The sequence below is a fragment of the Chiloscyllium plagiosum genome, unplaced genomic scaffold (genome assembly GCF_037043375.1).
Source record: "Chiloscyllium plagiosum isolate Xiang-an unplaced genomic scaffold, Cpla_swu_hap1 HiC_scaffold_8, whole genome shotgun sequence".
Classification (NCBI taxonomy): domain Eukaryota; kingdom Metazoa; phylum Chordata; class Chondrichthyes; order Orectolobiformes; family Hemiscylliidae; genus Chiloscyllium; species Chiloscyllium plagiosum.
The window spans coordinates 12309442-12373527 of record NW_028270146.1 but is presented as its reverse complement, the minus strand read 5'-3'; the positions used below and the strand labels follow the sequence as shown (position 1 = coordinate 12373527).

Here is a 64086-nt window from a genome sequence, read left to right as displayed (position 1 = left end):
CTTTCTTGATGTGACTAAAATCAATTGTAACTCAGAGAGATTTGGTGGCACCTTAGTGAAGCTAGCCATTTGATGAAACGTGAAATTGTGCAAGTAATTATCATAGAATCCCTGTAGTGTGGAAACAGGCCATTCAGCCCACCAAGTCCACACCACACCTCCGAAGAGCAACCTACCCCCATACCCTATCCCTGTAACCCTGAAATTCCCATGGCTAGTCCACCTCGCCTGCATATCCCTGGACACTATGTGCAATTTAGCATGGCTAATCCACCAATCTGCACATCTTTAGACCGTGGGAGGAAACTAGAGCACCCAGAGGAAACCCACACAGGCACAGGGAGAACATGCAAACTCCATAGAGATATTCACCTGAGGCTGAAATCAAACTCAGGTCTCTGGCCTGTGAGGCAGCCGTGCTAACCACTGAGCCACCATGTCACCCAGTTCGCCTATTTGGGAGTCCATGTTCTGCTTGTCCTGAGCGACTTGGTCTCAGAAGAGATTGAGCTATCAAAGTCAAGTCAGAGGGGCTTTGAGAGTATTCCAATGCGAGATATTTGAAAGTGAAAAGTTGGAATCACGATAAAGGAAACAAAGTTTTAATGAGGCCCTGTGACTCAGTGTTACTGACATCCAAGTGGGATCTGTCTGGACCATATCAATCATTTAACATGCAACCTGTGGGTTGGTTCAACTCTGCTTTGTCTGTTATCTCATTTTTTAATTTATTCTTGGGATTGCTCACCTCATGTTAATCATGACTGTTAGAATCTAAATTGTATCTGTAAAGCATATAGTTTAGAATCATAATCTTACCTCTTCGGTACAATGATCGGTCATTATTGCTTTGGTTTGTTTTGTTCAAGTTTGTAGAGGTGATGAAGGGGCAGCATTCTGAAAGCTTATGATTTCAAATAAACCTGTTGGACTACAACCTGGTATTGTGTGATTTCTGGCTTTGTTCAGGTTTGTTTCATAACAACTTCTTTGTTGTTTAAATTTAATCCTGGAATCCTCCACTTATTTTCTTACCTTTGGTTCTTTCGCATCTTTTATTCTTTAAAAGATTATGGTCTCTCAGGCCAGATCCTAATAAGCATTCAGCTTGTCTGGCATTCCCATAACTGGGATCTTTCAGCCTCATCTACAACAGTCACCTTTGGAATCTTCTTTATTTCCTCCATACAAACAATATTTTACTCGCAACCACACCTGCCATTAATCTGTCTTCTGAAATATTTTGCTTAGCTCAATCTGTAATATCTGAATTTACATCATTCAGTCTGTTTTGTATTGTTTTATATGGTATTTACAGCACAGAAGTAAGTCGTTCAACCCAATTGGTTGATGTTTAGGCTTCACTTGAGTCACCTCACATACTTTGTCTAATCCTTACACCATTTCTCTTGACTCCTTTCCTCTTCACACATTGATATAGTTTTCTTAAAGGCATTGATTGGATTTCTTTCTACTATTGCCCATGGTACTGCGTTCCACATTCTGCGTAAAGATTTTTGTCCTGAATTCTCTATTGGATTTATTGATGACTATTTATGGCTCCTAATTCTGGTCTTCCTTGTCTCTTGTATATGTCCATTCTATCATGTTTAGGGGAGAAGTGTGGGGAAACTGTTTCACGCAGAGGGTGGTGGGTGCCTGGAAGGTGTCAGTGCAGGTGGAGGTAGCAGGCACATTCGCCATGTTTAAGGCATACCATGATAGACACATGAAGGTAAAGTGAACTGCACATGGCAATAAGTAGCGGGTCTAAACGAGGATTAGAAATCAGTGCAGGCTTGGTGGGCCAAAAGGGCCTGTTTCTGTGCTCTATTGTATTAGATTGTATTAACATCAACTTTCCATTTTCTAGAGAAAAGAACTCCAGTATATTCAATCATTTCTGGTGAGTAGAAATCACTTCACAATTGATCAGATGAGGTCAGAGAAGGATGAACTGTCCCAGCGACAAGTCCTGGAATCAATACCTCCCATCTCCCTCGGCCCAGGTAACTCAAGTTTCCCAAACAGAACATGCATTCTGTGCGTTAAATGCAAGACTTACTGCTCAAAGTTGTGTGTTCTGTATGTTTTAGATGTCAAAACAAATCAAAATTTATTCAAAATGTATTTGACCAACTTCATTTAATGTTGAAACAACAAAGTAATTACAATTTAAGTAAAATATAAGTACAATTCATTCTGAATGAAGTGTGGTACAGAAATAAAACATATAAATAGAATACCCGCAAAAATAAACTGTTTATTAAAAATACCGACACAAAAGATTTCATCAAATTATTCCACAATATGATGCATTCATTTTAAATTCTTTAGATTTCAGTTGGTCCTAATCCTGAGCGCACCCAGGGAGTATTGCCATTGGAGTGCTGTGATCAGTGCTTCAGAACTGCTGTCTGATCAGGAGAGCACAGTGTGCCAACCGACCAACTCTCATCCCAAAGCCTGAGATGTTGTATTTCATTGCTGCAATGTGGGATCTTGCTGTGTTCAAAGTCACTTCCATATTCCTCGACAAAGCAGTGAGATCTAGACTTCAGAATGTACATCATTGGCTGCAAAGTGCTTTGGGCTACTCTGAGGTTGTGAAAGATACCATAGAAATCTCTGTAGCAGCTATCGTCTCAATGAGTAGCACACTCATCTCTGAATCAGAAGCTCCAGAGACTTAAGAACAAAACCTTGACTGACATTTCGATTGCAACACTGAGTGAGTGCTGTTCTGTCAGAGGTGCTGTTCTCTGAATGTTGTAAAGTCATATAGTCATAGAGATGTACAGCACAAAAAGAGGAATATAAATAAAATAAATATTGTTTTCAACATTGTCTTAAAAATTAGTCAAAATCTCTAGCGTGCAAACTGTGGGGAAGTTAGATACATTGGAAGCTTTTCAAAGTGTTTTGATACTTGAATTTTAAAGAAACATTCCTGATAGGTTTACTTCCTGTTATCACATTGGACATTCTCAAATCCATGTGTGAGATTCTGAAAAACAGAGGAGACTCTGAGAATAACTTTCAAAATTATCAAAACAAAATTGTAAGTGTGGCTGAGAAAGGAGGCCAGGCCAATAATTCTATGCAGGTTATTCTTCAACTGCCTGTCGGTAAACTTTAGTCTATTACATGGGCCACTGAAGATTGGCAACTTATGGGCAGGACTGCAGGGATTTCTCAAGGACAGATCGTGTTTAAGCAATACTGTGCAAGTTTGGAACTGAAGCAATGCCCTGAGAGGATGCTTAAAGTGGATGAGATTTCTGTGGAGTTGCAAAAAGTATTGATAAATTAACCCAATTCACCCATGAAGCCAATACCAGCATAATACAAGATTCAGTATCACTGGGGAATTGGTATTTGGACAGGGTTACTGACCTGTGATGTTAACTCTGTTTCTCTCTCTCTGCAGATGCTGCCTGACCTGCTGAGTGTTAGCCAGTAATTCTTTTTTATTTTTATTTCAAAGTTCCAGGATCTGCTGTGACTTGCCTTTGCTCCTGAGCTGTCTCTTTCAAAATCTCCAGTTTTGGGATGGGTTGCAGTTTAAATATTAATACACTGTTGCTCTATGTGACCTTGAGTAACCAGCGTTCTCTGTGTTAATTTTATAGAATTCTACAGCAATCAGATTGGTCATTCAGCCCAATACGTCTGTGCTGGGTTTTTTTTAGATTAGATTAGATTCCCTACAGTGTGAAAACAGGCTCTTCGCCCAACAAGTCCACACCGACCTTCCAATGAGTAACCCACCCAGACCCATTTCCCTCTGACAAATGAAATTAACACTATGGGCAATTTAGCATGGCCAATTCACCTGACTTGCATATCTTTGGACTGTGGGAGGAAACCAGAGCACCTGGAGGAGATCCACGCAGACGCGGGGAGAAAGTGCAAACTCTACGCAGACAGTGACCCGAAGTTGGAATCAAACCCGGGTCCCTGCCCCTGTGAGGCAGCAGTGCTAACCACTGAGACTCCACATAAAGCTCCTTCAGTCAGATAACTGAAGGCTTTCCTGTGATTCTATCTGCAAAACTCCGATGTGAAATGAGTTCATCTAATTGTAGTGAGCATTGGCACACAGTGCAGAATTCCTCTGAAAATAGGCAGTTTTATTCAGCATAAAGAACAGATAACTACATAACAAGTTGTGAAAAACGGTGCAGGGATTGGCTCTGCATAGTTGCAGCAGGACAGAACAAAGTTCGTTCTGTTTCTCAGTGTGTGACACCGGACCTCAAAGAACTTAACATGAACACTGGATGCCCCTCATGTAAAGTGTCCCATCACCCAAAACCCTTAATCCAACCCTGATTCTTCTATTGCAATCCCAAGTCTCAGCAGAATCTCTGGAATCATTTGAAGTTAACTGGCCCAACAAGAACGGAATAGACTGAGAAGACTGGGAATTAGATGAGGTGGGTTGGGGTGAGATAGGCTGGGTTGGGTTGAGATACGTTGGAATAGGTTGTGATAGGAGGACTGTGTAGGTGCAGGAAGGGCCTCAAAGGTGCTTCACTAATCACTCAGGTCATGGCTGTTCTGGTTGTGGTCTCAACACCACATTATTCCTGTCATAGAAAATGGAAGCAGTGGCTGGTGAAGCACCATATAAAAGGCGTCTAAATTTTTTTTCCCCTTTTTTTTTAATTTTATTAAACAAACTACAAAATAGTTTACAAAAAACATTTACAGCTGTACACAAGAGACAGCAATTTTACAAGGGAGAGGAGCAGTAAAGCTAGGCCCCAAACCCTACCGTTCAACCATTTTACAGGGAGATGAGGACAAACCTCAAATTAAAGGCGTCTAATATCTGGGAAGGGTTTTTGAATCATTGGTTAATTATATGATTGATTCAAAATAAACATTCAGAGAGAACTTAAGAAAAGCACTTTGAACAGTACGGTCTGTTCCCCAACTTTTTTAAAACAGCATTGACATTAGCTTTGTTTTCCATGGAAACATATACTTTGTAAGATTCCACTGCAGATGTTCTCCTGAGATTTACATTGTTGATATTAATAGACATGGAAACAGCAAAAGAGATAATCTTTCATGATTAGAGTAGGGAGAAACTTGTTTCCTTTCTTTAATTAGTGGCATGGAACCTTTTAGGGCCAACAAGGAGCAACGCCAGGATCTTAGTTTAAGATCTTACTCAAATGTGGCACCACTGAGAGTGTTGCAGTCCCTTCATACTGCATTGGAAGCCTGGATTATATGCTCAAGTCTGTAACCTTCTAACTCAGACAAGAAAGAACTATCAATACACCGTGGTGACACTGGTCAATACGTTAATGTCCAATCCTCTAGGTTTCTGGATCAACAACCGTGCTTGAACATTTCTTTTCCTCTTTCTGTTTGCAATGACGGAAGTTGACAAGACACTCCTCATCAGAATTCCATGTGAGCTGTCAGATACAAAGGAGAAGAGGGTGGGATCAGCCATGCAGTTCAAATGGATCAATGGCAACCCAAAGTGGTAAGAATGGAATGAGGACTTCACAAAGCTGCAAATGTCCTCAAACAGGGTTCTGACCAGCAGCATGATGTGATAAGGGTCAAAGTGAATACAAAATATGACAATGGCATCTAACACCAATTTCTTGATTCTTAACTTTTGATCTTGCTGAATGCCTTGACTCTTGCAGATAGATGCTAACAATTGGTGATTGGAAATAAGTCAACAAAACAATAGGGAAAAGGAAACCCACAGAGAGATGGTCCTAGTTTATTCTCCTTTGTCAAGGCCACAACGGATAATGTTTGAAACAAGGTAAGTGATTGTTCTGATCTTTCACAATCCCAATTGTGGGAGAAAATTAAAACAGTGGTTCCAATTTCTTTGATCTAGGCAATGGCACTGACCAGAAATGGGGGTTTCAAAGTTCAGGAGGTGTAGAGTCTTAAAGGGTGGACCATTGGCAGGTAGCAATCCACAGAGATGCAACAGAAGAATGCGATGCTCACAGCAACTCACTGCCCATCCAATGATCTTTCATCAGTAAGTATTGAATTCACAAGGGTAGACAGGCAAAGTGCAACAGCTCTGAGATGGTTAGGTGACAGAGGTAGACTCCCAGCTTATTCCTCTGCTTGATCTGTCGGTAGCTGTGATACAGGGACAGGAGATCAGCTGAAAGGCCGAAACTGAAGACCACAACGTGGATGGTGGGAAACAGGCTCTGGTAGATACTGTAATCGAGAGGACAGACGATGGAATTATCACACTCTGATTGATTGGCCATCTCCAGAGATAAAGAGAATACTCGCCCTGCTACAGTCTTCAAGTTCACCAGGAAATCAGACCAAAAGGTTTTGCTAAAGTGAGGTAGGGTTTGGAGGGAAGTATAAACAAAAGAGATTATAAAACAAATCAATCGATGTTCTATATTCTGTGTAGACTTAGATGAACAAATATTAACATACAAAAATGGTGATTAGGATCTTAGCAGTAGACCATCCAATTTCTTCAGCATGCTATCCTATTAAATTAGATCTTAAGATCATTTACTGATTCCATTTCATAATATCCTTGACAAACAGCAACCTGTTCACCTCGGTTTTCAGATTACTTACAGTGTGAAAACAGGCCCTGCGGCCCAACAAGTCTACACCGACCCACCAAAGCGCAACCCACCCAGACCCATTCCCCTACATTTACCCCTTCACCTAACACTACGGGCAATTTAGCATGGCCAATTCACCTAACCTGCACATTTTTTTGGACTGTGGGAGGAAACCGGAGCAAACTCACACAGACACAGGGAGAATGTGCAAACTCCACACAGTCAGGCGCCTGAGGCGGGAATTGAACCCAGGTCTCTGGTGCTGTGAGGCAGCAGTGCTAACCACTGTGCCACCGTGCCACCCACTCTTCAGTTGAGCCTAGCCTCTGAGCCCTTCTCTGGGAGAGAGTTTCAGATTTTCACTAACTTTCTGTGTGAGGCAATGTTTCCTGACGTTATCCTGAACTCTCAGTTGGACGTGAAACCCCTTTGTTCTGGGATCCCCTGAGCAGACAAAGGTCACTCAGAAGACTTTGGAGGTGAGTGTTGAGTCATGATATTTTTGTGAAGTTTCGTGGGACAGAGTCATAGAGTCATACAGCACAGAACCAGACCCTTTGGTCTAACCCTTCCATACTGACCAAGAACAGCTGTCAATTTACACATTATGACCTCCAGAAAGCAGCAATAGAAATAGAAAATAGAAGCAAGAGTAGACTATTTGGCCCTTCGAGTCTGCTCTACCATTCAATGTAATCATGACTGATCATCCAACTCCGTATAATGTTCTGCTTTCTCCCCATACCCTTTGATCCCTTTTGCCTTCAGATCTTCTTCTCAAAAAAACTCCGTGTTTTGACCTCAATCACTTTCTGTGACTGACCACTCCCTGAGTTAAGAAGCCTCTCCTCAACCCAGTCCTTAGACTGTGACTAATCGGTCAATACAGCTGAGAGTGGGGTTTGAGGAGTCACTTAAGCAGAATTTACTCCATACAACTGAGCAAGATGAGAACTCAGGCAAAATCCATGGACATACCTAGCTTGGTGAAGCTAGCTGCCAGCAAAGAAGATGTGCAGTTTTTGGCATTTGGACAAGTGTGGGCCCAGGACAGGAAGGTGATCGACTGGAGCTGGAGAAGTTGTTCAGGCAGTCCATGATAGAACAGCTCTCGACAGGGAGTTTCAAAGCCAGATCAGTAGAAGTGAATAATTGTAATCCCTTAATGCTTCAGGGAGTTCTGGGATGATTAATGTATCCCATGTGTGACTTGCAGGCTCTGCCACATGCATGTGGATTGGGTAGATGGGGCTCAAATGTCTCAATCACACACAGACACATATAGATACTCACACGCACAGTAACACACACAGATATTCACAGTAACACACACACATAGATACTCATACACTCAGTTACACACAGAGACTCATATAGAAACGCACACACAGTAACACATATACGTATAGATATTCACACCCATAGATACTCACACAAACACATACACATACTTGTTTCTCTTAGACACACACTCACATTCAGAAACATACACATACACACAGATTTTCACAGACTTGCACACAATAACACTAACACACACATGCTCAGTCACTCTAAAACACACACTCACAGAGATACATCACACATTCACTGACATACGCTCACACATGTTCACATAGACATTCAAACACTAACACAGGCTGATATACTCAGACACTGAGTTCTGATGAAGAGCTACATCAGACTCGAAACGTTAACTCTGTTTCTCTGTATAAAAATGCTGCCAGAGCTGCTGAGATTCTCCGGGATTCACTGTCTTTATTTTAGATTACTAGCAGCTACAGTACTTTGCTTTTATATTGCAACACTCTTGAATTAAGCCTCCTTTACACTTCATACTTTGTCCTCTGACCCCAGCACATCTATGTGTGTGGATTTTACTGAAAGACCAGGAGAGGTTTAATTAACAGTTCACACCTTTGAGTGTTGGTATTCATATTTTTCTTGTTTCTGGTGTCTTTGAGGTAACAGACTTGTTTTAGTTGTAAGCGGTGAGCTGCCCTTCATCTCAAGGGCCACAATTTCTTCTTTTTTCCCACAAGGAAGCAGATTGATAACAGGATCCAGGAACCTGGCTAACCAGCTCTGGGAACTCTGTGATATGAAACAGTACAAAACAGGGTCGGCCACACAGTTTAAGCTCATCAGCAGGAGCCCAAAATGGTAAACCTCAAAAATACTGTCAGCAAAGGGACAGTCATACTCAAATATGCTTCGAACCATCAGGAAAATGTGATAAGGGGCAAAGCAAGCCAGGAAAATGATGATTGTCCCAGATACCAATTTTTTTATTCTTAATTTCCGCTGTCTTTCAAGTCCATGGCTTTTGTGCACAACTCTCAATACCTTATAGTAAGAGTAGATCAATAATATCAAAGGGAGGCTGAAGCCAATGGAGAGTTTGTAAATATTTAAATATCTGTCCTTTAGGCGCAGAGGATAATGTTCAAAACACAGGGTGTCATTCCCCTCGTCTTTACTGAGAACCTTGGAGCCCATGTAAATGGTGCAGACGGCTATCTCCTTGAGCCAGATGAGAATACTGATGAGCAAAGCTGCCTTCCTGCTGTGTATGAATTTAAATTTCAGAGGGTAAGCCACAACAAGGAAGCGATTAATGGCAATGAAGCAGAGGAAGCCAATACTGATGTAAATATTCTGGTAGAGGAGCAGACCGCTGAAGATGCAAAGTTCCCGAGAATATTGCCAGTCATCGTGCTGCAGCATGTACTGAATCCACAAAGGTAAGGAAAGGAGGTACAACAGGTCTGAGATGGTCAGATTACAGAGATAGATTCCCAGCTCATTCTTCTGCCTGATCTGTAGGTAGCTGTGATACAGGGACAGCAGGTTAATCGGGAGGCCAATGATGAAGACCCCAATGTAGACAGCGGGAAACAGGATCTGGTGGATACTGTGGTCGACAGTACAGTTGCTCATCGTTCAACACAACTCAAAATTTTCTTTCAAAATAAACTTATTTGTGCATTGGATTCCCAGCTATGGCCTTGCTTGTTGGATCAAACTTGTCCTGATATTATTTCTTCAAATTCTTTTCCATTGCAGATTTTCTAGCTGGAGGGAAAGAGACACAGAGAAACTGAGAAAAAGCCTCATAATTTCCAGTCACAATCACCTATCATTCATTCATTGTACTCACCCTCTGCCTGTCATGTTGCTGCATTGTGTTAAGAGAACTCACACAAAAATACATTACTGGATTGTTCTGATTGTTCTGTTAACTCTGGTTTCTCTTTACAATGCTGCCAGACTTATTGCATTTCTCCAGCCATTTCTGTGTTTCTTTGTATATTTCAGTTCTTTGTTTTATTACTGGCTAGCCTCTCTTTTCGTCAATACTATTACGTTATTAATCCATTGAAATGCCTGTCATTCATCCTACATTTGATTTGACTACAAAATACATTGTGCAGCAGATCTCTTATTTATATTTTAGAAAATACTTGTGGATGAATTGAAAGACTTCCTCACCCATGGGCAGAATATAATGTATCCAAACTTGCTGATGCAGCAAAAATAGGTGGGAAGGGATGTAGTGATGTGCAAAGTGATGATAGGTTGAATGAGTGGACAAAAAACTTGACAGATGGAGTTGAATGTAGGGAAGTATGTGGTCATGCACTTTGGTAGGATGAAAAAAATAATAAAACTGTATTAATTCAATTGAGAGAGACTCTAAAAAGAATGTACCACACAAGGTTCTAGGTATTCCTGTGCATGAACCCAAAATGTAAGCATGCAGTTACAGCAAGTAATTCAGATAGCAAATTGAATTTTGGCATTTATTGCTACAGAATTTTAAAATGGGTAAGTCTTGTTACAACTGTGCAGAGTGTTGCTGAGACCACAGTATCAGGACTGTGTACAGTTTTGGTCCCTGTATTTAAGAAAGCATGTATTGACATTGGAGACAGTTCAAGAGAGATTCACTAGGTTTATTCCTGGGTTGAAAGGATAGACATATGAAAAATGACTAAACAGATTCGATCTTTATTCATTTGAGTTCAGAAGAATGAGGGGTGATCTTATTGAAACATACAAGATTCTGAGGAGGCTTTACAGGGTAGATGCAGAGAAGATGTTTCCTATTAGTGGGGGAATCTCGAACTAGGGACATTGTTACAAAATAAGGGGACACTAATTTAAAATGGAGATATGAAGGAATTTCTTCTCTCAGAAGATATGAATGTCTGGAATCCCCTATTCCAGCGAGTTGTGGAGGCTCAATCACTAAAAGTATTTAAAGAGGAGGCAGATAGATTTTGAAATATTGAAGAGCAAATGAGGAGGTAAATACATCCTTCCCTTCTCAGGAATGCTGGTCCATGTAGCCATCCTATTCCAAGGACTTCACAGGACTGTCCAAAACTCAAACTAAAGCTCTCTCTCCAAACTATGGAGTCTCTGAGTCTGTGGGTTAACAATTTACTGATAATAGCATTAAGCCATTGGCTCTCTGTGTCTGTTGTGTAGCACTGGATCAAATGTCTTCTGGACATCCATGTAGATCACACCTACAGCCTCCAACTCATCAACCCTCTGTATTACCTTATGAAAAATCTCTAGCAAGTTAGTTAAACATAATTTTCCCATGAGAAATCTGTGTTGACTCTTTATAATCAACCAAATCTGTCCATGGGGACATTAATACTACCCTAAATTATTGTGTCTTTCCAATCAGAACAGTTCTAAATGAACATTAAGCTGTCGCCTCTCTCAGTCACTGATAATTCTGTTGAGCCCTTTCAGTCTTTTCCACTACCATATCATTTCCATTTTAAATCAGCCAGCAGCAGTAGCATAGTCATAGAGTCATAGAGATGTACAGCATGGAAACAGACCCTTCAGTCCAACCCGTCCATGCCGACCAGATATCCCAACCTAATCTAGTCCCACCTGCCAGCACCTGGCCCATATCCTTCCAAACCCTTCCTATTCATATACCCATCCAAATCCCTCTTAAATGTTGCAATTGTACCAGCCTCCACCACTTCCTCTGGCAGCTCATTCCATACACGTACCACCATCTGTGTGAAAAAGTTGCCCCTCAGGTCTCTTTTATATCTTTCCCCTCTCACCCTAAACCTATGCCCTCTAGTTCTGGACGCCCCAACCCCAGGGAAAAGACTTTGTCTATTTATCCTATCCATGCCCCTCATAATTTTATAAACCTCTATAAGGTTACCCCTCAGCCTCCAACGCTCCAGGGAAAACAGCCCCAGCCTGTCCAACCTCTCCCAATAGCTCAAATCCTCCGACCCTGGCAACATCCTTGTAAATCTTTTCTGAACCCTTTCAAGTTTCACAACATCTTTCCGATAGGAAGGAGACCAGAATTGCACGCAATATTCCAACAGTGGCCTAACCAATGTCCTGTACAGCCGCAACATGACCTCCCAACTCCTGTACTCAATACTCTGACCAATAAAGGAAAGCATACCAAACGCCTTCTTCACTATCCTATCTACCTGCGGCTCCTCTTTCAAGGAGCGATAAACCTGCACTCCAAGGTCTCTTTGTTCAGCAACACTCCGTAGGACCTTACCATTAAGTGTATAAGTCCTGCTAAGATTTGATTTCCCAAAATGCAGCACCTCGCATTTATCTGAATTAAACTCCATCTGCCACTTCTCAGCCCATTGGCGCATCTGGTCCAGATCCTGTTGTAATCTAAGGTAACCATCTTCACTGTCCACTACACCTTCAATTTTGGTGTCATCTACAAACTTACTAACTGTACCTCTTATGCTCAGATCCAAATTATTTATGTAAATGACAAAAAATAGAGGACCCAGCACCGATCCTTGTGGCACTCCACTGGTCACAGGCCTCCAGTCTGAAAAACAACCCTCCACCGTCACCCTCTGTCTTCTACCTTTGAGCCAGTTCTGTATACAAATGGCTAGTTCTCCCTGTATTCCATGAGATCTAACCTTGCTAATCAGTCTCAGTGTTCTAGGGTATACCTGATCAGGTCCTGGGAATTTATCCACTTTTATGTGTTTCAAGACAACCAACACCACTTCCTCTGTAATATGGACATTTTGCAAGATGTCGTCATCTATTTCCCTACAGTCTATATCTTCCATATCCTTTTCCACAGTAAATACTGATGCAAAATACTCATTTAGTATCTCCCCCATTTTCTGCGGCTCCACAAAAAGGCCGCCTTGCTGATCTTTGAGGGGCCCTATTCTCGCCCTAGTTACCCTTTTGTCCTTAATGTATTTGTAAAAACTCTTTGGATTCTCCTTAATTCTATTTGCCATCGCTATCTCATGTCCCCTTTTTGCCCTCTTGATTTCCCTCTTAAGTATACTCCTACTTCCTTTATACTCTAAGGATTCACTCAATCTATCCTGTCTATACCTTCCTTTTTCTTAACCGAACCCTCAATTTCTTTGTATCCAGCATTCCCTATATCTACCAGCCTTTACTTTCACCCTGACAGGAATATACTTTCCCTGGATTCTCGTTATCTCATTTCTGAAGGCCATTTTCCCTTTACCTGCGAACATCTGCCCCCAATCAGCTTTTCGAAGTTCTTGCCTAATACCGTCAAACTTGGCCTTTCTCCAATTTAGAACTTCAACTTTTAGATCTAGTCTATCCTTTTCCATCACTATTTTAAACCTAATGGAATTATGGTCGCTGGCCCCAAAGTGCTCCCCCACTGACACCTCAGTCACCTGCCCGGCCTTATTTCCCAGAGTAGGTCAAGTTTTGCACCTTGGCTGAAAATGTGTTGCTGGAAAAGTGCAGCAGGTCAGGCAGCATCCAGGGAACAGGAGAATCGACGTTTCGGGCATAAGCCCTTCTTCAGGAATTCTCCTGTTCCCTGGATGCTGCCTGACCTGCTGCGCTTTTCCAGCAACACATTTTCAGCTCTGATCTCCAGCATCTGCAGACCTCACTTTCTCCTCAAAGTTTTGCACCTTCTCTAGTAGGTACATCCACATACTGAATCTGAAAATTGTCTTGTACACACTTAACAAATTCTTCTCCATCTAAAACCTTAACACTATGGCAGTCCCAGTCTATGTTTGGAAGGTTAAAATCCCCTACTGTAACAACTCTATTATTCTTACAGATAGCTGAGTTCTCCTTACAAGTTTGTTTCTCAATTTCCCTCTGACTATAAGGGGGTCTATAATACAATCCCAATAAGGTGATTGTCCCTTTCTTATTTCTCAGTTCCACCCAAGTAACTTCCCTGGATGTATATCTGGGAATATCCTCCCTCAGCACAGCTGTAATGCTATCCCTTATCAAAAACGTCACTCCCCCTCCTCCCTTGCCTCCCTTTCTATCCTTCCTGTAGCATTTGTATCCTGGAACATTAAGCTGTCAGTCCTGCCCGTCTCTGAGCCATGTTTCTGTAATTGCTATGATATCCCAGTCCCATGTTCCTAACCATGTTCTGAGTTCATCTCAAGATTGAGATCAGTAATCAGCTTTTATCTCACATTGCTTGATGATAGTTGGACAACCATTAAATTAACAGAATGATTACTCTCCCCACACGAACAAAGCATAAACAAATCTGTGACAAAGGTCTTGCTTTTCCGTCATGCCCTTTGAGACTACAGTGAGCCCTGATGCAACTCAGGACCAATGAAGTAGGTTTGAACATTACTGCAAGGTTGGAGACACAGTGAAGTTTCACACAACAAGCCCCCACAGGCAGCAATGAAACCGCCACCAGATGTCGATACATATTTGCCAAGAATTCCCCTTTTTTCCTACCATGAAATCTTCATACCCCGTAGGACAGATGGAAAACTTATTTATCATCCCATTCAGTTTTCAGATGACGTGCGACTTAATTATCTGAGCCTGTTCCAGAGAAGCATTCAAGTCCTCATGCCCTTATTGCACCCTTATCAGGTCAACGTTTCTTGCATTGTTTCACAAAAATTGCTTTGTGGAAAAAGACACATTTCGATGAAGTTTTTCATCTTGTGTGATCAGGACAGTGGTAAGATGTACTGACGTAAAGAAGGAGGAACATTTTCGATATTTTTAATCAACTTGTTCAGACATGTTATTACACACCTCTGGAGCAGGTGGAAATTGAATCAAGGCCTCCTCGTCCAGAGGTAGGGACACTACCACTGCACCATAGCAGTTATCGGAACCTATAGCACAGAAAAAAGCCCTTCAGCCCATCATAGTCATGTCAGACAAAACCATCCATCTGACAATCCCAATCCCATTTTGTAGCATTTAGCCCATCACAAGTGCTCATCAAAATGTTATGACAGCCCTCTGCCATCAATTTCTATCTGAAATATTTGATGGTGAAAGGCTTTTGCCTGATGGACCAGTGATTAGATTAGATTACCTACAGCATGGAAACAGGCCCTTCAGCCCAACAAGTCCACACCAACCCTCTGCAGAGTAACCCCCTAGACCCATTCCTCTACATTTACCCTAAACAATATGGACAATTTAGCATGGACAATTCACCTGGCCTGCACATTGTGGGAGGAAACACACGCAGACACGTGGAGAATGTGCAAGACTCCACACAGACAGTCGCCCGAGGTGGGAATCAAACCTGGGTCCCTGGCGCTGTGAGGCAGCAGTGCTAACCATTGAGCCACCATGCCACCCTAACTAAGCCACTGTGCATGATCACATTTAATGGCTGTTATTCCCTTTACATGGGTATTTTTGCAATTGGTCTAACGAATGCAAGATGAAAAGATTGAACAAAATGTTTATTTCTCAGCAATACTCAGATCCTGCACCAAACAATTAAAAATTATTGAAGGGTATGTTTGTTGTTGATCTTTTGATCACAGGGACAAATGATTGTTAAGTGTGATTGTGTGTACTGACTGGTTGCTCACTTTCAAATTTAACAATCAAATTTAACAATCATTTGCCTCTGTGATCAAAACATCAACAATAAACATACTGTTCAATAATTTTTAATCGTTTGGTGCAGGACCTGAGTATTGCTGAGAAATAAACATTTTGTTCGCTGCATTCTACCGGAATTAGAGATTTAATCTCCTGGACCCTGCCTCCAGCCAGAAGCAAGGTAAGAAATCACAGGATGTGGCAAAATAAAAGTGGTATTTTCATTTTCTTTGAACACTTTATTTATCGCTTGTAAAATTAGAGTCATAGAACTGTATAGCATGCAAACAGACTCTTCAGTCCAAATTAAGGCCGACCAAATGTCCTATACTGATCTAGTCCCATTTGCCAGCACTTGATCCATATCCCTCTAAACGCTTCCTATTCATATACACACCCGGATGCCTTTTAAGCGTTATAATTGTACCAGCCTCCACCACTTCCCCTGGCAGTTCATTCCATATACGCACCACCCTCTACTTGAAAACGTTTACCCTTTTAAATCTTTCCATTCTTACATTAAACCTATCCCCTCTAGTTTTGGACACTCCCACTCCATGAAAAAGACCTTGGCTATTCACCCTATCTATGCCCCTCATGAGTTTATAAACGTCTATAAGGTCACCCCTAGGCCTCCAATGCTCCAGGGAAAACTGCCCCAGCCTATTCAATCTCTCCCTATAGCTCTAACCCTCCAACCCTGGCAACATCTTTGTAAATCTTTCTAAACTCTTTCAAGTCTCACAATATCATTCCTGTAGCAGGGAGACCAGAATTGAACGCAGTATTCCAGAATTAGCCTAACCGATATCTTGTACAGCTACAACATGATCTCCCAACTCCTACAATCTATGCACTGACCAGTAAAGGCAAGCATACCAAACACCTTCTGCACTACCCTGTCCACCTGTGACTCTACTTTCAAGGAACTAAACATACACCCCAAGGTTTCTTTGTTCAGCAACACCCCTCAGAAACCTACCATTAACTGTATAAGTCCTGCTCTGATTTGCTTTTCCAAAATGCAGCACTTCACATTTATCTAAATTAAATTTGATCTGCCACTCCTCAGCCCACCAGCCCATCTGAACAAGATCCCATTGTACTCTGAGGTAACCTTTGCTGTCGACTACCCCTCCAATTTTGGTGTCATCTGCAAACTTACTAACCATATCTCCAATTCTTCACATCTAAATCATTTATATAAATGAAGAAAAGTAATGGACCCAGCACCGATCCGTATGGCACACCACTGGTCACAGGCCTCCAGTCTGAAAAGTAACCCTCCACTGCCACCCTCTGTCTTCTACTTTCAAGCCAGTTCTGTGCCCAAATGGCTAGTTGTCCTTGTGTTCCATGTAATCTAATCTTGCTAAACAGACTCCTATGGGGAACCTTGCCAAATGCCTTACTGAAGTCCTTGGAGATCACGTCCACTGCTCTGCCCTCATCAATCCTCTTCGTTATTTCTTCAAAAAACTCAAACAAGTTAATGGCACACAATTTCCAACTGAGGGAAAAGAAACTAATGGTTTCACTAACCATCAGGATTTATCCAGCTGGATAATAGAGAGCCTGAACAATTGACCATGGAAAGCAGAAGAGCTGGAGAATAGACCAGTGATGGGAAGCTGGCGTTAGTGCAGCTCAAAGTGTGAAGGCATGTGATGAAAGTTCCTGGAGCATCCAGAGTTGAGAAGCCAATGGGTGGGTGAGATCTTGGTCTGGATTATTGGGGGATTTTAAACATTCACTGGAGCTGTGGTGGATGTAAGCCCTCTCTTCAATTTCAAAACCATGGTCAGAATGAGCTAGTGTGGGCCCCTGCAGACTTTCAAAGGTGAATTAGGCCAGAGGTGAAAGCCGGGTGTAATAACAGCTTAAAAAAAAATCCTGGTTAAAGTGATCTCCTGGACTAGCTTTCAACACAAAAGGAAGTCAGTAAAGAATTATATAATTCCTTGACCTTTTATTCATCTTGATCTTTAGTCCAAGCCTCTGTCTCTCCCAAGAAACTCTGGGATTGCTGATAGTTGGGGTTGTTTGGCATTGATGGGGGGTAGTCTTCAGCTTTCTAAGTCCTCCTCAAACTGTGTGGCTTTCTCCACTCATTTAAAATGTTTCAAAAATCAATCCTGTTTTTCTAAGCACTTGATCACTTGTGCTACTGTTCCCTTGTGTCAATTATTATTCAGTGAGTAGCACGCTTATCTCGTGAGTCACAAGTCACAAGGTACTGGTTTCAGGTCCCACCCCAAGGACTGAATGCTAGCTCCACGTGCAGGGAGTGCCGCATTGCCAGAGATGCTGTCCTTAGGACAAAAGATTATCCACCTACTCAGGTGGATCTAGAAAATCCCATTGCACATATCCAAGAAAAGCTGTCCCAACCAACGTTTCAATATTTCAATTGACATCTCAAAGAAACAGATTATCTGGTCATTATCATATTACCGTTTACAGGATTTTCCTGTGCATCTTAAATTACAACCATGACTACACATTTTAAAAAAAGGTGCTTCAATGGCATTACAATACTTTCAAACGTCTCGTGCTTGTGAAACTTGTTAAACAGATGGTTTCTTTCTTTGGGGCCTGGTGCAGAGATTTTTACTGCATTGACAGTTGTATACAAATCCAAATTGTTGTTATAGATAGGACTTCAGTTTAAAGGTTGATCCAAATGAGTGCACCTCAGTCTTAGTACTCGGTTCACGTGGTTTATTCCACTTGATCCTTCCCAAACAGGAGCCCATGTCCTAAACAAACTAATCAGCTTCTAGCTGCCTTTCTTAACTGTATACACAGGGCAATGGTCCAGTATAGATTTATACTCTGTTCATCTTACAGCAAAGAAGCCTAAGAAGAGATTTGATAGAAGTATTTAGACTTATGAAGGAATTAGACAAAGTAAATAAAAGATACTGTTTCCAATGGCTGAAAGTTGACAAACCCTAGGCTACAAACTTATGACGATCATAGCAAAAACTAGAGGGGACATGAGGATAAATATTATCACACAATACATGGTCAGGATTCTCAATGCACTGTCCATTAGGGTAATGGATATAGACTCAACAGTAAAGTTCAAAAAGGAACTGCATAAGATATTTTGAGAAAAATATAATCACGGGGAAAGAGATGGAATGTAGGACTGATTCCCCCATCATAATAGTCAGCACAGACTTCATAGGCTGAATGGTTTCCTTCTGTATGTACATCCTGTGATTCAAGAAGCTGTGCTGTGTACATTCCGGTTCTATCCAGGACAGTGGAGTGTCTTATTTAAGTTTTAGTGAAGTTTTCCTTTAGTTTGATTCCTTGCCTGTACCGTCCTTTAGAAAACTGTCCCCACATGTAGATGCTACAGACAATCTAAAAGATTAGAGTGGTGCTGGAAAAGTACAGCAGGTCAGGCAGCATCCAAGGAGCAGGAAAACTGACGTACGGCAGGAACCCTTCACCAGGAACAGACAATGTCAGCTGTGGAATGACATCTGGTAAGATAGCGGTGGAGGAGGGCGTCCCAATGCTCCTCCACTTTTCTTTTTGCTTTTTTTCTCTCTCTTCTCTTGTTTATTTTCTTTCTATTAAGAGTTCAGTTGCAGCGATGGCATTGCCAGTGGAGAGTAGGTCCAGCAGCCCAGACTCCTGGTGTGCAGCTGTGGAGGTGAGTTTGGGTTCCCGGTGGGGTCTGCGTCCGGCGCAGGTTCACAGAGACAGATGTGAATTCGGACCTTGTATGAGACCCTGCAGGCGAAAGTGAGGACTGCAGATACTGGAGATCAGAGTCAAGATTAGAGTGGTGCTGGAAAAGCACAGCAGATCAGGCAGCATCCGAGGAGCAGGAAAATCGACGTTTCAGGCAAAAGCCCTTCATCAGGAATGATGAGACCCTGCAGCACCAGCAGCTTCTGCATCAGCAAGGTGGGCCCATGGGGACTCACGGCGAGGGTGGGAGATGAGTTTGAACTAATGTGGTACCCGGTGGCATTGTCAAGGTCCATCAATGACTCGCGGTGCGAGGATGTCCTTGGAGATGGGATAGCGCTGAAGAGCGATGACGTTTGGTCCAGCAGTGGTGGCATGGTGAAGGGAACACATGGCTGTCCACTAGTCCCATGGCCTACGATGGAGCACTTAACAAGAAGGACTGTGATTTCTTCGTTTTTCTGTCTTAATATTCTATGTTTAGATAATTTTTTCTATGTTTTAAGATGCCATCAGAGAGTAGTAACACTCTGCAATGCTTTTCACTGTATTTTGTAACAAACTGCACATTACAATAAATAAATCAATGTGGAATGTCTACCAGATGGCTTTTTGGAGCAGCTTGTGGTGGAGCTTACCAGGGAACAGGCAATACTGGATCTACTGTTGTGCAAGGAGGCAGACTTGATAAGGGAGCTTAAGGTGAAGGAACTTAAAGTGGTCATAATATGATTGAATTTACTCTGCAATCTGAGGAGAAGATAGAATAAGAGCTAACTTATGAGGAAAGGCTGAGACATTTGAGGCTGTTTTCGTTAGACAGAAGAAGGTTAAGAGGTGATTTAATAGAAACATACAAGATGATCAGAGGATTAGATAGGGTGGATAGTGAGAACCTTTTTCCTCAGATGGTGATGGCTAGCATGAGGGGACATAGTTTTAAGTTGAGGGGTGATAGATTTAGGACAGATGTCAGAGGTAGGTTCTTTACTCAGAGAGTAGTAGAGGCGTGGAATGGCCTGCCTGCAACAGTAGTAGACTTGTCAACTTTAAGCTGAAAATGTGTTGCTGGAAAAGCGCAGCAGGTCAGGCAGCATCCAGGGAACAGGAGAATCGACGTTTCGGGCATAAGCCCTTCTTCAGGAATCCTGAAGAAGGGCTTATGCCCGAAACGTCGATTCTCCTGTTCCCTGGATGCTGCCTGACCTGCTGCGCTTTTCCAGCAACACATTTTTAGCTCTGATCTCCAGCATCTGCAGTCCTCACTTTCTCCTTTCTTGTCAACTTTAAGGGCATTTAAATGGTCATTGGATAAACATATGGATCGTAATGGAATAGTGTAGGTTAGATGGGCTTCAGATTGGTTTCACAGGTCGGCGCAACATCAAGGGCTGAAGGGCCTGTACTGCACTGTAATGTTCTATGTTCTAAGTTCTAAAATAGAGTGTAGGTGTGTGGCATCACCTACAGGTGGTGCTGCTGGCTCCAGAGAGAGAGAGAGAGAGAGAGAACACCGTGTTGTGGGATATTGTCCATCTTGGGTGGTGCATTATCCAGAGGCTACAGAGTGTTCTCATTGACCAGTACCAACAACACCCAGCTTCCTTAACCATCCCAGCCCACCAATGCAATTCTTGCCAAGTGAAGTTCTCAAGACTACAGTGCAGGATGGAGGTCACAGTTTAATCCAAAGGTTAAAATGATGTCCCATCTATAACAAGAACCTCATTTATAGTACCTTTAACATTATAAACTTCAGTCAAGACGCTTCACCAGGAGAATTTTAATCAGATAAAAATCAACACCTGGTCCCTGTAAAAAGACATTCATTTATATAGTAATTTCCACAAACATCAGATATGTCAAAGCACTTTCCAGTCACGGAAGCCCTTTGTTTTTTAAAGTGCACTCACCAGTGAAACTCAGAGAATTGCCCACAATTGTGTTAATGTTTCTGACTTTCTAATGTTCCTCAAATGTACTCACTGCCTGCTGTGCGACTATTTGATTATTCCATACCTGAGCACCTTTACCATCTCATCTAGAGCTAATCCATGAATCCGCATGGGAAGCCCAGCAAGATATTTGACTTCTGGCATCTGAGTCCGATCCTGATCATGCCAGACTTCACAAGAAGGTTCACTGAGTAATCAATGACAGACAGAAAGGGGGGTATGAGGAGCAAGAGAGAACATGGAGCCAAGATGGAAGATAAGCAGGAAGGGTCACCCAGCCTACTCCTAGTCTCATTGCACATGATTAATCCTCCTCCATAACATAAGAGCAGATTGAGCACAAGTTAATTGGGAATAGTCAGCATGCCTTTGTCTGAGGGAGACCGTGTCTCAAAAATATGGTTTTCTTTTGAGCAGGTTTTTGGGTGTACAGATTAAATTAGCTCAGTTCATATGGTCCATATGGACTTCAGTTAGGCTTTTGACAAGGGTTACACGGGATACTATTCATGAATGTAAAATCACTTGAGGTCCAGGGCAAATTTGCAAATTGAATCCAAAATTGGCAGGAAGTAGAAGAAGATGGTCAAAGAGTTAGTAACTGCAATTCAAACTATTTTCGTAACTAACACCAATCACAAGCCTTTGTCTAGTGACATATCACAGAGTTTGGTGCTGAGCCCCTTGCTGTTTGCTGTGTATATGTAGAACATTTTATCAGTTGGTGTACAGATGATACTAAAATAGGCAGTGTGGTAAAGCAAGGCGGAAAGCCTTAGACTACTGATCGGTTGGTTAGATGGTTTGAACAGTGACAAATTGAATTTAGTCCTAAAAAATGAGGTGATGCATTTTGGAAGGATTAACAAGCAAAATGGAGGACACATTATAAAACATAAGACATTGAGCAGAAATTAGGCCATTTGCTCCATTGAGTCTGCCCCACCATTCGAAATGGCTGATAAACTTTTCATCCCCATTTTCCTGGTTTCTCCCCATAACCTTTGATCCCCTTGGCAATCAAGAACCTATCCACCTCTTTTTAAATATACTCAATGACCTGGACTTCACAGCCTTCTGTGGGAATGAATTCCATAGACTCACCACTCTCTGGCTAAAGAGGTTTCTCCTTATCTCCATTTTAAAACATCTTCCTTTTATTCTAAGGCTGTGCCCTCAGGTCCTCATCTCTCCTGCCAATGGAAACATCTTCCCAATGTCTGCTCTGTCCAGGCTGTTCAGTATTCTGTAAGTCTCAATTAGATCTCCCTTCATCCTTCTAAACTCCATCAAGTATAGTCCCAAAGTCCTCAAACATTCCTCATACATTAAGATTTTAATTCCTGGGATCACTCTCATGAATCTCCTCTGGACCTGCTCCAGGGCCAGTACATCCTTCCTGAGGTATGGGGCCCAAAATTGCTCACAATACTCTAAATGTGGTCTGTCCAGAGCCTTATAAAGCCTCAGAAGTACATCCCTGTTTTTATATTCTAGTCTTCTCGAGATGAATGACACCATTGTACATGCCTTCCTAAATACTGACTCAACCTGCAAGTTTACCTTAGAGAAAACTAGCCTAGGACTCATAAGTCCCTTTGCACTTCAGACTTATGAATTTTCTCCCCATTTAGAAAATAGCCTATGCCTCTATTCTTCCTCCTAAAATGCATGACCTCACAATTTCCCAAGTTGTATTCTTTGCCCACTCTCCTAACCTGTCCAAATCCTTCTGCAGCCTCCCCATCTCCTCAATACTACCTGCCCTTCCACCTATCTTTGTATTATCTGTAAACTTAGCCAGAATGCCCTCAGTTCCTTAATCTAGATTGTTAAATGTACAAAGTGAAAAGTTGTGGTCCCAACACTGACCCTTGTGGGACACCACTTGTCACCAGCTGCCACCCTGAGGAGGACCATTTTATCTCCACTCCATTCTTTCTGCCAGACAGCCAAGCTTCTATCCATGCTAACACCTTGCCTCTGATACCATGGGCCCTTACTTTACTCAGCAGCCTCCTGTGTGGCATCTTATCAAAGGCTTTCTAGAAGTTAAGTTAGATAATATCCATTCGTTCTCCTTGGTTTAAGCTACTTGTTACCTCCTCAAAGAATTGTAGAAGATTTGTCAGGCATGACCTCCCCTTGATGAAACTATGATGACTTTACTATTTTACCATGCACTTCCAAGTATTCAGAAATCTCATCCTTTACAATGGACTCCAAATCTTACCAACAACTTGAGGTCAGGCTAATCAGCCTGTAATTTCCTGTCTTTTGCCTTCTTAAACAGGGGGATGATATTAGTGATTTTCCTGTCCTCTGGGACCCTCTCTGACTCTAGTGATATCTGAAAGGTCACTACTGAAGTCTCCACTATTTTTTCAGCTATCTCCTTCAGTGTTCTACCAGGTGATTTATCCACTTTCAGACCTTTAAGTTTTTCTGGCACCTTCTCTTTGTTGATGGCTACCGTACTCATCTCTGCCCTCGACTGTCTTGAAATTTTGGGATATTCCTTGTGTCTTCCATCGTGAATATAGAACATAGAACAGTACAGCACAGTACAGGTCCTTTGGCCCTCAATGTTGCTCCACCCTGTGAAACCAATCTGAAGCCTATCTAACCTACACTATTTTATTCTCGTCTATATGTTCATCCAATGACCATTTAAATGCCCTTAATGTTGACGAGTCTACTACTGTTGCAGGCAGTACATTCTATGCCCCTACTATTCTGAGTAAAGAAACTACCTCTGACATCTGTCCTATAATAATCATCCCTCAATTTAAAGCCATGTCCACCTTATGCGAGCCATCACCATCTCAGAAAAAAGCTCTCACTTTCCACTCTATTTAATCCTCTGATGATCTTGTATATCTCTATTAAGTCACCTCTCAATCTTCTTCTCTCTAGCAAAAACAGCCTCAAGTCCATCAGCCTTTCATCATAAAACTTTCCATCCATTCCAGGCAACACCCTAGTAAATCTCCTTTGGGCTTTCCAATGTTTCCACATCCTTCCTATAATGCGGCAACCAGAACTTCAAGTGTGGCCGCACCAGAGTTTTATACAGCTGCAGCATGACCTCGTGGCTCTGAAACTCAATCCTTCTACCAATAAAAGTTAACACACCGTTTGCCTTCTTAACAACCCTCTCAACCTGGTGGCAACTTTCAAGGATCTATGCACATGGACACTGAGATCTCCCTGCTCATCGACTCGACCTAGAATCTTACCATTAGCCCAGTACTCTGCATTCCTGTTACTCCTTATGAAGTGAATCATCTCACACTTTTCCGCATTAAACACCATTTGCCACCTCTCAGCCCAGCTCTGCAGCTTATCTATGTCTCTCTGTAACCTGCAACATCCTTCGGCACTCCACAAATCTACCAACCTTATTATCATCCGTAAATTTACTAACCCATCTTTCTACGCCCTCATCCAGGACATTTATAAAAATTACAAACAGCAGTGGCCCCAAAACAGATCCTTGCTGTATACCACTAGTAACTGAATTCCAGGATGAATATTTCCCAACAACCACCACCCTTTATCTTCGTTCACCCTCTCGCCAATTTCTGATCCAAACCACTAAACCACCCTCAATCCCATGTATCCATATTTTGTGCAATAGTCTACTGTGGGGAACCTTATCAAACACTTTACTCAAATCCATATACACCACATCAACTGCTTTGCCCTCATCCACCTGTTGGTCACCTTCTCAAAGAAGTCTTTTCAAAAGACATGACCTACCCTTCACAAAACCATGTTGACTATCTCTATTCAAATTATTCCTTTCCAGATTATTATAAATTCTATCTGTTATAACCTTTTTCAACAATTTACTCACAACTGAAGTAATGCTCACAGGTCTATAATTACCAGGGTTGTCTCTACCTCCCTGCTTAAACAAGGGGACAACATTTGCTATCCTTCAGTCTTCTGGCACTATTCCTGCAGACAATCACAACATAAAGATCAAAGCCAAAGGTTCTGCGATCTCCTCCCTAGCTTCCCAGAGTATCCTAGGAAAACTCCCATAAGGCCCAGGGGATTTATCTTTTTTCACACTTTCCAGAATTGCTAACACTTCCTCCTCATGAACCTCAATCCCGTTTAGTCTAATAGCCTGTATCTCAGCATTCTCCTTGACAACATTGTCACTTTCCAGTGTGAATACTGACAAAAAATATTCATTTAGTGCCTCTCCTATCTCCTCGGACCCCACACACAAATTCCCACTACTGTCCTTGACTGGCCGTAATCTTACTCTAGTCATTCTTTTATTTCTGACATACCTATAGAAAATTTTAAAGTTTTCCTATCTGCTAACAACCTCTCATGTCCCTTCCTGGCTCTTCTTAGCTCTCTCTTTAGGTCCTTCCTGGCTAACTTGTAACTCTTAAGTGCCCTAACTGAGCCTTCACATTTCATCTTTACATAAGCCTCCTTCTTCCTCTTGACCAGAGATTCAATTTCTTTAGTAAACCACGGCTCCCTCACTTGATCATTTCATCCCTGCCTTACAGGTAAATACTTATCAAGAACATGCAGTAGCTGTTCCTTGAACATGCTCCACATTTCAATTGTACCCATCCCCTGCAGTTTCTTTCCCCATCCTATGACGTATTGCTAACGCATTAAATGGTAAGACTCTAGGAAGTACAGAGGACCGGAGAGATGTTGGTATGCATGTCCATAGAGCCTTGAAGGCAGCAGGATGGGTGGATAAGGTGGTTTAGAAGACATATAGGATTCTTGCCTTTATTCATCAAGGAACTGAATACATGAGCAAGGTTGCAATGATGGAGCTTAGATATAATGGTGATTAGGCCACAGGAGGAACAGTGTATGCTGTTCTAGTTGCTACACAATAGGGAGGATGTGATTGCACTAGAGACGGTGTAGAAATGATTCACTAGGATGCTGCCCATGGTAGAACAATTCAGTTAGGAAGCGAGACTAGGTGGGCTTAGGTTGTTTGCCTTAGAGCAGAGAAGGCTGAGGGGGGACCTGATTGACAAAGTTCTGACGGCATACACAGGGTAAATAGAAAGAAACTTTTCCCCTTAGTAGAAGGTCAATAAGCAGGCATAGACTTAAGGTAAGGGACAGGAGGTAGAGAGGACTTTTAAGGAGAATATTTTCATCTGAAGGATAGTGGTGTCTGGAATTCACTGTTGGTAGAGTTAGGAACGTTCACAACACTTAAAAACTCTTTAGATGGTACGTCAAATACCACAGCATAATGGGCCATGTGTTGGAAATGGGATTAGAGTGAAGAAGTGCTTGATGACCAGTGTAGAGATGGTGGACTGAAGGGCCTTTTCCAGTGCGGTCATACTCTATGGCTCTAAGTAAAACATCCCTAGAACCACCCTTAGTGAGTTGGAATGGTTCAGTGCAGCCTGGAGACTTCTTATATTTCTTCTGTTACAGGGCATTTTTCATCAATCTGGTCAGACATGGCATGATGTATCTCTAGGGCGGTTGGGACTTGAACGCTGACTTTCTGGCTCTGAGGTAGGGGCTCTACCACCCTCCCCATGGGATTTGGATGACACCGCAAGACCAAAAGTGATCACTCAGCCTTATGTGCCACTGAACAGAATGGTATTTCACTAGGCCATTCCAGAGGGGCAGGCAATCATATTGTTGTGGACCTGGAGTCTCAAGTATGCCAGGTAGGGAAAGCAGATATTGTCCCTTCATGGAAGCAATCATTGAGAGAATAATTTTATAATTACTGATTTAATGATATAATTCAGCTTAAATTCCACCATCTAGCTTAGCAGGATTTGAAGTATGTGCCCACAGCGGTAACCTTTGCCTCTGGATGACTAACATAGAGGTATTAACACAATGCTACTGCTTCCTCCATTAGCCCAGATAGAACCTGGGATTGCTGTGGTCATTGTATGGACCTGCTCAACCAATGGAGCAATATTAAGAAGCACTGTGGCGCTCACCTGACACTGCGCTGTAAAGAGAATGAAGAATCCAGTTTGTACAGTGGGACTGTGTCCACCGTCCTCCTCAGGAGGAAGTCTAAGCCAATCCAAATTCTGGCATTGCCTCTTGTTTTCATCCCCAGTGGGATGAAATTGATGGTACAATTCTCGGCAGTACCAGAGGGCATTGGATTAAGGTGAGGAGTAAGTGGTTTCGAGAGGATCAGAGAGTGTTTTGCTATCACCCAGTGAGAAAGATGGACTATGCGGCCTGGGGGCAAGCACTCTCACTACATTTAAGAAGCATCTGGATGAGCACTTAAAATGCCAGGGCTAGTAGGCTATGGATTAAGTGCAGGTCAATAGGATATATGGAGTTTGGTACAAAAATAGAAATCGCTGGAAAAGTTCAGCATGGCCGGGCAGCATCTGTGGGGGGAAATCAGAGACCGAAACGTTAACTCTGATTTCTCTCCGCAGATGCTGCCAGACCTGCTGAGCTTTTCCAGCAATTTCTGTTTTTGTTTCTGATTTACAGAATCTGTAGTTCTTTTGGTTTTTATATGCAGTTTGATGTTTGTCGTTGACATAGACACAGTGGGCCAAATGGCCTGTTTCTGTGCTCTATGACTCTATCAGTATCAATTTCAGCCCAAGCCAAAAATCATTGAATGGTTTCAGGAGGAACTTTTATTGTTTTGTACAAATGAAAGAACGCATTTTTTTTGCCAGATTGTTCTAATATACGTTACTCACCCATTATGAGTCTGTGGGAGGTTAAATTACAGAGTTCTGCTGCCTACATAGGGTTGAGCAATGGATTGGTTGCCTAGTCACCTTGGTTACCCACTGAGGTGAGGGAACGTCATCTAGCAAAAGCTTAGACTTCTTAAATTTCTTCACATTTGTTCTGATTCTTTAGCCCAAAGGGGGTGTGGTTGGGTTTGGCAATGATTTACTCGAGTCTATAACAACTCTCTGGTGGTTTATTTCAGGAAAGGTGCCACCCAATGTGATACTTAACTGCTGAGGTCAGCAGCCCTGAGGTTCAATTCCCTTGTGTCATGACAAAATAAATGAGTGTTTTAATGGGGCCTCGCAGGAGGATGGAGAAGGGGGTGAGGGTGAATTATTCTTTATAAACAGTTGCATGTTGGACTCTGCCCCTCATGATGTGTTGGAGAAAATATTTTCTGTCATTGAACATTTTTTTAGGTTCTTAAGTATCTTACCATGCCAGAGGTGCTATATAAATGCAAGTACATTTTGTGTATACCTTAAACCACTAATGTATTCTCTTTGGCAAAAAAAAGGTTCATTTCGAGGTCTGTGCCCCAATAACAAAATGCCCTTACGTTATATCCCTGGACTGGGTGCCCTGCTATAGGTCACTGACTCTGGGCTGGTACGGAGTTGAACCAAATGCTGACCCTAGTCAGGAAGATAATGCCTCGGAAGGGACAAGTTCATGGCTTATGTCCTTTGGCTGCCCAGAAACCTAATTCACACCCAGTCCCATTTATCTCTCACTGCTTTCTCAGTGGCCTATGTTAACTCTTGCCCTTGCAATGCCTCTATTCATAACTCGCGTCATTTCAGATTCCCCACTGCCACCCCAATTCTGTAACCTCATCCCATTATCCAACTCCCCACACATCCACATCCCATCAAAGAAATAAAAGGATACTCTATAAAACCCTATTATTTGACGAAGCATGTTCTAATATTTCCTTCAGTGCCTTTTTTTCACAATGCTCTTTTGAAGACTCCTGGAATAGTTCACCACATTAAAGGTGCTATATAAATGCAAGTTCTTTTGATTACAGAGCTCAGAGCTGTAATCTCATTCCATCTGGCTTCACAAAGTTAATTTTATTTTTAACTTCTCCTCTTCACCAAAAGACCATTTCCCCTCATTGCCATCTACAATTTGTTACCCCTTATTGTGAGACTCTGCCCTCTGATCTGCGATTATCCCATAGGGGAAACGACCTATCCATATCCACCCCGTCAAGCTTTCTAAAAATCTTACATGCTTTAATAAAGTCACATTGCATTATTCTAGACAAGCCAAAAAGTCATAGAGTCATCAAGTCATAGAGCATGGAAATAGACCCTTTGGCTCAATTCATCCATGCCGAACAAATTTCAAAATCTGAACTAGTCCCATTTGCCTGCATTTGACCCATTTCAAATGTCTTTTAAATGTTGTAACTGCACTCACCTCCACGACTTCCTCTGGCAGCTCATTTCATACACGCACCACCTTCTGTGTGAAAACGTTACCCTTCAGGTCCCTTTTAAATCTTTCTCCTCTGACCTTAAACCTATGCCCTCTAGGTTTGGACTCCCGTACTCAGGGGGAAAGACCTTGGCTATTCACCTGATCCATGTTCCTTATGATTTATAAACTTCTATAAGATCACCCCTCAGCCTCCAATGCTCCAGCGAAAAAACATCCCAGCCGATCCAGCCTCCCCTTATAACTCAAACTGTCCAGTCTCAGCACCATCTTTTTTGCACCTTTTCCAGTTTAATAATATTCTTTCTTTAGCAGGGTGACCACAATTGCGTGCAGTACTCCAAATGTAGCCTTACCATTGGCTTGTATAGCTGTCACATGATGTCCCAACTCCTGTACTCAATGTTCTGACCGATGAAGACAAGCATGCCAAACGCCTTCTTCACCACCCTGTCTATCTGTGCTGCCACTTTCAAGGAACTGTGTTCCTGCATTCTCAGGTCTCTCTGTTCAACAGCGTTCCCTAGGGTTCTATCATTAATCGGGTAAATGTTGTCCTGGTTTGTCTTACCAAAATGCAACACCTCACATTTATCTGAATTAAACTCCATTTGCCATTCCACAGCCAATGGCCCAGTTGTAGCATTAGATAACCACCTTCATTGTCCACCATCAATGTTGGCGTCATCCGCAAACTTACTAACCATGTCTCCTAAATTCTCATTCAAATAATTTATATAAATGAAAAACAACAGTGGACCCAGGACCAATTATTGCAGCACATCTCTGGTCACAGACTTCCAGTCTGAACTCTTCTACCACCACTCTCTGTCTCCTACAGTCAAGCCAATTTTGTAGCAAATGGGCTAGCTGTCCCTGAATCCCATGTGATCTAACTTTACTAACCAGCCTGCCATACATAGAACATTACAGCGCAGTACAGGCTCTTTGGCCCTCGATGTTGCGCCGACCTCTGAAACCAATCTGAAGCCCATCTAACCCACACTATTCTGTTATCATCCATATGTTTATCCAATGACCATTTAAATGTCTTAAAATTGGGGAGTCTACTACTATTGCAGGAAGGGCGTTCCAAGCACTTATTACTCTCTGAGTAAAGAAACCACCTCTGACGTCTGTCCTATATCTATCACCTCTCAATTTAAAGCTAATGTCCTCTCATGCTAGCCATCACCATCTGAGGAAAAAGACTTTCACTGTCCACTCTATCTAACCGTCTGATCATCTTGTATGTCTCTATTAAGTCACCTCTCAACCTTCTCTCTATATTGTATATTGTAAATATTTGTGGCCCCAGCACTGATCCCTATTGCAGTTCACTAGTTACAGGTTGCCATCATGAAAATGCTCCACTATCCTAATTCTCTGTTTTCTATTAGTTAATCAATCCTCTATCCATGCACAGGATCTCACTATGAAGTCTAATGGGTGGCACCTTATCAAATGTCTTTTGGGAATCCAACTAACTTATTGAATTCCCTGTTTCAATTTCTGAGGTATTGTTATTCTTCCATGGTTTGCAGGCATCACTGACAAGATCAGCATTTATTGCCCATTTCTAATTGCCCTCAAACTGAGTGGCTTGCTTGGCACTGGCTGGGCCATTCACTCATGTGGCTGGTGTGTAATGTAGAGTAACACTAACAGCGCTGCCTCAATTCCCACACAACGTCCCTTCTCAACATTTCCCCTCAATCAGGCATGGTGACTCTCAGTTTAAATTAACTGCCAGCTTTCTCTCTCTGTCTGTCTCTAATAAAAGAGCGCGTCAATGGTTATTTTAAATTCCTGTTAGTCTGGAGCCAGATCAGGTAAAGAATGACAGATGTTCCTTACCAAAAGGCACTAATGAACCAGGCAGGGTTTTGAAACAATTGAAGATAGTTTTGCAGTCATCATTCAACCCAGCCTTCAATGACTGACATATTTTTTAAATAAACAAACATTCCAAATTTGAACTATATATCCCCAGCTCCTATATTACTGTTCTAGTGACATTAACCCTAGGTCACCGTTTCCACACCAATGGAGTTCACCCTTCTCAGTCGGTCCTGTGAAATCAGATCAGGGTTTCTTTATACATCGTAGTAGCAAATTACTGCAGATGCTGGAATCTGTACTGAAAACAAACCAAAATGCTGGAGGTCACAGCGGGTGCTCACAGTGTCCTGATGAAGAGACACCTCGAAACGTTAACATGCTCTCTCTCCATGGATGCTGTCTGGGCCGCTGTGATCTCAAGCATTTAAAAAAAATCTTTCCACATTGTTGGTCCCTGCTTTGCATTGGCTAAGCAAAGAGAGACTTCAATTTCTTAGTTCCTAAGTAACAGTCATGAGATGTGACCGGATCAAAGTTTCTTCTGACAGGCTTCTGTCTGTCAGCTCCTGCGACAGCACAGCACTCCCTCAGTGCAGGCCTAAGAGTTTCAGACTAGAATACGTGCGCTCTCGAGTCTGTGGAATTTCCAAGCTGATTAATGGGTAGGAGAGTGTAATTGCCCAGTGGCTGCTGACAGCTCCAGTCTGACACACGCACAGACCTGTAAAGAGTAACTGCTGGGTTGTCTCATCATCCATCCCAGCGCACTCCCTGGCCCTTAATTAAGTAAACACATCTGAAAAATGTCGAGTGAGCAAACACCCATTAATTGTCGAGTCTATTCTTGTCACAACAAAGTGAACAGTCCAAATCATTCAGTCATTATTCGATAGACAACGCTGTTTCTAAAATAAAACACTCACCTAACCTGTAAAGGTAAAACAAAACAAGCACAGAAAGTGCTGGAGAAATTCAGCAAACCTGGCAGCATCTGTGGAGGGATAGAAAGAATTAACATTTCCGGTCAAAAATAAAAGTTGTGATGGAAGGTGAAATGTTAATTCCCTTTCACTGTCCACAGGAGGAGAGCTGTTGAGCGTTTCTTGAATTTTCTGTTTGTACTTTCAGAAGTTTCTGACAGAGAGAGAGAGAGAGAGAGACCAAGACCCTGGCTTAATACAACACAACCAAAATCACAACCTGCAGCGACCCGGTATCTCTGAGGCAGCGACAATGCCGACAACAATGTGTTTCCAGGGCTGGCCGGGGCACAGCAAACCTCCAGGAGGCTCCAACAAGGCAAATCCAAGTCAGACAGGCAGCTGCAGCTGAGCCGAGAGTGAGCGGCAGCTCCGGCCAGAGTGAAACCTCATCCCTCAGGCGGAGAGAGAGAAAACAAACACTGTTTAATTCAGGCTTCAAGGAGCCTTGGGCCAATGAAAGTTTCAAACAATTCCCCTTTTATCGCTCACGCTCAACTCTCCACTTCCTGCTTACAGCTGCCCTTGGTGCAGAAAATATTGCTGTAGCCCAGTGTTGATGTTACACACCGCCCTGCCATAATCCCCAGCGCTGGCAAATTGTAAATGCTTCCATCTCTGCTCCCCCCCCCCCCCCCCAACCCCATCTCCCTCCTCACCACCCACATCCCCACCTTCACCAGCATCACCTTCAACACAGCAAGTCCTTTACCCCCTCCCAAATTAACAAAACAGGTGAGAAAACCAGCAGGCAAAACGAAAAGAACTTACGTGCATTTCTGTATCACTGGCATTTCTGTAATTCTGAGTTCAAGCAGTTGTGTAAATATTTAAAAGAGCACAAAAACAGGATGAAAGTTTTAGTCGCTAGTGCAGTAACAGAGCAGCTGTTGCTTTGTGTTTGTTTTTTTGTGAGTTCACGCCACGCCAAACATTGGAAAAAAATATTGAGAACCTGAGTGAAAGTTTGCTTCAGTCTTTGTAAACTGGCTGTTTATAAACACAGACAGCACATGTACATCCCCAGTCCCTGTGCTGAAACCACGAAGGGAGAAACGACCTGATTGAGACAGTGCCGTTTCGGCACGTCATTATATATACCGTCTAGTTCCAGGCATGTGGGTAGAAATTGCGTGTCTTAGCTGAGAACATTCTGAAGAAGGGTCACTGCGACCGGAAAGTTTAACTCCGCTTTCTCTCTCCACAGATGCTGTCAGACCTGCTGGGGCTCTGCCGCAATTCCTGTTTTGGTTTCCTCCGCAGTTGTTATGTTGTTCCAGAAAGGGCTTGTGTGGGACAGGTAAAGTGCGCTCAGCAACAAGGGGATGTGCAGGACAGTGAACCCCAATGCATCCTCCTTCCGCTCCCCACTCCCATCAATTCTGGGAGGCCAGAGACTGAATTGATTGGGGCTCGGCTGGTCTGTGGACCTTGTGTTTTAAATATTCTTAGGGTTTGCAGAAACAATTTCACCATATTTTAAATAAAGAAAGACGTGCGTTGATGTGGCGCCGGTAGGCACCGTCGGGACTTCTCACAGCGCTTCATCAATGAGGGATTCCTGATCCTACCGCTTGAGGGTTATTTACTGTCCCTTCTGACCTTCCACTCTCTGATAAAGAACACCTCCACTCTCAGAAGATGCCAGACCTGCTGAGTTTCTCCAGCAATTCCTGTTTGCCTTTCAGACCTCGGCATCCGCAGTTCTTTGCTTTATTTATTACTGAGGAGGGGGCTTCTCTGGGAGTGGGGGTGGGAGTGGTGAGGTGAAAGTCTACTCCCTATTGCACTGTAGGAAATGTGATATGCCATGTCGGTACAGCAAGATCCCACGCAATAAGACGCAGGAGGAGGCCACTCAGCCCATTGACTATGTGCTGGTCTTTCCCACCTTCCCACCCTCCATTCCAGCCTATAGCCATTGCCTTCATCTATCTATTGCCTTCCCAGCTACCTTCCCCCCAGCCCCAGCCCCCAGCCCCTTCCCACTTATCTTTCAGGCCCCTTGCGCACCCCCATTCCTGATAAAGGATTTATGCCCAAAACTTCTACTCTCCAGCTCTGCAGATGCTGCCTGACCTGCTGTGCTTTTCCAGTGCCATACTTGAGAGAGCTTCTGACAGTGAGGCAGTCCCTCAGCACTGCCTTGTGTTTTTCTGCTGAGTCACTGGAATGTGGTTTGAAGTATTTTCCCGACAGACTCTTGGTTGGCATAACCTGACCTGAGCTGAAAATGTGTTGCTGGAAAAGCGCAGCAGGTCAGGCAGCATCCAAGGAGCAGGAGAATCGACGTTTCGGGCATGAGCTTGGCCAAATTCTACGTGTAAGGCGAAAGTGAGGACTGCAGATGCTGGAGATTAGAGTCAAGAGTGTGGTGCTGGAAAAGCACAGCAGGTCAGGCAGCATCCGAGGTCCAGAAAAATTTACGTTTCGGATGAAAGCCCTTCATCAGGAAGGGCTTTTTGATGAAGGGCTTCTGCCTGAAACGTCGATTTTCCTGCTCCTCGGATGCTGCCTGACTGCTATGCTTTTCCAACTCCACACTCTTGACCCCAAATTCTACGTGTGTCACAAATCAGTTGTCAGGATTTTCAGTAGTGCCCACCGTCCAAAATATTCTGATGAAAATATATCAAGGTGCTGATAATAGACCCTTGGAGTCATAGAGTTGTACAGCACAGAAACTAATCCTTTTCGTCCAATGTGTCCATGCTGACCAGATATCCTAATTAATCTAGTCCCATTTGCCAGCATTTGGCCCATATCCCTCTGTACCCTTCCTATTCATATACACATCCAGATGCCTTTTAAATGCTGTAATTGGACCAGCCTCCTCCACTTCCTCTGGCAACTCATTCAATACACCCACCATCCTCTGCGTGAAAAAGTTGCCCCTTATGTTCCTGTTAAATCTTTCCCCTCTCACCTTAAAGCCCCTCTAGTTTTGGGCTCTCCCACCCCAGAGAAAAGATCTTGGCTATTCACTGTATCCATGTCCCCCATGATTTTACAAACTTGTATAAGCTCACCCCTCAACCTCTGAAGTTCTAGGGAGAATAGCCCCAGCCTATTCAGTCTCTCTCTCTCTCTATAGGTCAAACCCTCCAACCCTGGCAACATCCTTCTAAGTCTTTTCTGAACCCTTTCAAGTTTCACAACATCCTTCCTTCATCAGTATTCCAAAAGTGCAGAATTTCTCTGATTAGAATCTCAAGTGAATGAAAGGGTAGGGGTCATTGTAGGAAAATAGACTTATGACAGAAGATCAGCCTTGACTGTTGAATGGTGAAGCAGACCTGAAGGTCTGAGAGCCCTACTCCAGCTCCTGGTTCTTATTTTTGCCGAACTCCTCCCTCCAGGAATGAGTCCGAGCCATTATGCTCCAGCTGGACTTCCAACAGTTTAGCTTTCCTGTCGGTTGTCAGACCACCTTTGTTGTTTTTAGGATTAAATGCCTTCAATTGTGACTCAAGCCCTGGAAATTTCTCTAAAGCTGTTTACTTATTGCTGTAATTATTTAAACTCTAACATGTCCTGGATCATGCAGCTAGTCCCCTGTGGAATTCACTGTTCCATGTTAGTGACCAAAACAGAAATTGTTGAGAAAACTCAGCAGGTCTGGCAGCATCTGTGGAAAGAAAGTGGCATTAATGTTTTGGGTTCAGTGACCCTTCCTCAGCACTGCTGGTAGTGACCTTGGGTATTAAGGACACCAAGGGAGATGGAGAGAGTGTGGCAAAATAGTGTTGAGCAGAAAATCAGCCATGATTTGGCAGAATGGCTGATCGATTTGGAGGGCTGAATGGCCTCCTCCTGACCCTATTGCCTGGCACCTGTCTCCCAGCAGCAAATCCACAGGTTGCAAACTTTCCACAGAGTGACGGGGAGGAACTGGGTTCCTCAGCAAAAAGGAAGAACATGCATCTACATAGCACCGCTCACAGTTTCCAAAGCGCTCTGCAACCGGTCAGGTGATCTGGTGTGGCCAAGCTATGCACAGCAAGATCCCATTTTAAAAATTTTCATTATGAAGGGCTGTTAGCCAAATTGATGAGAGTAGACTTTAACTTATAACCTTGTGACTCACGAGGCAATGAGGCACATGACCTTCCCTCATCATTAAAACTGGTGTCAGCCAGTGAAGAAAATCAACTGATGGCAAACCAACAGCCAGACTGACTGCAAGCTCAGAGTATCACACTTGGCCCATCATAACTCTGGGAGTTCTCAGATGACCTCACTCCCAGGCCTGACTGTTCCAATTACAGGATTTTATTCAATTTCCTTTTGAACATTCCTGATAAACCTGCTTCCAACACTCTTCCATGTAGTTTACACACACACATAAGCAGTAACTTTATTTAGCATTTTTCAAATCCTTGAGCAGTAGGCTGCTTTGTCCTGGATGATGTCAAGCTTTCTGAGTGTTGTTAGAGCTGCATCCATCCAGGCAAGTGGAGAGTATCCCACAGCATCTGTGGGCGGCACGGTGGCACAGTGGTTAGCACTGCTGCCTCACAGCGCCAGAGACCCGGGTTCAATTCCCGCCTCAGGCGACTGACTGTGTGGAGTTTGCACGTTCTTCCCGTGTCTGCGTGGGTTTCCTCCGGGTGCTCCGGTTTCCTCCCATAGTCCAAAGATGTGCAGGTCAGGTGAATTGGCCATGCTAAATTGCCCGTAGTGTTAGGAAAGGGATAAAGGTAGGGGTATGGGTGGGTTGCGCTTCGGCGGGGCGGTGTTGACTTGTTGGGCCGAATGGCCTGTTTCCACACTGTAAGTAATCTAATCTAATCTAAAAGCACCCCTGACTTGTGCCTTGAAGATGGTGCACATGCTTTGGGGAGTCAGGAGATGAGTTATTTGCTGCTGCTTTTGTAGCCACTGTGTTTATTTGGTGAGTCCAGTTGAGTTTCTGGTTAATGGTAAAGATGGTTAGGCCTAAATAAATGCTTTATTTAGTACTTTTCTTCAAATCCTTGAGCAGGGAGAACTTGTATTTATAAAGCACCTTTCACATCCATGAGACATGCCAAAGCACTTCAAAATGATTCGTGTGAGACAGTCCCTCTTATTACTTTTTAAATGGTGAGAGTGACAGCACTCCAAGGCCGCATTGACTGAGTGTGCCATTAAGGAGCCTTGGCAAAACTGGGATTAATGGGTATCAGAGGCAAACTCTTCTCTCATTGAAGTCATGCCTGGCATATAGGAATATGTTGTGAATGTTGGAGGTCAGTCATCTCAGCTCCAGGACATCTCTGTAGGATTTCCTCAGAGTAGTGTCCTAGGCCCATCCATCTTCAGCTGCTTCATCAATGACCTTCCCTCATAAGGTCAGAAGTGGGGATGATTGAGGATGAGTGGGAATGAGTGAGTCAAAAGTGAGGATTGGCAAAACAATTCTGGGTAGGAGTAAAAGGACCAGGGTGGTCATTATGGGGGTGGAAATGTGTTGCTGGAAAAGCGCAGCAGGTCAGGCAGCATCTAGGGAACAGGAGAATCGACGTTTCGGGCATTAGCCCTTCTTCAGGTGAACCCTAGAGCTAATGCCTGAAACGTCGATTCTCCTGTTCCCTAGATGCTGCCTGACCTGCTGCGCTTTTACAGCAACACCTTTCCATCTCTGATCTCCAGCATCTGCAGACCTCACTTTCTCCCCGGTCATTATGGGGGACCTTAACTTCCCCAACATTGACTGGAAATGCTTTCACTCTAATATGTTGGATGGATCAGTTTTTGTCCAATGGGTGCAGGTGGGCTCCCTGACACAGCATGTCGAAGGGCTGACAAGGGCAGGCCACACTGGATCTGGTACGTGGTAATGAACCAGGCCAGGTGTTTGATTTAGTGGTAGGTGAGCATTTTGGAAAGAGTGACCATAATTCGGTTACGATTAGTTTTGTGATGGAGAGGATAGTTACATGCCACAGGGCAAGAGTTATAGATGGGGGAAGAGCAATTATAATGTGATTAGGCAAGACTTGGGGATGCATAGAATGGTAGCAAAATGCAGGGGATGGGTACGAATCGAAATGTGGAGCTGGTTTAAGGAACAACTATTGTGTGTCCTTGATAGGTATGTCCCTGTCAGGCAGGGAAGAAGCATTAAGGTGAGGGAACCGTGGTTTACTAAAGAAATTGCATCTCTTGTTAAGCAAAGGCTTATGTTACGTTGAGATGAGATAGTTGAGATGAGGCAATGGAGAGTTACAGATTAGCTGGGAAGGATTTAAAGAGAGAGTTAAGAAGAGCAAGGAGGAGACGTGAGCAATCTTTAGCAAGTAGAATAAAGGAGAACCCTAGAGCTTTCTCTAGGTATGTGAGGAATAAAAGGATAACTAGGATAGGAATAGGTCCAGTCAAAGACAGAAGTGGAAAGTTGAGTGTGGACCCTGTGGAGATCAGAGAGGTGCTAAATGAATATTTCTCGTCTGTTTTCACTCAGCAAAAGGATAATATTGTAGAGGAGAAGAATGAGGTACGAGATATTAGACTAGAAAGGATTAAGGTTAGTAAGGAAGAGGTGTTATCAATTCTAGAACGTGTGAAAGTAGAAAAATCCCCTGGACTGGATGGGATTTATCCGAGGATTCTCTGGGAAGTTAGGGAGGAGGTGGCGGAGCCTTTGGCCTTGATCTTTAAGTCGTCATTGACTACAGATTTAGTACCAGAGAAATGGAGGATTGCAAATGTTGGGTTCTTATTCAAGTAGGGCAGTAGAGATAACCCAGGCAATTATAGACCAGTAAGCCTTACGTGTGTTGTAGGAGAAGTTTTGGAAAGGATTATAAGAGATCAGATTTATAATCATTTAGCAAGCATCAATTTGATTGGAGATAGTCAACATGGTTTTGTCAAGGGCAGGTCATGTCTCATAAACCTCATTGAGGTTTTTGAGAAGGTGACCAAGCATGTAGATGAGGGGAGGGCAGTTGACGTGGTGTATATGGATTTCAGTAAAGCCTTTGATAAGGTTCCACATGGTAGACTGCTGGAGAAAATGCGGAGGCATGGGATTGAGGGTGATTTAGCAGTTTGGATTAGAAATAGGAAGGGTTTGGAGGGATTTTAGCCAAGTACTGGCAAATGGGAGTAAGTCAGTTTAGGATATCTGGTCAGCATGGACAAGTTGGACCAAAGAGTCTGTATCCATGCCGTATGATTCTATGACTCTGTATTTGAACACAGCAATTCACTCATTCTTCCACTTTGGTGTTTTCCACTATTCAATAAGATCAAAGCTGGTCTGGATACTCCTGTCGTGCTGACATTCCACAATCTTTCACTCTTCTCTTTATCGAGAATCTATCTACTTCTGCCTTAAAAATATTCAAGGTGCCGCTTCCAGAATCTTTTAAGAAAGACTCACAACCATCTGTGAGAAGGACAAAATTCTTTATTTCTTTCTTAAATGGGTGACTGCTAATTTAAAAAAATAGTGATACATGGTTCCAGATTCACAAACAAGAGGAATCCTCTTTTCCACATTGAGCTATCTCACCCACCCTGCAACTGTCACTCTTACCCAGCCAAACTGGGAGAATTTCAAAGCTCAAACAAAGTAACATTCATTGCTGATACCTATGGAGCAGAAAGATAGTTTGAAAAAGATGGTTTGAAGTGGTTTGTAGTCAGATACTATTGCCACTTTGTCTCTCCAAAACAGTTTCTGGTTACAATGCTCATGAGCAAAGACAGCATCTCCTTCCTATTTGAGTCAAGCATCATTCAGTGTATACCACCACTCTGACTGCAAATTCACTTTGCATGATAGCTCCAAGCCTGGTCTCACTGTCATACCCTATAAGGTGATTGCATTCTTGAGGTTATAGTGTCTCAGCACTGGTGTTGTTTCCACTAGTTGTTTGATCATAGTGAAAGCTGCTTCTTGTGCCGTGCCCCATTACCACCGTATAACCTTAACATTGACCTTCTTAGAGATGCACACTCTGATGACAAATTAGATAAGAACCTTGCTGAACAGTTCACAGATCCAATAAGTCATTGCATTTCTTCCCCATCAGTTGCTCGCTGCACCCCTGCTACCACTCTCACTTTCTCAGGAGGGGTAAATGTAGGTGAATGGGTTTGGGTGGGTTGCGCTTTGGCGGATCGGTGTGGACTTGTTGGGCCGAAGGGCCTGTTTCCACACTGTAAGTAATCTAATCTAATCTAATCTAATCTAATCTAATCTGGGTGAAATATATTTGTTGTTAATACCTGATGATGCATCTTCACTTGCATCTTTTTCTTGCTTAGCTTCAGCTGTATTTGGCAAGGTCTCCCTGGCAGTCACATCAGCTTCTGGTTGTAATCCATGATCACTTTTTCACAGAATCACAGAATTGTTACAACTGATCATGCCTGCACCCGTCCTTTAACTGAGCATCTTATGCCAGTCTAATCCTGCCTTTTCTCCATACCATGCACACTAATTCCATCCAAATTATCTTCCAATGCCCTGTTGAATATCACTTTAACCAGATGAAAGTTTCAAACTAGATGGTTTGATTGCTTCATAAGCAGAAATTTCTGGAGAAACTCAGCAGTCTGGCTGCACCCGTGGAGAGAAAGCAGAGTTAATGTTTTGAGTCCGGTGACTCTTAGAGTCATAGATTCATAGAGCACGGAAACAGACCCTTTGGTCCAACCAGTCCATGCTGAACATAATCCCAAACTAAACCAGTCCTACATGCCTGCTCTTGGCTCATATTCCTACAAACCTTTCCTATTCATGTATTTAGGAAGAAAGTGAGGACTGCAGATGCCTGAGATTAGAGCTGAAAATGTGTTGCTGGAAAAGCGCAGCAGGTCAGGCAGCATCCAAGGAGCAGGAGAATCGACATTTCGGGCATGAGCCTTTCCTGAAGAAGGACTCATGCCTGAAACGTCGATTCCCCTGCTCCTTGGATGCTGCCTGACCTGCTGCGCTTTTCCAGCAATACATTTTCAGTATTCATGTACTTATCCAAATGACTTCTGTCTACTAGACTAATGACTGATGACTCCACCATAATCAGTCAAATCTCAGATGAAACAGACTACAGACGGGAGATGGAAGACCTGCAAAAATGGTGCACTGAGAACAACCTAGTTCTCAATGTCGGCAAAACTAAGGAACTCATTATTGATTTTCAGAGGGATGTTACTCATTCCCCCTACACATTAACAGCACAGAGGTGGAATGAGTGGAGAGTGTCAAGCTCCTGGGAGTGGTCATCCACAACGAGCTTTCTTGGACTCTTCATGTGGATGCACTGGTTACAAAGGCCCAACAACGTCTCTTCTTCCTCAGGCAGCTGAGGGAATTTGCCATGACAATGAATACCCTCGCCAACTTTTATAGATGAGCCATCGAGAGCATTCTGTCTGGACGTATCACTACCTGGTATGGCAGCTGAACCAGTCAAGATCGGAGACAGTTACAGAGAGTGGTGAACTTGGCCCAGACAATTACAAAGGCCAACCTCCCATCTATAGAATCCATCTACCAGACCCGCTGTCAAGAGAAGGCCGCCAGCATTCTTAAAGATCCATCCCACCTGGCAATGTTTCTCTACAACCTCTGGCACTGGGGAGAAGGTACAGAAGCCTGAACACACGCACCAGCTGGTTTCGAAACAGCTTCTACTTTACTGTTGTTAGAATACTGAATGGACTCACAAACTCTTAGCATTCGCCTGTACCTGTGTTTTTGTTTTTGCCGCTGTTTACCTATTATTTACTTATCTCTGCTACTTAACTCTATGATCTGCCTGTATTGCTCACAAGACAAAGCTTTTCACTGTGCCTCAGTACACGTGACAATAAATTCAAATTCAATTCAATTCTTTTAAACGTTGTAACTGTACCCACATCCACCGCTTCCTCAGGAAGTTCATTCCACACACGAACCATTCTCTGTGTAAAATATTTGCTGTCATGTCTTTTTTAAATCTCTCTGCTCTCACCTTAAAAATGTGCCCCCTTGACTTGAAATCCCACAACCCAAAGAAAAGACATTGACCATTAACTTTATCTGCTCCTCTCATTATTTTATAAACTTCTATCAGGTCACCTCTCAACCTCCTGTGCTCTAGTAAAAAAAGTCCTAGCTGATACAGACTTTCTTGATAACTCAAAACTTCCATACTGACAGCATCACAACTAATCAAAATGTTAATTCTGCTTTCTCCTCATTGATGCTGACAGATCTGTCGAGTTTCTCCAGCAGTTTCTGTTTTTGTTTCACTCACTGGCCAATCTTATCTGCAGTTGTTGATTTCACACTCAACAGGATGTGCACGTGTAGTGTTACCGATTGACATTAATATCATAAGATATAGGAGCAGAATTAGGTCATTCACCCCATCAACCCACCATTTTTTTACAGCTGATATGTTTCTCAACACATATTTCTGCCATCTCCATGTCACTTTTGATCCCCTTACAATCAAGAACCTATCTACTTCTGTCTTAAATACACTCAATGACTTGGCCTCCACAGCCTTCTGTAGAATTGAGTTTCACAGATTCACCACCCTCTGGCTGAAGAAATTCCTCTTCATCTCAGTTCTAACGTGTTGTCCATTCACTCTGAGGCTGCTCCCCCAGGTCCTAGTCTCTACTACTGGTGGAAACCTCTTTTCCACGTCCACTCTATCTGGGCCTCTCAGTATTCTGTAAATTACAATTAGATCAAACCCTCCCACCCCAATCCTTCTAAACTCTTTTGAGTACAGACCCAGAGACCTCAACATTTCCTCATGTGACAAGCCCTTCATCCTTGAATCATTCTTGTGATTGGATTAATTAATAACCTGAAGATTTGAGCCTGATGCCATATCTGATTCTTTTTTCAACTATCCTTTTCTATTGTGCCTTCACATTAACAAGCAACTGATCATTGCCGATAGCTCTTTCTCTGGGAAGGTCACTGACTATCTGCAGTCTGGCTTGATGTTCTTCTCAACCAATGGAAAGGCCAATGAATGTGCAACTATTTTGATTGGCACCCAGAGTGTAATTAGAAATATGCTACATCTAGCCAGTGTCACTCGACAACCACCATCCTTTGATGGTAATAAAGACCTCTTGCATTGGAACGTTATTGCAAAGTTCCTTCAATGATTGGCTTGTGGTGGTGAGACCCCTTTGTAGCCTAAGCAAGATAATTTCGATCTATGTATTCTGTCAGTTTCCCAGTTTGATGACTGCTCCCTCACGGCTCATGTAGTCTGTAGGAGTTGACACTTTTTTGTAGACTCCCTTCTTTTCCAGGTCCTCTAATTTGTCTTTCAGGTTGAACTTGAAGACAACTCTCTTGGTTAGATATGGCATCAGGCTCAAATTCTCATTCACTCTGAGATGATTTTCACCAGGATGATATCCAAGACCTGTAAAAACACTTCTTGTAATCCAATTGGCAGTCAATTCCAATATGTTTCAAATCTCTTCTGGAGTGTTGCCTGTCACTGGTTCAAATTTTAGACTTTCTTCAACTGAAATGAATAGATTTTTGTTTAAGGTCTATGATCTGGAGCTCTAGATCTTCATTCTTTCAGTGCATTGGGCTCTCAGCTTCATTTGTCCTCTTGGGATGGGTCTTATTCTACCACAGAACCTCAATATTACTTTCAAGGCCTTCCTTCTTAATCTGTGATTTCAATCACTTTGCACAGATCACAATATTGGCTGAAGAATCAGCATATAGCAGGCACTTCATGTTCTCTGCATTCTCTCCTGCAACCATCATCCTAACGAGCACAAATCATTTATCACATTTACACTTGACAATTTCAACTCTTATCTGGTAAAAAGTGGTTCACAGCATCATTAGCTGACATCTCCCCAGCAGTGATCTTTCTAGACTTGTTTTCCTTGTCTCTAGCTTGGTGTTTTTTTATTTAGATTAGATTAGATTACTTACAGTGTGGAAACAGGCCCTTTGGCCCAACAAGTCAACCCCGACCCGCCGAAGCGCAACCCACCCAGACCCATTCCCCTACATTTAACCCTTCACCTAACACTACGGGCAATTTAGCCAGGTCAATTCATCTAACCTGCACATTTTTGGATTGTGGGAGGAAACCGGAGCACCCGGAGGAAACCCACGTAGACACGTGGAAAATGTACAAACTCCACACAGAGAGTCGCCTGAGGCGGGAATTGAACCCGGGTCTCTGGCACTGTGAGACAGCAGTGCTAATCACTGTGCCACCGTGCCGCCCTGCAGTGATATTTTTTGCTGGTTGTTCTGAAAATATTTCTTTCTTTTTCCCAATCAGTTATTTTTCTTCAGCATGGACCATCTCTCAGCGTGATGCAAAGCATCATCTCCTGTTAATACAATATAGTTGATGATTCTGACAACTTCAGAGCTTCTGCAGCTGTTGACCGGTTTCTTGAGTATATATCTCTTCCCTCAGCAGATGTGCTCTCACAGCAGGATCACTTATGCTTAAGGCCAACTTATCCCTGATGAAACAAAATCAGAAATTTCTGGAAAAAAATCTCAGCCATTCTGGCAGCATCTATGGAGAGAAATCAGAATCAATGTTTCAGATCCAGTAACCACTCTTCAGAATGTTCTGAACATCACTGGACCCAAAGCGTTAACTCTGTTTTCCCACCAGAGATGTTGTCAGACCTGCTGAGTTTTTCCAGCAGTTTCTGACTTTATTTTTGATTTCCAGCATCTACAGTTCAAGCTGTTTACTATCCCCGATGATGACATCTTTCAGTTTTGAAATCTCAGAGTCCAGCTAAATATATCATATTTCATATAATTATATATTAGCAAGATTCCCTCTCCCTTTCAGTGCTGATATTGAAAACAAAATGCCACTTATAAGCAACATTGAAATGAGGCTCAAACTATGTCTTCTAAACCTGCAAAACCTTCCCTCTGTGTTTGTTCTGCTCCTCAGTGAAAACAGGATTGGAACTTTTATATTCTCAATTTAAAATAATTATGTAGCAATTTCATACATCTACCACTTAGAGTGGAAGAAAATTCTAATTTGTCTCACGTCTCCTGACAGCAACAGGAAATGGAAATTCACTCATTCTGATTCATCCAGGAATTCAAAGTTGTATTTTACTTCTTCCTTGCCTTTCCTTTAGCTCTGAAAACTCACACGTTCTCAGCTGCACCACTCTGACATTGTGTTTCAGGTGATGTGTGTTTAATGACTGCCAGAGAACTGCACACTACAGTACAGGGGAAGGTCACATAACTATGGAGATTGAGCCGGTACACTCAGGGTATACAGTAATATGTTTCTGCAAATGACATGGGTTCAGGCCCACTCTACAGAATTAAGCTCATGATTCAGATCGGCAAAACTGAGTGCAAATAGAGGTGCTCCTTTTAAGGTGAGATATTAAACAAGCTCGATCAGCCTTCCTTGGTGACTAACCTCTTTGAAGGAAAGTAGTGCATTGTGGTAATATCACTGGACTAGTAATTTAAACGCCTCAGGTTAATGTTCTGGCAACTGGGATACAAATCCCACCAGATCAGATGGTGAAATTTACATTTTTAAAGATCTGGTATAATGGCAGACATATAAGCTCTGTTAGGTAAAAGTGAGGACTGCAGATTCTGGAGATCAGAGTCAAGATTAAAGTGGTGCTAGAAAAACACAGCAGGTCAGGCAGCATCTGAGGAGCAGGAGAATCGATGTTTCGGGCAGGAGCCCTTCATCAGATTAAGCTCTGTTGATTGCTAAATCCACCTAATTCACTCACATCTTTTAGGGAAGGAAATCCTTACTCAGTCTGGCCTACACTTGTCCAGACCTATAGCAATTTGGTTGACTCTTAACTGCCCTCTGGGCAATAAATGAACATAGAATCCCTAAAGTATGGAAATAGGCTATTCAGCCCGTCAAATCTACACTGAATTTCTGAACAGCATCCCACCCAGATCCCCCCTGTCACTTCATTCCCCATAGTTATCCACCTAACCTACACATCCCTAGACACTATGGGGCAATTTAGCATGGTCAACCTACCTGACCTGCGCATCATTGGACTGTGGGAGGAAACCGGAGCACCCGGAGGAAACCCACGCAGACACGGGGAGAATGTGCAAACTCGACACAGACAGTCGCCCGAGAGTGGAATCGAACCTGGGTCCATAGCACTGTGAGGCAGTAGTGCCATCCCACCATGCTGGCTCACATCCCATTAACTAAAAAAAAACTTCCCTCTTCCCAGGAGTGAACCACAGTCACAGTCTCTGACAGGCTGGGCAAAGAAAGATTTTCAGGATTGTTGGGAAAGAGGGATGGAAGGTGGAACTGGTTGTACTGCTTCAACATCCCCACCCATTTCCCCCCTCACTCCCCACAACCCTTCCCACCACCTCAATGCCCGCAGCCAAGTGAAATTCACTGCATAGATTCACATCCTACCCTCTACATCCCATGTTGATTAGTCTCCATGGTGATGTCTGAGGGTCTGGTTCCACATGGGATCTGATTAAACCATCCCCTGAATCTGAATACAGGGAGAACGAGCCATTTGGATACAGAACTGGCTCAAAGGTAGAAGACAGAGGGTGATGGTGGAGGGTTGTTTTTCAGACTGGAGGCCTGTGACCAGTGGAGTGCCACAAGGATTGGTGCTGGGTCCTCTACTTTTTGTCATTTACATAAATGATTTGGATGCGAGCATAAGAGGGACAGTTAGTAAGTTTGCAGATGACACCAAAATTGGAGGTGCAGTGCACAGCGAAGAGGGTTACCTCAGATTACAACAGGATCTGGACCAGATGGGCCAATGGGGTGAGAAGTGGCAGATGGAGTTTAATTCAGAGAAATGTGAGGTGCTGCATTTTGGGAAAGCAAATCTTAGCAGGACTTATACATATAATGGTAAGGTCTTAGGGTTCAAAACAAAACAGGATTGATTTACAGGCCAGTGAATGAAACACATACAACAGAGCACTGAATTTAGATTAACTCAACCTATCTAAAAACCCAATTGACTCTATCACAACTTAATGATACTGTTCCAAATAGCTGCAACATCCCCTTAAACACTCCTTCGGCAAAAAAAAGATAAAATCAAACGTAGGTTCTTACAGGAGAGATGTCAGACAGAGAGAGAGGATCAGCATGGACCTGATTCTTTGGGTTCCCAGCTAAAACTTAACCAATAGCTGCAAATAAAAACCAAACCAAACCAAACCCTGAACTGGGAGAACTGGCCACTCTCCTTTCATTGTCAAGTAGATAATTCTAGAAATATCAAAACCTTTGCCTTTACAACCCTCTACAAAGCCAAGGACAATATAACCTTGTTAAAGGAGCAGCATCGTTACAACGATAGGTGATGTTGGCAAAGTCAAGTTATTGTCCACCCTAGTTGCCCAGAAGAGGTAATAACTTCATATTTTGGTGAGTCCTTACAGAGCTGCGATGCTTGAGATTTCAGAGATATTGATCTAGACTCAGACCTGCTCTTGTTGCCTGTGGGGTAATGGTTTAATAGAATCAGCCCACAGGTTCCTGGTAGAATGGTAATGTATCATCCCATGACTAGGACAGAGAGGTAAGGGAAACCTAATAGAGGAAACACCCTGAACTAGTGTAGCTCAATGACTGTATGCAACACCAATGAGGAGAAAGCAAGGACTGCAGATGCTGGAGATCATCAGGAATATTGAAGGGCTTATGCTCAAAATGTCGACTCTCCTGCTCCTCGGATGCTGCCTGACCTGCTGTGCTTTTCCAGTGCCATACCTTTTAACACTGTATGCAGCATCAGAGTGTAAATAAAAGGCTGTTGGTAAAATACACTTTGACTACTGCAGAATCATTTAGGAGGTAACAAAGACACTACCGTGAAGACATAATGTATAGTGTTCCAATAGCTTCAGCGATTTCAGTCAGCTGAAAATAACAAAGACGTGGAGATGGCGGTGACATTGTAAGTCAGGATGGTCTCATCCAACAATTTTACTTTGCCTTTAACACAACAAAAGCGCTTAACAGGAGCATTATAAAACAAAGTATGTCACTAAGGGGCAGCATGGTGGCTCAGTGGTTAGCACTGCTGCCTCATGGTGCCAGGGACCTGGGTACGATTCCATCCTCAGGTGACTGTGTAGAGTTTGCCCATTCTTCCCGTGTCTGTGTGGGTTTACTCCGGTTTCCTCCCACAGTCTATAGATGTGCGGATTAGGTGGATTCCATAGATTCATTACACGTTGTACGAAGAAATTCCTCCTCATCTCTGTCCTAATTGGATAACTCCTTACCGTAGATATCTCCATTTCTATGCATCATCTCCCCCATACTCCATCCCCTCCAATCTACCTATCATCATCTCCAATATCCCATCACCTTCCCACAACATAACAATTCCTGCTCCTCAGATGCTGCCTGACCTGCTGTGCTTTTCCAGCAGCACTCTAATCTTGACTCTGATACCAAACATCCCCCCACCCCCCCAATTTCTCTTTGCACACAGCTATCTATCACTGCCTTGGAAAACACTGCACACAAATTATTTCCTTATTCCTAAATCATAGAATCTCCTACAGTATGGAAGCTGCCCATTCAGTCAACACTGACCTCTAAAGATCCCACCCCGTCCCTGTTACCCTGCACTCCCCGTGGCTAACCCACCTAGCTAGCACATCCCTAGACACTATGGGCAATTTACCATGGCCAGTCCACCTACCTTGCACATCTTCGGACTTTGGGAGGAAACTCAGAGCACCTGGAACAAATCCATGCGTTTGGTATGCTTTCCTTTATTGGTCAGAGTATTGAGTACAGGAGTTGGGAGGTCAGGTTGCAGCTGTACAGGACATTGGCTAGGTCACTGTTAGAATATTGCGTGCAATTCTGGTCTCCTTGCTATCGGAAAGATGTTGTGAAACTTGAAAGGGTTCAGAAAAGATTTACAAGGATGTTGCCAGGGTTGGAGGATCTGAGCTACAGGGAGAGGCTGAACAGGCTGGGGCTGTTTCCCCTGGAGCATCGGAGGCTGAAGGGTGACCTTATAGAGGTTTACAAAATTATGAGGGGCATGGGTAGGGTAAATCGGCAAAGTCTTTTCCCTGGGGTCGGGGAGTCCAGAACTAGAGGGCATAGGTTTAGGGTGAGAGGGGAAAGATATAAAAGAGACCTAAGGGGCAACTTTTTCACGCAGAGGGTGGTACGTGTATGGAATGAGCTGCCAGAGGATGTGGTAGAAGCTGGTACAATTGCAACATTTAAGAAGCATTTGGATGTGTATATGAATAGGAAGGGTTTGGAGGGATATGGTCCGGGTGCTGGCAGGTGGGACTAGATTGAGTTGGGATGTCTGGTTGAAATGGGCAGTTGGACCAAAGGGTCTGTTTCCATGCTGTACATCTCTATGACTCTATGACCTCACAGAGCAACCATGGGAGACAAATCCATTTTACTTTATTCTTTCATTTTGACTGAACATTTTCAACTATTCCATCTGGAAACCTTGTGTTTGGGACTGCAATGTTGGCTGGTAGGCTGGTTGTGAGGTAAGAGTTTCTGCGATGAACTGCAGGAGGGTGAGGGTGTAGAGTTGATGTCCTGACTCAGTATCTGATGAGATAGCACTATAGTGAAAATAAGGTGAGGAAATAGTTTCTCATGCAGTGTGTGTGGTTAAGGCATGAAATATACTGCCACCTACATAGGGGTTGGGGGAGGAGGCAGTTTTAATGAAAGCTTTCAAGACAAGTGAGATTATAATCTAGAAAAGAAGAATGAGTAGAGTTACAAGGAGAAGGCAGGAGACTAGATGGTTGGAGAGCTGTGCTAATTCTGTCTTAATCAGAATTCTATGAATGTGTTTTTTCAAGATAGCAATTGATACTGGCTCAATTGTTTTATCCAGGCATAAATGACAATCTGTCAATTTAGACATTTGAGCAACTTTATGAGGAGCCCCAGGGATGAGGTTGGTCCTGGAAAGGGGCCAGAGGTAAATCTAAAATATTATTATTCCAAATTGAGCTCTCACAACTCATCAGTTTATGCTTCTGTAATTTGTTCTGATTTGTTATCAAATGTCCTCAAGGCTTGTCCATTACATGCTGTTTGTTGATAATTTTATAAGTAAATTATACTTATTCATGAATCATTCTTGGCTTCAGATCCATTTGTTTTCCACTTGTCTGAATGAGCAGGTTTACATCATTTCTCTCTATTTCACACTCATCCTGTAATCCAACCACTTGCTGGTGTTCATCATTTTCATGTCCACTGCCTGGTTTGAACCATGAAAAATGTTGGATTCCCTTAAACAGCAGGAATTTTTAAAAACCTTTTCACAATCTCAGGGCCCAACTAAAGCTCTCAGCAGCCAATCACGTGCCTTTCGAAAGTGTTGCGGGTAGGAAAGGCAGGAACCCACAAGCAGAGCGTGAGTTTGGAATGATCTTGATTGAAAGGTAAAAGAAGCTAAGGTGGGGTAAGGGCCACACTGAAGACAAACAGCTAAAAGACAGAAGTGAACACTTCTTTTCTCTCTCTCTCTCTCTTTCTCTCTCTCTTTCTCTCTCTCGCTGTCTCGCTCTCCCCCCCACACCCCCCTTTCTTTACATGGTATTTTTCTCTGCTGTTCATTAATTTCCCACCCCTCCAGAACCTCTCTCTCTCTCTCCTTTCACTATCTCTCTCCTTTCACTCTCTCTCTCTCTCTCTGTCTCTCCTTTCACATTCCTTATGCACTCTTTTCACTACTTGCCTTCCCGCAGCCTGCCCACTACCTACAAGGCACAGGTCAGGAGTGTGATGGAACAATCCTCTCTTGCCCAGATCAGTGTAACAACAATCGAACACCATTTAACAACTCAGCAGCCTGCTTGATTGGCATCCTATCTGCCACCTTAAATTTTCTCTCTCTCCACCACAGTTGTACTGTCGAAACAGGGTGAGCCATCTACAAGACACACTGCAACAACTCATCAAGACTCCTTCGATAGCAAGTTCCAAACATTTTCCTTCAGAGGGACAAGAGGAACAGACACATAGGAATACCATCCCCCAAGGTCCTCTCCAAGCCACTCGCCACCCTGACTTGGAAATATATTGTCGTTCTTTTAGTGTTGCTGGGTCAAATTCCTGGAATTCCCTCCCTAAGGGCTTGTGGGTCTGCATGGACTGCAGCTTTTCAAGATGGCAACTCACCCTCACCTTCTCAATGCTGACCTTGCTAACAACACCCATTGTCCATGGATGAATTATTTAAGAATAATCTCTCCATTCCTTTTCCAGTCCTTCGAGTCTCATTTCCAGTCCCTTTCACCGTTTATGTCTCAACCAACATCCCTCTCTCACTCTCCTTATTTTTTAATTCATTCACAGGTTGAGGCCATTTATTACCTCGGGCACAGTTAAGAGTCAACCATTGCTGTGAGTCTGGAGTCACATGCAGGTAAGGATGGCAGTTTCTTTCCCTGAAGGACATTTAGTGAGCCAGATGGTGTTTACTTCCAAACAGGCAGCATTGGATTCACAATGCTCATTAGGCTCTGAATTCCAAGTTTTGGAATTCTAATTTCACCATGGCAGGATTTGAACTCAGTTTCCCGAGACATAACCTGGGTTTCTAGATTAACAATCCAGTGATAATACTTCCCCTCTATTCAGCTCTCTCTCTCTTTCTCTCTTTCTATCTCTTTCTCTCTCTCTCTCTCTCTATCTGTCTGTCTCTCTCCCTCTATAATTCTATCTCTTGCTTGCTTGCTTTCTTTCTTATCATATTCCAGTTGGGGTTTCGGATACATTACTTCAGTCTAATCAGGCTCTTATACAAATGAAGCAAGCCTTCACTGCTGCTGTACTGAAATCTTCTTGCGATAAAGGCTAACATTCCATTAGCCTTCCAGCTCACTGCACCTGCATGTTAGCCTTCAATGACCTATTGACAAGGACACCTTTGTGACATCTACACTATCTAACTTCTTACTATTTAAGAAATATTCTGCACAATTGGTCTTCCTACCATCATGAATAATCTCACATTTTCCACATTGTATTCCATCTGCCATCTTCTTTCCTATTCACTGAGCCTGTCAAAATCTTTTTGAAAACATTTTACTTCTTCATCACAACACACGTTCCTGCTCAGTTTTGTATCATCCACAAACATTGAAATGTTCATTCCCCAGATCCAAATCATTGATCTATATTTTGATCAGCTGGGGCTGGGGTACTGATCCTTGTGGTACCCCACTAGTCACAGTCTGTCAATGTGAGAATGACTCATGTATTCGTTATTCTCTGTTTTCTGTCTGATAGTCAATGCTTAATCCATGCCAGCACTTTGCCTCCTATTCTGTGTGCTTTAATGTTTCTAACCAATCTCTTGGGAGGAACCTTGTTGAAAGTCATATGTGGGGAAAGTGAGGACTGCAGATGCTGGAGATCAGAGCTGAAAATGTGTTGCTGGAAAAGCGCAGCAGGTCAGGCAGCATCCAAGGAGCAGGAGAATCGACGTTTCGGGCATGAGCCCTTCTTCAGGAATGACGTTTCGGGCATGAGCCCTTCTTCAGGAATGGGCTCATTCCTGAAGAAGGGCTCATGCCCAAAACGTCGATTCTTCTGCTCCTTGGATGCTGCCCGACCTGCTGCGCTTTTCCAGCAACACATTTTCAGCTCTGAAAGTCATATGTGTCAACTCATCTGTTAACTCCCTTCAAAATTCTTCAACCAGTTCATCAAACATAATTTTCCACTCACTAATCCATGCTGACTAGGCCAAATCCAATCAGTTGCTCCAAGAGACCATTTATTGCTTCATTTCTGATCGATTCTAACATTCATCTTCATATTTTCTCCACTACAAAATACACCTGTATTGAACACTGAACAGAAGGCATCTGAATAAAACAAGAGGACATCCCCCGAGAGGTTAGCCTCATTCCCGATGAAGGCCTCTTGCCCGAAATGTCGATTCTCCTGCTCCTCGGATGCTGCCTGACCTGCTGTGCTTTTTCAGCACCACACTCTCGACTCTGATCTCCAGCATCTGCAGTCCTCACTTTCTCCTAAAAGGACATTCTGACCCCACCTCCCCCTCCCTCCCCCATTGCTGGGAGCAAAGGTTGAGGGAAATAACAATTGGGAGGGACTTAGCAATGTGAATCCCCTCACCCTATGGTCCTCCTAGAGCCATGTTCCCACACCTCAGTCTAGGTGAATGTTGAACAGAAGCCAGTCCACCTCCCTGCAGGGGGAGGGGGGGAGTATGGAGAGTTAAAGCAGGCCATTTCCTGGCTGTTGTTCCTGTGCTTGAAGGACTAGGCAGCCTGCCAAATTCCTTAATGAGGAAGGTTAGGGTCAACTATTTCCAGCTGCAGGGAAACAATTACATTGGAGGAACGTTTCACATTGAATGGGCCGTAAATGAAGTAAACTCGATACACAGCGTTCAGATGAATGATCGTTGATGACTGAAGGAGAAAAAATGCCCAAAACAAAGTGAGAATTTCATGCTTAATGAATAATATTCCCATAACATTTACTACAACATCAACCTGCATTGATATATCACCTTGCAAAAAGTGACAACTTCCAAGGTGCCTCATTGAAACATAAAACAAAACATGGCAAAGAATGACAAAAGTGATATTAGGACAGGTGACCAAAAGCTTGGTCAAAGGGGTAGGTTTCAATGACTGTGGAGTGAGAATGATGTGGAGAAGGTTAGGGAGAGAATTGCAGAGCTCAGGGCCCAGGTAACTGTTGGCATGGCTACCGAAGGTGATTGAGATCTGGGATAGTCAAAAGGCCCAAGTTAGAGCCAGGCAGAGAGCTGGGAGGGTGACGGTAGGCAACACGGATGGGGAGGGACAAGGTTACAGACACTTTGAAGACAGGGATAGCATTTTAAAATGCAAATGTGGTTTGACAATGCAGGTCAGCAAGGATAGGAACGGTAGGGGAATGGAATTTACTGTGAGATTTGGAAGGACTTTAAGTTTACAGAGGAAAGAATATGACAGAGCAGCCAGGAGTGTGCCGGAGTTATCCAATCCCAAGAGGCACAATGAGGGTTTCAGCAGCAGATGAACTGAGAGAGGAAAGAAGGCAGGTGATGTTACAGAAATGGGAAGTGGTGGTCTTAGTGATGACACACATATGAAGTTGGAAGTTCATCTCAAGGTTAAATTTGACACCAAGATTGAGAACGGATTGGTTAAGTCTCTGCCGGGCTCACAGATGGAGTAAGTTGCCAGTGAAAAGAGTGTAGAACAGAGATTGAAGACAGTTACTTTGATGTCCCACATATTTAATTGAAAGATATGTCAGCTCACCCAGTATTGGATGTCTGGGAAGCAATCTGATCATTCAGTAACAGTGGAGGAACCAAGAGAGGTGGACCTGGATGTGGAAGGAGGTCATGGGGAAAGGAACACCATGCCCTTGGATGATGTCATTGAGGGATGGAATGTAGATGAGAAATAGGAGGAGACGAATAGTGGATTCTTGAGGGAACTCCAGAGGAAATGGTGTGGAGAGAGAACACATCACAATTAATTAAACAGATGAGAATGGAGTAGGAGAGCAGTTCCACTGGGCTGCAGTGAAGAGGCACTGAAGATGTGGTAATGGTCAACTGCGAGTTGAGAGTGTGTTGCTGGAAAAGCACAGCAAGGTCAGACAGTATCCTTCATCAGGGCTCCAGCCCAAAACATCAACTCTCCTGCTCCTCGGATGCTACCTGACCTGCTGTGCTTTTCCAGCACCACACTCTAGACTCTGATCTCCAGCATCTGCAGTCCTCGCTGTCTCCTAATGGTCAACCATGTCAAAGGCCGAAGACTGGACCAGGAGGACAAAGAGCGAAAGCTCACCTTCATCACAACAATGAGAATATCATTTGCTACTTAGATAAGAGCTATTTGGTCCTGTCATGGGCCAGAAACCTTATTGGAGGGATTCAAATCATGGGAATGAATTGGTGGGGTGACATCCCAAGATCTTTGAAAGGATAGGCAGGTTGGCAATGGGGGAATATGGTTGGGTGATGGGGATCAGGGTTAAGAGCTTTTTTTGTTTGGTGTGACTGAAGTATTGACAGCAGAGTTGAAGGAGAGATAGAGCGAGATAGAGAGAGATAGAGAGAGACAGAGAGAGACAACTTTTGAAGAGAGAGAACTAATTACAATAGTGGCTGTGATAGCGACCAAGAAAGATATTGGATGTTATCAGTTCAGTGAGAGTAGGATCAAGAAGGTAGATTGAATGAATAAAATGAGCTTGGAGAGGGTCTGAGGGGAAACAGGAGGGAAACTAGGGAAAGATACAGGAGGTACCTTCTGAGGAGATCAGGCCAGAAGGCAGCTGATTAGGATTTCCCAGCACTATCAAAGATCCAAGTTCCTTATAAGTATTGTTGGAGGAAAGGATGGACAAGGCAGGGGAGAATGTTTTAAAAGAGCAGTATAGTGAAGAAAACAAGCTGGAGGCTAACGATGAGCTCTGGAATTATCTTACACTTCTTGATTCAAGAAGTATTAATGACAGGAGCAGGATCTGAAAGTCATAGAGGCCCTGCAGCGTGGAAGCAGACCATTTGTCCCATCGAGTCCACACCGGTCCTCCAAAGAGCATCCCAGCCAGACCCACCTCCCTATCCTATCCCTGTAACTCTGCATTGCCTGTGGCTAATCCCTGGACACAATGGGCAATTTAACATGGCTAACCTACCTAACCTGTACAGCTTAGGACTGTGGGAGGAAACCTATGCAGACACAGGGAGAATGTGCAAACTCCACACGGACAGTCTCCTAAGGGTGGAATTGAACCCAGGTCCCTGATGCTGTGAGGCAGCACTGCTCACCACTGAGCCACTGCTAGTGGTGCCCGCCATTTAAATTTGCACCCCTTCAATTTAAGAGAGCAAAGATGAGGCCATGGTTTCTCTTACCTATCGTTTTTGCTTTGACCCACTATATAAAGACCATCTATCACTCTTTGTCTAAATATAGCACCCTGAAGCATCTCTTCCTCTCTGCATCCACTTCCTGTTTTAAAGCCTCTCTGGCTCCAGATCTTTGATCGAGATATTGACTAACATTTGCAAAAATACTGCCAATGAACGGCAAAGGGTTACCTTTTGTTTCCAGGCACCTGGGAGGCAAAAATGTTTACAGTCAATCAAGGTATTCTGTCGTGTCCGTATTTTAATAGAATCTCTCATTCTGTCCACCCAATGCTGATCTCACTTACAAGTTGTTTTTCCATTGCACTCTGAGGAAGTCAGGGTTATCTTTTATCACACTATTTCTCAACAAATAAGATATTAGTCAATATGACGGTAATATCAACGCTGCATCTATTTTCTCCAGCTTAGCTTTCACATATTACAGATATCCAGCAGCAGCAGCAAGCTGACAACATCAGCTCTCACTGTACAGTTAAGTTTGGATTCCATCAGAACCCGTCAGAACATTGAAGTAGACTTTTGATGCCAAGACTCACAAGGCTATGGGCCAAGTGCTGGCAAATGGGATTAGAATAGTTAGGTGGTTGTTTTTGGCTGACCCAGATTCATTGGGCCAAAGGGGCATTTTCTATGCTGTAGAACTCCAAAACTCTGTGACATTCAGGAACCATGGAAATTCCAAGAAAATGTGACATGGTGAAGCTCTGCATCCATGTACAAAATAGAAATAGATCACAAAAGAAGGGCAGGCTGCTTTTGCATGAATACCAGGTAACTATCCTGACCAAGATGGGACCACATTAACCAAGAGCTCTGTAAAGAACAACAGGAGACCACTCAGTCCGTTGAGGTGGATCCATACCATTCAGTGAGCTGGCTTGTATACTGACTACCTCAAATTCAGGATGTGGACTAGGTTGTGAGGAGCATTAAAACAGACAAGAGAGGTCAGAACTACAAGTGAGGGCAAGATGGCACTCACTGATGCTGCTTTCCTCTGCTGTTACCATTTGTTTGACAAAGGGACATACAGAGCTTTCAGAAACCAGGAATCTCTCAGCCTGAACCTATGCCTTGAGAACAAGCTGAGCTGTGCTGTTTTTTTTATTCATTTATGGGATGTGGGTGTCATTGGCTGGGCCAGCATTTATTGCCCATCCCTACGTGCCCCTTGAGAAGGTAGTGGTGAGCTGTCTTCTTGAACTACTGCAGTCCATGTCCTGTACATAGACCCACAATGCTGTTAGGGAGGGAATTCCAGGAGTTTGACTCAGCAACAGCAAAGGAACAGCAATATATTTCAAAATCAGAATGGTGACTGGTTTGGAGGGAACTGTCAAATGGTGGTGATCCCATGTATCTGCCACTCTTGTCCTTCTAGATAGAAGTGGTTGTGGGTTTGGAAGGTGCTGTCTGAGGACCTTTGGTGAATTTCTGCAGTGCATCTTGTAGATGGTACACACTAGCATCTGATGGATGGAATGGATGCTTGTGTCAATCAAACGGGCTGCTTTGTCCTGGATGGTGTCAAGGTTTTTGAGTGTTGTTGGAGGTGCAACCGTCCAGGCAAGAGGTGCGTATTCCATCACACTCCTGACTTGTGACTCGTAGATGGCAAGTGGTCTGCGGGATGTGTCAGGAGGTGAGTTATTTGCTGCAGCTTCTGACCTGCTTTTGCAGCCACTGTAGTTATTGGTGAGTCCCCTTCAGTTTCTGGTTAACAATAACGTCCAGAATGTTGAATGTGTTAGGGGGCTTTTTCAGAATGGAAATGCGATTAACTCTCATGGGGCAGTGGTTAGATTGTATTTTGCTGGAAATCCCTGACATTAGTGTGGCATAAATGTTACTTGCCACTTGTTAGTCCAAACCCAGATCTTGTTGCATTTGGCTACCGACTGCTTCAGTATTTAAGGAGTTGTGAATGGTATAATCATCAGTGAACATCCGCACTTCTGACCTTATAATGGTCATTGATGAAGCAGCTGGAGATGCTTGGGCCTAGAGCACTATCCTGAGGAACTCCTGGAGAGATGAGGTGCCTGACCTCTAAAAACTATCTTCCTATGTGCCCGGCATGATTTAATTATCCCCCAGATTCCCATTGATTCCAGTTTTGCTGGGGCTCCTTGATGACCCGCTCGGTCAAATATGGTCTTGATGTCAAGGGCTGTCACTCTCCCTTCCCCTCTGGAATTCAGCTCTTTTGTCCATGTTTGACCCAAGGCTGTGATGAGGTCAGGAGCTGAGTGACCCTGGCGGAACCCAAACTGGGCGTCACTGAGCAGGTTATTGCTGAGCAGGTGCTGCCTGATAGCACCATTGCTGACCCCTCCCATCACTTTCCTGATGATGGAGAGTGGTCCGATTGGGCAGGAATTGGCCAGGTTGAATTTCTCCTGCTTTTTGTGTACAGGACACACCCGGGCAATTTTCCACATTGTCGGGTAGATGCCAGTGTTGTAACTGTACTGAAAGAGCTTGGCTAGGGGGGGGCGGCAAGTTCTGGAGCACACGTCTTCAGTACTATTCTAGAATATCAACCTTTTCCTGATATCAGGTGGAATGAATCAAACTGGGTTCTGTGATGGTGGGAACAACTAAAGGAGGCCGAGATGGATCATTCACTTACCAGTTCTGGCTGAAGATTGCATTGAACCTTGTAAAATCAGTTCTTAGATAAACATCCTAGAAAATAAATATTGAGTTATCAATCACAGAAGCTGGTGTTCCTTTGTCTTTACTTCAATATTTACTTCTATTTAAGATGTTCATCTGACAAGGGATAAAATTGCATTAAGAGCGTTCTGTCATTGGTGGTTAGGCAGTTTTATCCAGACATCCTTTTGGTTCTCATGGAAACATAAGCATCATTTTGTTTCAGTGTGATAAGGCACAGTGAAGTTCTTTTTTCATTAGTGAGATAAGGTCATTACTTTCAAAAGCAAAATTTATCACTCATATCTAACTGTGCTTCAGAATGTGGCCAACTGCTGCAGCCCATGTGGCATCCACAATGCCTGTTGGAAGAGAGTTAGCGACAGTGAAGGAGCAGTGATATATTTCCAAACCAGGATCCCATGTGTCTGCTGCCATTGACCTTCTGGGTGGTGAATGTTGCCAGTTTAGAAGGTGCTGACCAGAGAGCCTTGGTGCATTGTGTAGGAGTTGGTTAACTTGGACAGCTGGTCTGAGAGCCAGAGCGATGCTAACAGTGTGGGTTCAGATTCTGAACTGGCTGAAACTACCATGAAAGACTCTCCTTCTTATCTACTCGCCTTGCCTGAGGCATGGTGACCCTCAGGTTAAACCACCACCAGTCATCTCTCTCTGTCTGTAATGAGAGTGCAGCCCAGTGGTCTGGTAAGACTACGGTGACTTTGCATTTTTACATACAGTTGTGAATGTTTAGTGGCAGAAGGAGTGAAGGTGATAGATGATAGATGGGATGGGGGAGGTGATGGTGTAGTAGTATTATCACTAAAACTACTAACCCAGAGACCCAGATAATATTCTGGGCACCCAGGTTCAAATCTCAGCACGACAGATGGTGGAATTTGAATTCAATAAAAATCTGATAACCATGACTCCACTGCCAATTGTCAGAAAACACATCTGATTCACTAATGTCTGGCTTACTTATGACTCCAGACCCACAGCAATGTGGTTGACTCTTTACTGCCCTCTGGGCAGGTAGAAATGGGCAACAAATCCTAAACAAGTGTACTAGATTGTGAGGAACTATCTCAAGTGTTATTGGAGCTGCACCCATCCAGGTGAGCAAAGATTACTCCATCATACTCTTTGGATACACTCTGTACACGGTGGAGAGGAGTCAGAAGGTAAGATTCTCACTGTCGAATTCCCAACCTCTGATCTGTTCTTGCAGTATTTATGATGCAGTTCAGTTTTGGGTATATCAGAATGCAGGATGTTGATGTTCGGGGGGATTCAGTAATAGAGTAAGCCCCGTTCATCACCAAGATGACGTGAATTCATTTCTAGTTGTCAGTTCACCTAACTACCAACTCCAAGATAAGGAGATCTTGATCTCTCAAGGCTATGCAAATAACTTGCTGACCCAAAATGCCAACCAACTTTATAACCTTAGACACACACTCACAAGACAGAGATACAGCAAGAATTGAGTGACATATTCAGTAGGCATAGAGACAAGCAGAAACACATACAGCAGAAACTGAGGCAAAGTTGAAGAGAGAAAGAAATTGAGGCACACAAGTGAAACAGACTCACGCAATGGAACTACCACAGAAACACAGGAATTGCTGATTGTAAAAGTTCAAGCTCCATCTATAGCAATACACCTGAGGACCAACAACAAGGCAGTACAGGATAGATTTAGTAATGAGAAATGCCTCAGGTTTAGTTTACAGTTTAATGGTGCCTGAACATATATGTACTAGCGATCACAGCAGGATCAAGGTCAATGTAATGTTTGAAAGGCAAAAGAATTAAACTGCCACTCCACCGAGATTTAGGTTTTGTTTAATTGTTCCATGGGATGTGAGCGTCGCTGGCTGGGCCAGCACTTATTGCCCAATCCCTAGTTGCCCTTGAGAAGGTGGGAGTGAGCTGCCTTCTTGAACTGCTGCAGTCTGTTTGCTTTAGGTAAACCCACAATGCTGTTAGGGAGGGAATTCCAGGATTTTGACCCAGTGACAGTGAAGGATATATTTCTATGTCAGGACGGTGAGTGGCTTGGAGGGGAACTTACAAGGGGCAGTGTTCCCATGATCTGCCCTGGTTTTTCTAGATGAAAGTAGTTTTGGGTTTGGAAGGTGTATTTGAAGAAACCTGAGTACATTGTTGCAGTGTGTCTTGTAGATGTATACACTGCTGCTACTGAGCATTGGTGATGAGAACTGAATGTTAAGGTGATGGATATGGTAGAAGGGGCCACTTTGTCATGGATAGAGTCAAGCTTCTTGAGCCTAGATAAGGTTGACCTTTGTGGGAAGAGACAAAGATTATCCACAATGACAGTAAATCCCTCAATGGGTAAACTTCTGAAATGATGGTTTGGTGGGGGGGGGGGGGGGGGGGAGGGGGGGCTGTTCAAAAAACTACATTTAATGTGATGCAATGCCTTTTAATACCCCTGCAGGAAAAGCAATTTTCTTGATTAAAAAACAATCATGGATCAGTGGAGGTAAGGGACAACATCAAACTAAAAGAATAAGCCCACAAAAATGCAGACAAAAAGCGAAGTGCAGATCCTGCTGAGAGGAAAAACACAGAGAAAGGCAAAGGATGAAAAACATACATTGTCAGCTTCCAAAATGGAGTGTGCAACAATCTTGGAAGTTTGGGAACAGAAACAATTCTGACAATGAGGAGAGTGGGAGGTCTAGGACACCCTCAGGAAACTTATAATGGTGACATTGTCAATCACAGTAAGGAAATGGTGGACATATGGAGTAATTGCTCAGTATTTACACTGAAGGGAGAGATCAACATTCCAGAATTCTCAAAGAAACAGACATGATGGGCCGAATGGCCTCATTCTGCACTGTAAAATTCCGTGAAACCCATATTGTATTAGGGACGGTGACTCACCAACATTAATATAATCAAACTAATATTAATGAAGAAAACAAAGGCACTAATGATTGGTTAAATTCGCCAGCCCCAGAAAGTGTCCATTTTAAAGATTATAAATGTTTAATCTTAAATTAAATTTTTTAACTTGCCAAACATTTTCAGTTCTAAAACTATTGGATTAGGACACTGTACCTTTAGATTAGAAAACTGTACTGCTAAATTTGAAAACTTGTACCTGAACACTAGAAAATTACATTTGTCACTTTACTAGCTAGGAAAGGTGGGAAAGAGAGAGAGGGGGAGGCCAGGACAACATGGACCAGTTAGTCTAACACCTGGTTTCAAAACATTATAATGGAACAACAGAGTGAACATTTTTCGGTTGCATTTTGAAAATATTGCGCCTTGAAAAATTTTCAGCTGCTCAGACAGAGCTAGCATGAAATTGTAAATATTATGTCATGCCTGATAAAGCTGAATGAAATTTCTGAAGAGTTGAGTAACTGGACAGAGCAATGTCCCTGGATGTTATATGTATTTCCAGAAGGCATTTGATAAAGCCATAGTGTCACATTCACCCCGTCATGTTTTCTCAGGGGAGTCACACTCCCTTCCCCATTCCTCTCCATAGCCCTGCAAGTTGAGTTTTTTCAAGGGTCCAATCCAAACCATTTCCAAATTATTGGTCATCTCAGCTACCATTGCAACTTGCTGCATTCAAATTACTTCCTCTCATTTCCCACTTTTGTCCCCTGGTGCCTGCAACATCACGTAAAGGGCAGAGTTTCTTCGTCCCTCATACCAGATTCTCAGCTAAAGTTGGAATTCATGGAATCAATAACATACCACTGACTCCATGACTCTATGACTGATAGGAATGTGGCTGTGTGGTAGGAGATAGCTGATGTTTAACCATTGTTGTATAATTTCTTGTCTCAGTGTGTTGCGAACCTGTGGAATTCTTTACCGCAGTGGGCTGTAGAGGCGAGTCTGTTGAGTAATTTCAAGATAGATTTTTAATCCATATGGGAATCAAGGGCAAAGGCAGGGTTGTGGAGTTGAGGGTTATCAGGGCAGCCATGATCTCACTGAATGGCGGAACAGACTGCATGGGCTGAATGGGCTACTTCAGATCCTAGGCGAAAGTGAGGACTGCAGATGCTGAAGATCAGAGCCTAGATTAGAGTGGTCATGATTTGGAGATGCCGGTGTTGGACTGGGGTGTACAAAGTTAAAAATCACACAACACCAGGTTATAGTCCAACAGGTTTATTTGGAAGCACTAGCTTTTGGAGCGCTGCTCCTTCATCAGGTGATAGTGGAGGAATTCCTGATGAAGAACTTTTACTCAAAACATCGATTTTCCTGCTCCTTGGATGCTGTCTGACCTGCTGTGCTTTTCCAGAAACACTCTAATCCCTACTTCAGATCATATATCTAATGTTCTTATGGTATATGTCAATGGTCATGAAAGAATTAACTTTGGTGACCAAATTATAACGTGATTATGTCGTACAAATATGGATGGGAGGAAAGCAAAACAGATTCAGAGTGAAGAGTGAAAACCCTTGTTTTAGGTCTCCTCAACATCTTAGTAACAAAGTCCATCTGATCAGTGTAATCTATAATTAGTTGCTAGCCTGTATTAAACAACAGGCATTCCTGATGAAGGACTTATGCCCAAAACATCAACTGTCCTGCTCCTTGGCTGCTGCCTGACCTGCTGTGATTTTGACTCTGACTCTCCAGCACCTGCAGTCCTCACTTTCTCTTGGATTAAACTACATCTTGTTTAAGACAAGCGCCTTTTCTTGTTAAGATTCACTGAGTAGAAGTACATTACTAGGAGAAAGTGAGGACTGCAGATGCTGGAGACCAGAGTTGAAAAATGTGGTGCTGGAAAAACACAGCAGGCCAGGCAGCATCCGAGGAGCAGGAGAATCGACGTTTTGGGCATAAGGTTCCTGAAGAAGAGCTTATGCCCGAAACGTCGATTCTCCTGCTCCTCGGATGCTGCCTGGCCTGCTGTGTTTTTCCAGCAACACATTTTTCAACACTAGAAGTACATTACCCCAAACTCAAGTTGGTAGTGTCTGGCATCATAACACATTTGAGGCAGCACCAGTGGGTATCTGGCTAAATACCACAGGATAACAACAGAAGGAACTTCAGTGGACTCGAGAACAGAGAATTCCAGTGGATTCAGCAGTGGTGCTGGACATGTACAAAGTTAAAGAGTCTATGGCTTTGGAAACTACTCGCAAAGACAGTCAGTAGTTGCAGGAACTGAACCTTACAACTGCCTGCAGACAACTCATCGATAAATCAATAAAGGAGAAATGGCACCACATGATGAAACCTTTTATTTCAGACCTGGTAAGAGATACATGGGAGCTAGAAGCTTGTCAGACCTCCAGATTCCATTGGGAAATT

At 43.2% G+C, this 64086-nt stretch overlaps 1 protein-coding gene and 1 pseudogene across 2 annotated transcripts; both read right to left on the bottom strand.

The window, feature by feature from the left end:
- Window positions 1–5287: 5287 nt before the first annotated feature.
- LOC122553348 (G protein-coupled receptor 68-like) lies at window positions 5288–6272 on the bottom strand (annotated as a pseudogene).
- On the bottom strand, window positions 6211–33695 carry LOC148149340 (G protein-coupled receptor 68-like). Of its 2 annotated transcripts, none has more exons than XM_043696931.2 (3): window positions 32944–33695; window positions 8511–9668; window positions 6211–6345 (listed from the first exon to the last, which is right to left on the bottom strand). In XM_043696931.2, exons 2-3 carry the CDS (start codon window positions 9531–9533, stop codon window positions 6328–6330), a joined length of 1041 nt encoding a protein of 346 aa, XP_043552866.1. In that variant the 5' UTR covers window positions 9534–9668; window positions 32944–33695; the 3' UTR covers window positions 6211–6327. The 2 variants fall into 2 exon arrangements, with proteins under 2 accessions (XP_043552866.1, XP_043552868.1); XM_043696933.2 differs by lacking the exon at window positions 32944–33695 and adding an exon at window positions 32393–32562.
- Between the last annotated feature and the right edge of the window lie 30391 nt (window positions 33696–64086).

Coding starts and splice junctions, on each gene's coding strand:
- LOC148149340 (XM_043696931.2), bottom strand. CDS start 9,533: ATGAGCAACTGTACTGTCGACCACAGTATCCACCAGATCCTGTTTCCC.